Source organism: Crocodylus siamensis, chromosome 2 (genome assembly GCF_052110815.1).
Source record: "Crocodylus siamensis isolate JL-2025a chromosome 2, ASM5211081v1, whole genome shotgun sequence".
Lineage (NCBI taxonomy): Eukaryota > Metazoa > Chordata > Crocodylia > Crocodylidae > Crocodylus > Crocodylus siamensis.
In genome coordinates, this window is record NC_143396.1 from 296,504,118 (window position 1) to 296,576,206 (window position 72,089).

Below are 72,089 nucleotides of genomic sequence, written 5' to 3' on the forward strand. Positions count from 1 at the left end.
GTCACGGGGCATGAACCATGACATGACTTTACTGTGCAGTAGTAACGAGCTATTGTGCAGTAAGGGTCACCGGGCAACTGTGTGGGGATGCTACTGTGCAATAACACCAGTTACTGTGCCGTCATTTAGTCCTTGGGTATGCAAGTACTAAATGACTGTCCAGTGACAACTCATGTAGTCAAGGCCGCTGACTGCAAAAACTGGAGAGTAGTAGAAAATACCCCGATTTAGACATATTGCAGAGCCTTTCCTCTATAGGGTCTTGAGGTAGGGACTTTCAGAGGTCATCCAACCCAGCCCCTGCTCTGGACTGGGTTTCAGCCAGTGGTTCTGAATCATTTTATATTCAAGGGGCCATTCATGAGGCACCCTATAGACAATGCCAGCTCTTTGTTTTCACTCCTTTTTTTACTACAAAAATATAACAGACCATTTTATTTTGTTGCAAAGAGCTCAGAAAGACCCCAACTGATGAACACTATAAATTCCTATTTGAAAGCTCTGGGTTTATCTTGTGAATCACGTTTACATGTCTCAAACGTTGCGCGGTACCCCATGGGACACTTGAAAGGGTCTCAAGGCAGAGCACCCCATGGCTACCTGATTGAAAATCCATAATTTAGCCCATCCCAGATGAATAGTGGCCTAACCTCTATTTAACTTCCTATGGCAATGGCTAAGGGCATGACCATGCTGCCAATCACTTTCCATTTGAACAGGTTTCATGTAGGAAAGTGTGCAAGCTCCCTACAGTAGCCCACTTTGTATAACTACAAACAACGGAGGGGAAAGGCTCTCCTGGGGCTGTGCTGTGTTTCTCTTCCTACCCCTCACCTCTGCCTGCCTTGTTACAAGTGCCAAGGGTCTGGGTCTCTGTCCACAGGCTCAGCATACTCAGAAGTATGCAACCGTGCCTTGCTTTGCCAGCAGTTCAGATGGTGCCAGGTGCAATCTGGTGCAGGGCACAGGTAGCCACACTGCTATCAGGGAAATGAGGCCTGAGATATTGGCACTGGAGAAGCCAAAGGGAAAAGAAAAGCATTGGAAATACGTGGCCGCTAGAAGGAGGGTCCCCCAAATTAAGAGGAACAGACTGAAGTCAGCAACCACTTTCAAGCAGTCTGCAGTGGAACAGCTCAGGAAAAGGTGGCGGTGAGGACATCAGCAGTCGAGAGAGCAGGAAGTTCAGGGTCTCAGGGATTTCATAGATTTCATAACTTTTTAGGGTCGGAAGGGACCTCAGTAGCTCACCGCGTCCAACCCCCTGCCCAGGGCAGGAAAGAGAGCTGGGGTCAGATGGTGGGAGCGCTAAAATGGCTGCACCAAGAAGGAAGAGAAGAGTGGGCATGACTGGGGACAAAACACCAATTTTTGTCCGTATTGCAGGTCCCAGAAGGTGTGCTGTCTGGCTGGAGAGATCACATGCAGAATGTCACAAAAAGACTCCCAAAGCTCGTCCATCCCTCAAAATCATACTAGTTATAACATGGTTTCCGTGGGAGACTTCAATTTTCCAAACACCTACTGAAAGACAAGTGCAGACAAACATAAACTATCAAGTTGGTGCCTAATTTGCATGGAGAACACTATTCTGTTCAGACAGGTGGGGAATATAACTAGCAGATCATCTGTCTTGGATCTTTTCCTGGTCAGCAGGGAAGAAGTAGTGGAGGATGTGAGAGGTGACGGGCACCTTGGGGGGAAACAATCGTGATACAATAGAATTGCAGATCCTGAGATGGGGGAAGCAGGAGGTCAGCAAAACTAGGGTGCTAGATTTCAAAAAGGTGGATTTCATCCGACTCAAGGACAGCGTTCCCTCTAAGCTGTGCAGCGTGCACCTCAACACAAGACACACAAGCACAAGAAGAATGACAACAGACCAATGTGGCTGCAAAAGGAGCTTCTAGGATGCCTCAGATGCAAAAAGAAAGCAGACAGGCAATGGGACCATGGGCAGGTCACCAAGGACATGCACCAGGAAATAGCAAGGACCTGCAGGGACAAAACCAGGAAAGCAAAAATAAAGGACAAGCCGCAGCTGGCAGAGGAGGTTAAGGACACCAAGAAAAGAGTCTGTAAGTATACTGGCCAAAAACAAGGGCCCAAGGAGCTGTGAGTCCTGTTAACAATCCAGGGGAAACTCCTCACCAAAGATGCAAAGAAGATGGATGGGGCTACTCAATAGCTGCTTTGCTTCAGTCTTCATTTAAAAAGTTCACCTAATACAGACACTTGAGCGAACTTGTTGCTTTCAGTCCATTTGCAAAAGAGGAAAATTGGTGGATTTTTTCCCTCTCATCTCTGCAGTTTTTAAGTGAAGAATTTCCTATGCTGCTCCATTCAAAACTAGGGGACTAAGTGCTATATTATTTGCCAGCAGTAATTACCTACTGCTTCATACCGCATCTGCTGAAGTCAAAGGGAGTGTGCCCATAGACTTCAGCGTACACTGAGTGAGCAAAGTTCATGGCTGCTGCATATCACTGCCACCGGGCAGTCAGAGATTTGCCGTGCAGGCTTTGAATATGCTCTAGATGGATCGAAGTGTCCATCTCTCCTGTGTCCGCTCCCCCATGCACAATGTTGGCCCTCATCCTGCTCCTGTAGGAGCCTAATTCTTTGACCTTTCCTGCTCCCATCCATGGTGATAACATTCATTTCCTGATAAGCCTCCTTTCCCAAATCACCTCCAACCTGTGAAACTCCTAAGGCCTGTGGGGACCTGGAGGGTCACCTAGTCCAGCTCCCAGCAGGAGGAGGATGTGCTGTTCCCCTTCCATGCATCTGCTCCTTCCCTCCACAGTACCTGTGGACCATGACTTCATGAGCCTCCTGGAACAAGGACTATCCTCTTTATTACTGACTGACACAGAGTATAGATAGCAATAAGGATGCAGGGGATTTCATCTGTCTCTTCCAGAGTTGCTGATGCACTAACTCCTGACAGAGATCCTGTATTCACTTAGGGCTGGAACAAAGTCCTGGGCTATTATCCATGAGTTTCAGAGCAGCTGTAATCCCCAGTGAGGCCATGAGCACGGTAGCAAAGGGGCTCCTTGAACTCTGGTTCGGTTTGCAGATTTCAAAATTTGGCCAGCTCCATGCAATTATTGGCAAATCCGACTGCGTATAAGCTCTGACCTCACCTCAAAAGCGATTTGATAATCTGACTGCTGGTGTTACTAATTTCAATATTAAATGCACATTAGGACACGCAGCTTGGAAGTCATACTGAGGGACTGCACAATCCACCGTGATCAGAACAGCAAGTCTTTACAGGTGTGTTTTTGGCAGTTCTGTGCGGCGGACATCGCCCTTGTGTTTCAGCCCAGCCTTTTGTTTTGTTTTCCTCCCAGGAGTTGTTCGTTCTTGTGATGACCGGGCCAAGTAGCTGTGAGATAAGTCACTTAGGTCTGATTGTTCATAGCAGGTTTCCATATGATTACCTACCTGGGGCAGGATTGCTGCCCTTATTTGTAGCACTACAACCTGGATGCTTCTGATTTAATTTATGTTTGTGTGTGATTATTTGAAATGCTGATGCAGGATCAGCCTGTTAGTTTTACTTAATATTCCAATTTTAGATCAAGCTTGTTGTTCTGCACAGAAACATGAAGTCTCATGTGTGCAATTCCTACATTGTAAAATGGGAACATTTATTAAGTACAATAATAAAAGCAGTTCATGCAAGGAGAACAGGCTTAACCAACATGTTAATAATACTCTTGAATCTCAGTCTCAAGGGTACCCATTCACTATTCTGCTAACACCAGTTGCACGCTGAGGAAATCCCACAGATATTAGTGGAGCTCCAGGAGCGTAAAGCTGGCGTGTCATGGCGGAGAATCAGCCCTCCCGTGTCTGGTGTAGCACATCGGTATCGCCGCACTGGTACGTCTGGCATGTTCCTTCTCAGGGGATATCTGCAAGCAAGTGATCCCATATCACACCCCAGGGATGGCTGTGTTGTTAAACGCTATCTAGGTCACGAGTACAGATGCTCATGGCTTGGTTTGGAATAAGTTATTGCGCTAAGGTCAGGCCATAGCAGAGCCTGACACAGATAGTGCTTTGGTTTCACTGATGCCATTAGCAGCCAGGCTTTGAGGTCTGTAGTTGTCACCCCATGACAATAGATCATTGTTTGTAAACTCTTTAGTAATGTGCATTTGCCTGCAGCCAACCAGTTCTTTCAGGCCTGGTAACTACAGGTGATTTGATAGCCCCCGTCCTTCCCAGTCAGCGTGATTAACTAACTGGGAGGACAGGCAGGTGAGCTTGTAGTGCTGAGTCCTGCATGAGCTGCCCTCGTGCAGGTAACACTGGTTATCTTACCTCAGTGATGGTGATGATGGTTTTGAAGTAGCGGCTATGCCATCGGTGATCTTTGCACAGGTCTGTAATCGGAGTGGGAACAGAGCGTCTCTGAAACAGGATGCTCCGTGGTTCTGCAATTGATGTTAACTTCTGTCTACCCTGCTGGGAGAGCTCGGTCTCCAGGATTAGGTGTTAGGAAAGAGGGGGCTGGAAATAAAAACAGTGCTTGGCCGTGCAGGAGAGACAAGCATGGCGATGAGAGGAGGTCTGGTATGTGCAGACCGTTGACAATGGCAATCTGTTCTGAATGCTGCTCCGATCTGGTTAGGAGGACGGTTCCCCGATGATCCCCATAGTGCAATTAGTGGCAGGTCAGCTCCATGCTCTCAACGTGCTGTGGCACATTGGTGGCCCTGCCACATGGGATCATGCTGCGGTAGTGGTAAAAAGATGCCTGAAAGATGGTGCAGTCGGGTGCTGGAGCACAGCGTTGTCACCCCGGGGCAGTTCTCCCTGGTTCATGCCCTATCCCAGTGTGGAAGGTATGGCCAGGAGGAAGGGGACAGGGCTGGAGTGCAGGGTTCATTATAGCTGGTGCAATTAGGATAGCCCTGACGCTGCTCTATGTTGCTGTTTAGCAATGAGCCAGCTCTTTGCAACCCAAGCGTCAGGAAATCACAAAGTGGCTTGCTATCCAGGATGGGCCAGGTGGCCTGTGGTTGCTTGCAAACTTCTGGCCTCCTCTGAAATATTGGCTCAAGTCTATTTTTTTAAACAAAATATGCTCAAGGAAACAGAGTCTTTCTAGTTCAATTGAGTCCCGATGACAGCAATGCCCTGTAACTTTCCTCTCTCTCCTCTCGTGTAAGCCTTTGCTGTATCACCATTGCTAGGTTTCAGCAGGACGGGGAAGTCCAGTGTTGTGCTCAGTTCAAGCCAGGAGGGCATTTGGGGGGTAAGCACAGAGCTCAGGGACTTCACCTGCCTGCTGTCCTTGGCATGTGCAAGACATTATTAGTGCCATATGACAGTGACGGGCTCAATTCAGAGTCAGCGTGGGCAGAACTGGACTGGGACTGAGTTTGACCCTGACGCTGCCTCTGTGAAACTGGGCACCTCACGTAACTTCACTGCAGCGAAGTTCTTCTGTAAACTAGGGCTGGAAACTCCCAGGAGGGTTGTGAGGACATTTATTGATGAGTGTGAGGGTCCGGTATGTGCTTAGACTGGCAAATGTGCATATTTACATGGTGTCCTTGCTCTAATCCCAGGAACGCCAGGCTTCTCAGAGAGAGGGCAGCAGCCCTGCTCCTGCTGCAAGGCAGATGCATTACCACTGACTGAAGGACTTGCTCCTTCCCTGTGACCTCCACGTCCTCCTCACATGCAGGCCTGGTGGTTTGCAGAAAGGGATCACTGATGTCTGAAGTTATATCCCTCTTTAAAAAAAGAAAAAAGAAAAAAACTAGGAGGACTTCCCTCCTGCTTTCAGTACTTTTGACTGCCTCGCTGTCAGCACAGTCACTCCGGCACCAGGTGTTTGAGCCGTCAGCTCACCTGCAGGGGAATTCAGGAGGCAGCGCCGAAGTCCACCGAAACGCAGGGTGATGGCATGACAGGTGCAGGTGACATAAGTGATGCTGGCCCCTTGGCTAGTAATACCATTGAATAACTCTGTGGCAACACTATGATGTGAGCTCAAAGAGATTAAATGTGCTCAAGAGTATCACAACCCATCTCCTTTTTGGCTGCTGGTTGAGGAGTGCAGCACAACCTGCCAGATCCGCCCCAACACCTTCCCCCAGAGCAGGACATCTCAGGCTATAGGGGCTTCTGGGCCAGCTCCCAGGTCTCACGCGCCCATCCAGGCATTGTGCTGGAGCTATTTGAACTTCTCAGTGCTTTTAATTTTTCTTCTTACAAGAAAGAATTTTGATTTAAAGTTTCCATTTGCATTAAAATCTCTTGGATTTGAGGGAGGTGGAAAGAGCTTTCTGCTGGAAACCAAAAATATTTCTGTTTGTGGCTGACATGTTTCAGCTTTCAAGAACCCAGCTATGAAAAATATTTTGTTGTTGTTGTTATTTTCAAATGCCCTTCTTCTTCTTCTTCTTCTTTTTTTAATGAAATGGACATTCCCCAGAGAATTTCCCTTTCCATTACAGAAAAAAACTACTTTTTGGAGGGTTGAAAAATCACCATGGGGAAAAAAAAAATATGATGATGAACATAACCCCTGAATAATCAGCAGCAGCAGCAGAGCACAGAGAAGCCCTTTCATCGTGATTTCCTTAGGAAGTTGATGCTAAGTTCAGCCAGCAGAAAAATCAGTCATATTAAGTGTCTGACGGTTTTCTCAGGGATGCTGGAGAGGGAATATTGGCTATAGATATTCACGGATTTGATTTTATCGGTTCTGAGGAATAAATATGATCGTTGCTCAGCTGGGAGTTGTCACAGAAAAAAACACTGCCTGGTGCAAGCACCAGGATGGAGGGGGAAACTCAAAGTGATTTCTGCTATGGCTTGTCTTACTTCATACACCCGATGCAAAGATGCTGCTTATCCTATGTGAGGTCCAACTGAGTCCCCGTCAATATAAATCAGGACCTTGCTGCTGGGACCAGCCCCTTCCTGAGCTCCAGAGCCTCCTCCATCCGTGGTAGCACCAGCTTACAAGGTGAGACTCCTCCTCGCCCGGTCCACGGCTGCATCTTGCCGGGGCTGACAGAAGCCCTTTGCCAGGCAGGCTCTCAAGGTGCAGAGTAGATCCTAAAACACTTGATCCAGGTTGCTTCTCTCAGGGTGCATCTCCACGAGTGGGAACATGCATTTCCCTGAGGACAAAGAGAAGCAGCACAGTGTGTGACATGGCTACTTGTCCCCAGGGACACCCTGTGCACGCGCTCTCTGGCAAGTGGCACATTGCCCTGGGTGGGGCAAGGGAGGGTGGCTTTCCCCGGGGCCCTGGGAGCCCTGGGAGTGTCGATCCCACCTCACGCTGCAAATTAGCAGCATGGAGAATGCCTCCATGTGTGGTGCTACAGATGGGGTGGGTGTGCGGCACTGCATACCACATGTGCACACTTGTCTGGATGTGCCCCAGTGTCTGAACAACCCTATTCTGTGCTGTGATGAGTGTGTTCAGCTTTCTTCCTCATCTCTGGCTGCATGCTGGGAGTCAGCAGTATTTCAGGGTAGATTTTAGCTGCAGCTACTCTTTCTGCTAAGGGTCCCATAATCACAGAAAATAGGAAAGGCTCCAGCGGGCCCATCGAGGTACCCCCACAAATTTACAGCAGGATAAGTCCTACCTAAGCCATTCCTGACAGACACTCACTTCACTTCCTCTTTAAATACCGCTAGTGATGGTGATCTAGGCCAGTTTGTGTCCTCTTTTCCACAGAGAAGGGGAGCTATTAACAGAAGATATACAGAAATGCTTCAGTTTTCACAATAAAGAAGAAACTGTGACCTGACACCTAGTAACTGAATATAAACAGAAAAGAGGATGGGATGTGAGTCATGACAAGTGAAGAGGACACAAGAGACTTTGACTAATTTGAGGCAGCAGGGCCCAGAATATTTCATGTCGGGATCTGGCTGAAGAAATCTCTGAGCCATTGGCAAAGTTGTGGACAAACCCTTGGAGGACAGAAGAGGTCCTAGAGGCTTAGAGAAAGGCAAATATAGTATCGGTCTTTAAAAAGGGAAAAGGAAGACTCAGGGAATTGCAGATGGGACAGCTTGCCTTCAGTACCTGGGAAGTTACTGGCACTTATTTATCTATTGATGTATTTATATGATTTAGATACCAGAGCAAATTATAAAGCAATCAGTTTGCAAACACCAGTAGGCAGAAAGAACGATCATTAGCAGTGAACATGGATTTGCTATGAACAAATGAGAACAAAACAACCCGATTTCCTTCTTTAATGGTGTCTGTTTGGGAGGCTAAGGGGGGTGCGGTGAATATGGCATACCTGCCCTCGGAGTCATACTCTTTAAGAGAGCTGGGCTAGACAGAATGACCATTAGGTGGACACACCTGGTTGAATCACTGCAAGCAGAGAGTTACTATAAATGGATCAAGGTCCTAATGGCAGTGAGGTCTCGAGCAGGGTTGCCTTCTGGCTCTGGTGCTTTTCAACGCTTGTTGTTCATGTTTACATGCAAGGATAGAGAGCACTGTGATCAAAGGAGGAGATGACAAAACCAGGGGGGGTTGCAAATATATCAGTGTGGGATTTTTATAAATCAAGGAACTGAGCTAGACACCGAAGACACAGGAAAGGTGCTGCACACTGGGAGGAAATGCCGAATGCACAAATACCGCACGGGGGTAACTTTCCAGGCACTCACACTGCCGAAAAGAGCTGGGGGTTACATCATCCCAGCCAAGGATCACAAGCTCAACATGCATCAAAGCAAGGGCATTTTTGGACTACTTTGAACATAGCCACAGTAGGCACAGGTCAGAGGTGATGCTACCAGTCTGGTTATTTGTCAGCTGAAATGCTGCAGCCAGTTCTGGGCACCACATTTAAAGAAAGATGTGGACAAGCTGGTGACTATCCAGACAAAGAAAATAAAGAGGTTGGAATAAAAACTGTTTGAGAGAACTGGATATGTTTAAACTGGATGAAAGGAAATTCAAGGCAGGGCATGATGATAGTTCTGAATATTTTAAAAGCTACTGTAAAGAAACGAGGGAACAATTAATCTGCCTTGCCACGGAGGGCAGGTCAATGGGCTTACATTTCAGCCAACCAGGCTCAGCCAACCAAATCTCAGAAAGACTGTCTGAGCGGTCAGAGCAACATGACAACAGAGCTAGCTGCCCGGGGAAGATGTGCACTCGGTTTCTTTGGAGGTCTTCAAAAAAGAGGGTGGTTGGGCACCTGCGTGGGATGGGCTGAGCACGGTGCATGCTGCACCGGTGCTGGCAGCTGGACTAGATGACCCTCAAAGTCTCTTCCAACCCCGGGATCTTGTCAAAGAGCATAGCAGATGAATGCTGTTACCTTTATGTGCTGGTTGGTTTTAAATCCTTAATGTCCCAGGAAGCAGCAGCCTCCTGTTGCTTTCTAAATATTGAATTCACTGCACCTTAAACTCTTGAAAATTTATATTAGTGTTTAATCTAAGACAGCCTCTTCCTAACACCCTTCAGTCATAACAGCATCCCGGGTTCACAGAATCAGCGCTGTACACGAGATATCCTTTGTAGTTGTCTGTAGTCAAAGACCAAAGACAAATGCTTTCATGTTACCAGTGCACTCCCCATACCTTTGAGAAACAGCCAATTTGTAACCCCTTGTTCAGCAAAAGGTATGTGTTGATATTGTTTCTGGAAAAAGTCAGGGAAGTTGGATAACTATGTACCCAGCCAGGAGGAGGCCAGGGCAAATGCTCATAAAAGGATGTGAGATGTGTATGTGGCAGATGACATGTTTAAGTGTTTGGGATTTCCTGTAGGTAATATATTTTGTAGATGCTTTCCATAACATTTTGAAATACTGATGTAGTGCACTAACATAAAGTGCACTACATCAGTAGTGATAAAGCTTGCTTCATATAGACCTGCACATTTAGGAGCAGCCAATGCAGAATTTAAATCAGGTTTTGTCCATACAGAATATAACTGTTTTCAACTGTTGCATCTGCATACAAAAATCCACATCTTTAAAAAAAATATTATGAGACTAGAAGTCAGTGAATCCATATGACATAGGCAGTACAGAGTATACATGAAAACCCATAGGCTTAAAACCTGGTGATTTGGTTTTGCTAGCTTTTATGAATCTTTGCATTCACTTGAGAAAATTTGGTGACTGAAGCAGTTTTCACAAGAATGCTTTGAGAAGAAAAAAAATGCCCATTTTGAAAAGTCCTTTTTCTTATTTTCACAATAGACTTCTACCATTGTAAACACTTGAGAAGATGACATGAATGAGCAGAAGGACTATTGATAAAGCTTGAAGTTCCCAGCTGAGGAACAGAAATGAGACCATATGCCTTAAGGAATCAGGCACAGCAAAGTTCATGAACATAACAGGAAAAAAAGATGTCCAAATTAAATACAAATTGTTTGAGGAGATCGTGAACTGTAAGCATGAGTTTCCCATCAGATAATTAAACAAAAAAACACTACACAGACAGAAATTATTTGAAATGAACAATTCAGTCACATCTTCATCATAGTCAGCAATAGTTTCCGTGCCTCAGCCTCAGATCAGGACGTCTCCTAAGCATGTGTTTAACCTAAAACTTTTATATAAGACCCCTTGGAGTCAGTAAGACAAAAGCACATGCCCATTATTATATTCTGAATTGGGTCTTAGAACCTCTTTTCCCTCCCTTCCCATGACTCTTTATTGCTTTATTTTAGTTTGTACTTAGTTTCACCGTTAGCTCCTTTTAGAAATAAGCACCGTAATGAACAATAATCAGCTTGGGGACAATCAATCCTGTGCTCTGATCACTGCAGCTATTCAGCTGCATAAGTGCCTGCAAACTCCAACCAAGCTGGACCGCCCCCGGGCCACGCACTGCACCAACACTCAGCAAATGCCGCCCGTGACCCAACTAATATCTTAGGCCGAGATTCCTGAGGGTACTTAGGTGCTTAATCACCACTGAAATCCACAGGAATTAGGTGCCTAAATACCTGCAAAGGTCCTGGCTCAGGACCTAATAACTTCAAGAATCAGCATTGGATTGAGTACGCCGTTTGCAAATGGGAAAAGCTCTGATCCTGTGTGATTCCAGGAAAAACAAATGCTCTGTCGTCCGTGGAGCACGCTGGCGTCCTGGATCAATAACTCAAACGATGCTTTCCAGCACGCAGCACAACCTCCGGTCTAAAAGCAGTCGGCTCCGGTATCATTGCAGCAGATTTCAGTTTCAAAGTTTTACTCGCTTTGTTAAATGGCTTGTCATGCTGCTAAAAAAAAATTAAAAATTAATCACAGGCAGCCTGGCACAGTCAGAACTAAACGCTTTGCCTCTTCGGGGACAGGTGGCACTCTCCTTTCATTACAGCCTGTCATTCGAGTCCAGGGCTGCAGCTGAGCTTTGCCACGAGGTTTGGAAATGGTCGGCTCTCTCTCATCCTGTCAGAGTCACAGAGGTGCTGCTGCATTTCGTGCTCACCTGGCATCGCTCTCTCTCAGTAACGTTGGCAGCCCATCCCTGATGGAGATCTCACTCCTGCAAATGTATTGGTGGGACCGTGAGAGTGTATCAGAGCCCAGTTGCTGCCATTAGGGCTCAGGGCCAGTTTAAAAGGATGGGAAGGTGTTACAGTACTGCCATAAAGCAGAAAGAGAATAGGCTGGTCTCATGCTCAAGACACAGCATGACGGCTGGGTTTGGACATCTCCATGAAGTTTGTCACCATCGTTGTGTTGCATGTGGCTCCCTTGGTTCAGCTGCTAATGGATGCACACAGCAAATGCCAAGTAAAGCAAAGCACGATGCTTCTTTTCCCTTGTAGACTCCTTAGTAGAGATGCTTCATCAGCACGGAGAGGTTTGGATACCACCATCACACCCCTATATAACATGACCCTGGCAGGGTGTCAAAGTGCTCTGCCAGGCCTCTTGATCTGACAGCCTTTCTGCTTCAACATTTTCAGAAGAGCAATGGTTTAAGTCTGAGGTATGAGAATGGAGAAAGCATGATTGCAAAAAATTGCTGCGTACCAGGAATGATAAAGCGGGCCTGGTGTAGCAAATGCAGCATTTGCAGTCCTGCAATATGACCCCAGGATGTTCTTTCTCTTGTAGACAGGTGCTGCGAGAAGTGGCCTAGTTCAGAGATAATGGCACTTTTCACTGAAGCAGAAGTCTGACCCCCCTAAAAACTGAGCCAGGTTCTTAATGGAATAAGTGTCTACTTCCTCCCGGCATTCCCTGTCCATCCATTTTCCCTCCCTTTATGTCCTAAGAGCTGTTAACAGAGCTGCTAACTCCCCTGGTACCTGCCTTTCAGGACAAGCAAAACTTTGTGCATATATTTTAAAGTGTAGTGGGGTCCTTCATGATTGAGGAAATTATAGGTAGTGCAAAACATCAGTGAGAAAGCACACTGATAATTGTTTGCATACATGTATAAAGATCAGGACCTTTAAAAACAGGAGACTGTTTCTCAGATGACAAGACACAAATTTTGTACATCGACATCTTTCATGTTCAGTTCTGGCCATTGCATGTAGGTAAATGGTGCATTTAAAAAAAAAAAAAAGATCGTTGTGGACCTCAACTACACTTAAAAACAATTGCTGCAAGAATGTTTTCTAGTGCTAATACATGAAGGGTTATATCCTGCATTGGACTATTAATTTGTTCTATGCCTGCATAATTAATACTTGGTCTCTACTGATTCTCTTTTGAATTTGCTTCTTCATTACACAGAAGTTGTTTTCTTATGAGTTAAACAGCAGGATGTTCATGAATTACAATTTTCTCTATCAATATTAAAATATTGCCAGAGGTACATTTTGAAATTTGGGTCGTGAAAGTTTAAACTGTAAAGATTGTCAAAAATGTAGACACCATGTTGTGCCAAAGCTCAGCCATCGTCACCACCATCAAGTTATAAAACTTCCATTTTTTCCCTCTCATCAAGCAATTAAATGATTTCAAGGTACCTTGAGAAACTCCAGACTTCTTGCTATAGCATCTAGAATGGACAAATCTTTGTAGTTTGCAGATCTGTTGAAGTCAAAGCTAGTTTGTTCCCGGGACGGTGATTAATGCAGTAAGCGATACCAGGTGGTAGAGGATTTGAAAAGGTTCCACACTCCAAAAGAGGGTCATTTATTAACTTCAAAGTCAGTGCAAAGGGAAGCAGAGGAGGGCTGGGGACAGGCTCAGGGTTAAGCTGTTGTGGAAGTAAAGTGCTCTTCTGTATGTCCCGTCAGCCAAACAAAAACTTTTATAGGAAGTGGCTAGACAATCATCTTGCTGGGGTCGTTTGACCCCAGTACTCTTTCCTGCCATGGCAGGGGGTCGGACCAGATGATCTGCTCACATCCCTTCCAGCCCTACTAACTATGAAACTATGAACTATGGTGTCATACAGGGTTCAAATAGCCTCCACCTGAGCAATGGAAACCATTGCTCTGTATTGGTATCTCGGCACAGGGAATTGGGATACGCATGCTGGGATTTGTTGATGGCAGCTAATGGCACCCTTGCCCTCCTGGGAGCATCTGGTGGCACAAGGCCAGTCTGTTACTAGCTCAGGTAGCATCTAACAGCACGTTGTTGCCTACAACAGCGTCTGCCTCTCTGAACGGGTTAGTCTCTAAGGTGCCACCCCGCCTTGCTTTTGTTATTCTGGATTCCTCCACCTTGGCGGACCTCAGGCTGGCTTCTCTGACACGCGCACAGGTGACAGACATTGTGTACTAGCTACTGCCACTTCTGCACGATCACAGACCCATTAGGAAATGAGTTGCAACCTACAGCAGAGTTGTAGGGCTGTGCATGGTTTCCAGACCCTCTAGTGCCTGCTATTGTGCACATAGATCCACACGGATTCAGTGACTGACATGTGCTGCTCTTCTAGCGATGGGGAGCCTCCCTCCCACCGCAAGCTTCAAACATTTTTATTTCTGGGCGTGGGAGCTGCCACGTTCTCCACCCCGTATCAAATATTGACTGTGGCCTCTGGGCTCTGGTGGGTGACTGACACTGCAGTGCAGGAGATCAGGCTGCTGCCCAATAACCACTTACTGGCCTTGGGATCTTGAGATCAGATGATCACTGGGAAGGAGAGAGAGAGCAAGGACAACTGGCCATCAGGGTGGGATCCTGCTCCAGAAGCGCAGTGGGAGACAGGGTGACTGCAGGGGCCCAAAGGAGAGAGATCAACATTGCAACCTGCACCACCGACTGGGGGCCGCCCATTTATAGGAAAAGGATGTAAAGAGCTTGACGTGCAAATGGACTCATTTGATAGCTTGAGTGAGCGCTGAGCCGTGTCTACCAAGAGTCCTGGAAGAAAGGACAAAAACCAGTAATACCAGGGTGGAGAAAAAAGGTGTCAGTGATAGGGAGTGTAAGAGGTAGCTAAAACCTATAAATTGGCAGCACGGATATGTAAAAATATCAGAACTGCCATAGGCTGGGCCAGACAAGGGAAGCTGACATTAGATATTAAGAAAAAGTCTTAATATCTTAAACTTGACATTAGATATTAAGAAAGATACTCTATACTTTCTTAGATATTAGGGCAAAGTGCTTTACTACTACGAGGAGGGTGGTGAAGCACTGGAACAGATTACCCAGTGGTGGTGGGGTCTCCATACTTGGAGGTTTTTAAAGCCCAGCTCGACAAAGCCTTGGCTGGGATGATGTAGTTGGGGCTGGTCCTGTTTGAGCCGGGAGCTGGACTAGGTGTGACTTCCTGAGGCCCCTTCAACCCTCACTGCCTGTGACTCTATGTTTACAGGACTCTGGGATTATATCCAAGGCTCAGTGAAGACTTCCATACTGCTAGCAATGAAAAAGAGCAGAGCTGTTTGTATGGGCAGCAATATCAAAGATACCACTTGTCAATGCAAGCAAATGCAAGGTGCTGTACCACAAGAAGAATAATCAAAAACACAAATACAAAACGGAGGACCCCTGGCTGGATGGCAGCTTTATGGAAAGGGACTTGGGAGTCTTGGTAGAGCCCAGGTTCAATACGAGTCTGCGGGATGAGGCAGATGTGTTATAAAAGGTGAATGCAGTCTGAGGTATATCCAGAGAAGCATTAGGTGCAAGACATGGGAGGTGATGCAGCCCCTGAACTCAGCACTGGTTAAGCCTCATCCAGGGCAGTGTGTGCTGTTTGAGGCTCCACATTTTAGGAAGGTGTGGAAACGTCAGAGAGGGTCGAGAGGCAGGGGACAGCAATAATAAAGGACTTGCAAAGTGAGTCACACAAGGTGAGGCCGAAGGAGCTGGGCACGTTCAGCTTGAGGAAAAAAGGCACTTAAGAGGCGACATGAAAGCAGACACCTGAAGGGCTGCCCTCAAGAAGAGGAAAAGCACCTTTCCCCTCTTGCTGCAGAAGAGGAGGATGCAGACCAGTGGCTTGAGGCTGCAGTAAATTAGGCTTAGACTGGAGATCAGGAAACACTTCTTCACTGTTGGAACAGGGAGGCCGTGGAATAGACACCCAGGGAAGTCGTGGACTCTCCATCACTGGAGGTGTCACAAAGAGGTTGGACAGCCCCTGGTCGGGGATGATCTTGGTGTAGCAATGCCTGTGCTCCACTATGGGGATGGCAGAGGCTTCTGGGCTTTGCAGGTTGCTACATGGATTTAGGAGGGGATTAATCTCCCTCCCCTACTGCTACATGTGTTGGGGATGGGATGGGGGCAGTTAAGCCTTCCTCAGAGGCATTGCATGTTGATTGCAGCCCAGGCTGGGGATTGTGACCGGGCTGTGCCAGTGCTCCTGCTGGGACTAAAACCCATAGGTTCCTGGCCAGAAGGTCTTGTCCCTCTGCTCAGGGTCAGACTGAAGCCAGATTTAGGGTCAGGGAGGAATTTTACCCTGTGGTGAGATTGGTACAGAGTGTGTGTGTGTGTTGGGGGGGGGGGGGTCTTCTTCTGTAGCAGGGCATGCGGCCTCTACCTGGGATCTCTCGAGCGCGTACTAACAGCCTGTACAGAAGCAGGATGTTGACTGTTGTCATCCTCTGTTTTCTCTGGGACAGGTTCAGGTGGTTTGACTTGCATTGTGTCAGAGCTGACCATCTAGTTTTGCTAAGAGGTTGCACAGTGGAGTTGTATAGGATGGTGGGTAAGGCTGATCCTGCCCCAGGCCGGGAGTGGACTAGATGGCCTCCACAGGTCCCTTCCAGCCCCACTGCTCCCTGATGCTATTGTCAGTGGCTATCCCAGTGCTGTGTTTGGGTCCAGGTGGAAGATGTACTTGCCTCCTTCGCAGTTGTGAGCCTTCTTCCAAGATCAGCCTCTCTCTGGCTTATCTGTAACCAGGGGCTGATGACAATGATAAGGAGCATGCCCTGATTGACACATAAGTGAAGGCTACTTGAACAAACCAAGCTAGTTTTTGGAATAGCCTCTGTGGCAGAAAGCCACCTTGGTTTCTCCCCAAAATCTCTGCCCTGTGACAATGTGATTAAGATGGGCCAGCACAGAGAAGTCACACCTCGGCCTATCTCTTTAGGGAACCTGAGCTGGCTGCAGTCCTGAGGGAGGGGGCAAACCTGCTCCCTCTGCCTAGGGGACTGGTACCCGGGTGAGGGGCATCTACCTGGAGGGCTGGGATCTGCCCGGTAACAGGTGATGCATTTCAAACGGGTTGGCGGACAGCCAACCGGGGCTGGCCTCCACTGGACCAGGTGAATGAGGTCACGGGGGCTATATAAGTTAGGACGGGCGAGGTGAAGCAGCAGCCATGCGGGGGACACAGAGGAGCTTTACCATCTAAAATTGGCTCTCTCCCCCAAACTCACAAGCTAGGAACAGCCTGCCTCCAGAGGGGAAACTTCACCAGACTCTGGAAGATGCTTGCGAGTAAGCTACTCGAGATCTGATAGATCTCTAGCTGGCAGTAACTCAGATGTGTGATCAAAAGGCTACCTCAGCCAGACTGTTTGCTCTTTAGGATTTCTAGGGTATTGCTCAATCTTGTACCCTATTTTCACCCTACCCCTGTAACCGATAAAGTTCTCCTTTGTGACCGGTGTGGGAGGCTTATTGAGGGGTGGGTCTAAATTATGCCTAAGAGACCCCTTAGGTCTGTGGACTAAGGGAGACTTTACTTTTTGCCCCCGGACTTGGGGAAGTGCCCCAAGTGCCTGTACCGGGTCGAGTACCCGTCGGACTATTAGGCCTGTTTCCCCGAGGACACAGGACCAAGACAGTCTCGTCTCAGGGTGGTGGCAATGTTACCCCCAGGCCAGCGCGTGTGCTCCAGGAAGAGGTCGGGCTGGACGTGAGGCACCCCAGGGAGGCGCTCAGAGCCTGGCAGGCGGTCGGGTACAGGGAGGTGGGCGGCTCAGCACAGGAGCGCCCCCTACTGGCCCGCCACAGCCTCCACTCATGCTGTTTCTGAACCAGATGCTCCAGGGCAATCCAAGCACTGGGGCCAAACCTGGGTCAGAGGAGCAAGTGATGAAAAGCACCTGGAGGACTTCCCAGAGGGACTAGCCAGCCTGCTGGGGCATGGTCTTAGAGTGAACAAGCAGGTAAACGTGCATTTCGTGAGTGTTGCGGCTGTACCCCCAGAATGTGGTTGGAGCTGACCGAAAGGCCCCCTAATGGGTCACAGATGTATTCCTGTCTGAGGACAGTCAGAGGTGACCATTGGCTCCTACCATTAGTAGCAACACTTCTCTCTATGAAGTGAGATACCTTGAGGCAAGAAACTCATGGTATCTAAAAGGGCCCTCACACATGATAGTGCATCTGTGTGTATAAAGTTGGTGTGCTGCTTCGTGTCTGTAATCTTTTTGCTGGATCAGGCCCTTCCCCAGGAAGCATCTGTTCCTGCAGGGTATAAATCTGGCATAGAATTAATCCCATTGGAGCGGGTTCAGATCTACAAGTTCAAATCCAAACCCAGACCCTGGAAGTGCAAAGAGGTCCAGATCAGCATCCTGGCTTTCCCTCCTCGTCAATGCAGCCTTATGATTTCAGAGGAATCACTTCCTGGCAGTCCAGCCTGGATGACAGAATGGGTTAGGGTGGACTCTTAACTTGGGGAAAGAAAATTAGAAATAAGACAGAGCAGAGAACCAAAAATGAACAAGAAAACAAAACCCCAACTACCTTCAGAGATTTTTTTCCCCTTTCTGGTAAAAAAAAACAACTGTTCAGAACAAAGCTGGTCAAGTGCATCTTCTCCTGCTGTCGGTAAGCTGCAGTAATCAAGCTTCTTGTGACCCCAAACTCATTCTGCTATGGAGAGGTTAATATGAGCCTCACGGGCCACTTTTAACTCCTCTCCCAGGTTAAAACACAGCCAGGACCAAATGCTTCAGCAGAAGTACAGAGCCGCCACACCAGCGCTTAGCTGTCATTCTCCAGCACAGTATCACAGCCCGGCAGACTGCAGCATTACCCTCTCTGACTGGTGGAAAAAAGCTGTAATTAATTATTAATAACCAGCAGCTTTGCTATCACAGCTGTTTTTTAATTATTTGGAGTATTTAGTATGTGACCTCCCTGCTTCCTCAGCAGTCCAGCTGCAGTGCAGTTGCTTTCTTGACAATAAGAATTAGTGCATCTGTAAATTTTTGATTAAGGTTAATACCACGCAACAATCTTGTGAAAGATTAAAGATCTCTCAAACTTACTGTCTAGAGAGAAGTCAATGCCTTGGGGCTTTACCTTTGAAAAATGTACTAACTAATCTATTAAGGTAGTCACAAGCAGTAGCTGATGTTTCCTTACTCACCCATTTACAGAATCACACAGTCACAGGCAATGAGGGTGGAAGGGAGCTCAGGAGATCACATCTAGTCCAACCCCCTGCTCCAAGCAGGACCAGCCCCAACTCCATCATCCCAGACAGGGCTGGGTCTTAAACACCTTCAAAGATGGAGACTCCACAACATGTCTATGTAATCTGTTCCAGTGCTTTACTACCCTCCTAGTAACATAGTTTTTGCTACTATCTAGCCTCAACTTCCCTTGCTGCAGCTTGAGCCCATTGCTCCTTGTCCTGTCATCTTCCCCCACTGAGACCAGCCCAGCTCCATCCTTTTTTCAGCCCCCCTGCAAAGAAGCTGAGATTTACTTGTTTGCATTGTAGTAGCCCACAGTCCTCCACTAAGACCCAGGCCCCACTTAGGCCCCTGGCAAACATGCAGTTAAAAACATAATTGCATCTGAAGCACAGTCTCCATTGTCATGTTTTCTGCCATGCTGCATATTCATGGCAGGACCTGTGACTGTAGGATCAAGCTTCAGATCCCATGACGCCTTATTGCTAGGGCAGGAGAGGCACAGCATCCTAATAGTGGGCTCCCTCTGCACTGGAAAGTGTCAAGCTCCCCGCAGCTGATGGGGCTCCCAGCCATGGGGCATACCATGCCCTCCCACAGCTGGGAGCCCTAGAAAGTGGCCTTTCCTCCTCCAGTGAGCCCCCAGCCTGCACAGAGAAGTACTTGCAGAAAGCAATCAGAAGGGCTGCATCACACTTTGTAGCTTGGAGATCACTAAGCCTCTAATCTATTTAGCACTTGTGAAGCTGTTTGTTCAGCATCGTCTAATGTTGTCTGAACCATTACCACACATGGAAATGCAGTGCAGGTTGTGAGCGTGTGCGGCTTAGGAAGCTGGCACACACCGCGAAGGTGATGCAGGAGTGGGGCTGTCTCCACTGGCTCTGGTGGGACTGGTCAGGGGCAAAGTCAAAAATGCCTGTGGGAGTGTGTGGGATGGGGCCCTTGGCTCCTGCTTGCACGTAGACCTGCACACCTATGCTGTCGCCAATGGGAAGAGGGCAGAAGTGATGGCATGGGGCACTTGTGACTGTGGAGGGCACTTGTCCCCTCATTGTGCTGAATTATTAACTACCTGAGGGGTGGGGGGATGCATTCACCCTGATGTCTAAAGAGTGGTTTGACCATATCCCTTGGCTTACTGAGCCTACAGAAGAGAAGACCGAGGGGGATTGAATAGCAGCCTTCAGCTCCCTGCAGGGGGGCTGCAAAGAGGATGGAGCTGGGCTGGTCTCAGTGGGGGCAGATGACAGGACAAGGAGCAATGGGCTCAAGCTGCAGCAAGGGAAGTTGAGGTTGGATATTAGGAAGAATTTTCTCACTAGGAGGGTGGTGAAGCATGGGGACAGGTTACACAGAGTGGTGGTGGAGTCACCATCCATGGAGGTTTTTAAGGTCCAGCTTGACATAGGCCTGGCTGGGATGATGTAGTTGGGGCTAGTCCTGCTTCGTATGGGAGGCTGGACTAGATGTGACCTCCTGAGCTCCCTTCCAGCCCTCGTTTTCTATGATTCCATGGTTTTTTGAGATGCATCATGTCCTGCTTTTATTGTTTCAGTGGGCACGTTTACACGTGTTAATGTCCTTTAGCTAAAGCACATTAAATCTAGTGCCTCTATTGTGAAGTACTAGAAAAATGAGAATTAGCCTATTCTAATGTGCTATAACTAAATAGCACAGTTTCTAGTGATACTTTAATGCACATTAAAATAGACTAATGCACATTAAAGCACATGATTGGACATGTCAGTTATTTAAAAAAAAAAAAGTCAAAATGTTGCCTTTGGGCATTAGTGGCTATCTAGTCTGGTATCCTATATATAAAGGGGCCAAACAACTCCATCTAGAAGTTTCTGTATTAGTCCCAAAACTTGGAATTAAGCCTATCTTTTAGAAAGACCCCAAGTGTTGTTTTAAAGGCTTCCAGTGACAGAGAATCTGCTAGATCCCTAAGGTAAATTGTTGCAATACTCACTTACTCTTGGCCATAAAAACAAATGCCTTCTACTGAATTTGCCTAGCTTCATATTCCAGCAGTTGGATCTCCTTACACTATTTTCCTGTTAGTTATAAACTTCTTCACCAGGTTTAATTTTCAGGCTGCCAGCTCGGCAAACCTATGCTGAGTTCTGACATATTTTTCTTCCCTTTTTCATGCATCAGCACGAATAATAAAAGTTTTGCACACTGCAGGAAACCTTCAGTAACACCTGTGCAAACTAAATGCCTTCAAAGGAGTTTCAAAAGTGCCTTTGATGACCGTGCATCCGGAAACAATGGTACTGATGATACAATAGGGGTAGCCAGCAGCAAACTTCCTCTTGACTGCACTGGGTCTATAGTGCCAACAGGAGTTAACTGATTTCCATGACTTCTATGGGAAACCTGAATAAGAGACTGCCTGAATGAGGGAATTACACTGGAATAGAAAGGTGCCATTTTATCTGGTTGCTTCCAGACATTTCCAAGTCAAAAAAGTTCCCAATTTGCAAGGACCTTGGCTTTGTCCTATTCAAACTGTATTCTCCTGTGTGTAGCAGAGCTCCTAGTAGAATGAATCCTGTCATCTGTACATGATACCACAGTGATTATTTCTGTGCGAAGCTCAGAAAAAGCAATAAGATGTCTTATCTTGGTGCTGTCAAGGTGACTCCTCAGATCCCCTCTTGAATTGGGCTCTGTACAGACAGAAGGTGAGTTCTCTTGTTTTTGCTAACATGCTGCTAGTCACGCTCTCAAACGCAGGCAAGTCTTTAACTCAGAGACATCTCAGGGCCTGATTGATTCATTCACACCTCACCACCCTTATTCCAACTTCTCTCAGTGTTGATTTAGGCAGATATTCCTTCTGTCTGGCGTGGTGGCAACCTTGGCTCGGACTTTCTTGTGGTCCTGAGGTTGAGATGCAGCACAGCCAGTTGTGTCCCTTGCATTTATATGACATTCTGCAAAATTGACCATTTGACCAGAGACCCAGAAAGACACCTTCCCCACCTCCTCCTCTGCAAGTGAGTAATAGCTCCCAGTACGACAGAGATCTTCTGCACTAGGGAGTGGGCCTCCTTTGAATAGAGTTCACCATGTTTCCCATGCTGGGATGACTTTCAGCTAGCTGTGGCTAAATATTATTGCTTCATTTAAAAGAGACTAAGCCACTGAAGACAGGATCAAACTGAAGAAGGTTTGATTTCTTCAGCGTCTGGTTCATATGTACCATAGGGAAGGATAATTATCTCCACGCCCAATGGGGTGGTGATGTTCTTGGTTCATCCATTCACTCCCCAGTCTCCCTACTCATGCAGTGATTTCTGACCGGGCTGTACCCCGGTGAGGTGGGGTGGGGTGGGGTGGGGTGGTGCAGCCCATGCAGCCTGCGTTGGGCTGGGGAACCTGCACAGCCAACACCGTGGGGTTGCGGGACAGTCCTGACGGGATCCTTCCACAGACAGACCATGCGGCTGCAGTAGATCTGGCCCTCGGCGCGTGAACGGACTGACAGCTCCTCAGCTGAGCACCCTCAGCGCTGCGGCAGACGACTTCTGGCTGGGCTGAGGTTGCAGCTTTGGGTGTCACGGGCCTTTCCCACCCCTCTGCAGTGGTTTGGTTGGAAAAGTCTCCCTTTCTCCTGGAGGTCAGTGCAGATCACAGCGTTCCCCACGGACCTCAACCTCTGTGGGAGCTAGAGGAATGAGGGAATAGCCATGCCCAATTTGGCAAGAGGACTTTGTGGGTGGTGCTGAGGCAAGCGATAGCATGGCTTAGCTCACCGCTGCCTGGGGTCATTCAGGCTGCGCTGGCCCCCTCAAAGGCTCAGGGAGGGAGCACAGCTGGAGAGAAAGAGGAATAATCAAAAACACAAATGCAAAGTGGGGGACCCCTGGCTGGATGGCAGCTCTGTGGAGAAGGACTTGGGGGTCTTGGCAGATCATAGACTCAATATGGATCTGCAGTGTGATGCAGAGGCACAAATGCTGAATGTGGTGTTGGGATGCAGCAAAAGAAGCATCAGGTGCAAGACACGGGAGATAATGGTGACTCTACTCCACGCTGGTCGGGCCTCATCTGGATACGGGGTGCAGTTCTGGGCTCCACATTTTAATAAGGCTGTGGAAAATTAGAGCGGGTCCTGAGGTAGCAACAAGAGCTTGGAAGACAAGTGGTGTATGAGAAAAGGCTGAAGGATCTGGGCACATTTAGCTTGAGGAAAAGGCACTTAAGAAGGGACATGACAGCAGTCTGCAAATACTTGAAGAGCTGCCAGAAAGGAGAGGGAAATCCCTGCAGAGAGGAGGATAGGGACCAATGGCTTGAAGTTGCAGAAAAGTAAGTTTAGATTGGAGATCCAGAAAAACTATTTTGTCTCATTTTACTATCCATGATTTCTCTCCCCTCTGCTCTGTATTCCTTTCTCCACCCCGGTTTTCTTTCCTTTTCACAGGGGAACGCCCTGCTGTGAACATCTGGGGTTGGCTATATACTTCCATGACAGTCTTTTTAATTTTAAGGGCTCACAAGTTACCTTTTTGGTGCCAACTTCAGTTGAATTTACTATTGTTTAATGGACCTGGGAATGCAATTATTAACAAGATATAACAATGCCGGTGTTTAATCAAAACACCATACGTCTTTGTGTTCAGGCAATCCATTCATTGCAAACAAACAGTCCACCAGAAAGCTTCGTGCTGAAATAACTGGGTGTATTCGCCAGCAGTATGGCTCGATTTAAGTCACTTTTACCTCCTGCACGAGTCATTAAACGTGCAACAGCAATGACAAAATGCTGCCTCTGATGTCTGAAGAGTGATTGTTGCAGCTCCACAGCACAGGACACTCGGGGAGAAGAGGAACCGTCTTGTTCTCCCTGCCGTCACGTTCAGGAGTCAGGCACAGCCCGCAGAGCGGGCAAGGCGTCCGGCTCTTCTCACACACCTCAAATCCCAGGCGTGATTATGGCATAAAATGAGCTTGCTGCTAAAATGCATAAAGCACAGAATCCCTGACACTGGGGTTTTAATCATGCCAATGACCATAACAATCATGAACTCATGTGTGCATCACACTGAAGCTGGTCTATTTGCCCATACAGTGACCTACCTTGAAGTGGGTGGGTACCAAGAGGCATAGTTTTCATTTTCACATTTTCAGATCATAGATCACAGCAGTTGGGTCAAAGGGACCTTGTAGATCCTCAAGTCTGACCCCCTGCCTGGGCGGGAGAAAAACTGGGCACAAATGACTCCAGCCAGGTAGGCATCAAGCCTCTTCTTAAAGCCCCCCAGGGTAGGAGCCAGCACTTCCCTTGGAAGTTGGTCCCAGACCCTCGCCGCCCTGACCATGAAGAAGTCCCAGTCCCTGAACAAGAAAACGGAGGTGAAGAATTGGTTAAAGAGGTTTGCTTTCTCCTCTGGTGCAACCACCAGATTGCCCAGAGGATCTTGCAGGGACCCACGTTTCCCGGTGCTTTCTTCATCCTCCCTATATATTTGAAAAAGGACTTTTTATTATCTTTGATCTTGGATGCAAGTCCTAGCTCTACGTCTGCCTTAGCTTTCCTGACAGCCCCCCGCAGGCCCGAGCAGAGGCGGTGATGATCCGGGACAAACCCCTGGAGTCCTTGCACCTTGCCCGGAATAAGGGCTGACCCCTCCTGGGGAAATCCCCAGCCCAGCTCCCCTACAAGGTCCCTTGAAGCCCCGAGGAAGGGGAGCACAGAGCCGGTTGTCAGCGCAGTGAAGATGACAGTATTCTGCAGGCACGCGGTGGCTGCAAGGAGCTCATTTCCAGAGCCTGGCACCTGCACTCCTGAATCTCCCCAGATACACGGGCACTCGGGTGCCAAACCCAGTGAAGAGGAGCCCTGCCCAAGCGGCACGGTGGCAATCAGGCTATGTCTCAGCCAGCTGAAACCTTGTGGCACCAGCAGCTCCGCTCAGCTTCTCACGTCCAGGCCCCCGGCAAAGGTTCAGTCCATTTTGCAAGGGCTTGCCCGGGCTTCCTCTGAGGGAACGCGGGCTGCCTGTGGGTGAATGAGGAAGAGGTGAAGTTCGCAGTAGAATTTCACAGGGAAAACATTCGCTTTTTGATTTCAGGCCATTTCTCACTCCTGAAGTGTTGGTACCACATGGCATTTGACAGCGATGCTTAGTTAGCTCTCTTCAGAGCTCACTCCTCCCTGGCTTTCAGCTCTACAAAACCTTAAGATCATGGGCAGGAGTTGGCAGCGATCTCTGACTTCTCTGTGGCCAGTGGGAGATGGAGTAGGTGACACTGCCTGCTCGTTATCCTGACGGTGACCCCTCTCTGCCTGGTCACATGAACCTGGCCCAGAGGTAGCTGGTCTAGGCATGGACTGAGCTACCCCATTTACTTGAGTTATCCACAGCTTCTCTTAGGAGGCTTGCTGTCAGTACCGCTCCCCAAGACAGGCCATCAGACTAGCCAGCGTTAGACAAGAGGACCCCGGGCACATACGAGGTCGGGTGGGTTGCAAACAGCAGCCCAGGGAGAACCAGGAGAGGGGTTTGCCTGGTGGGTGCACCGCAGGAGCATCCTGCAAACATGCCCAGCAGAGATGCAGTTTTTAGCAGCAAAGAGCGCTTCCCCCAGCACCACTTCTACCCGTCTCTGGATGCCAAGAGCTGCACTGGCCAAAGGGCTTTTGTAACACTACGTCTGCACTGGGACCTTAGCAATGCAGCAGGGCCAGGTTTTTCATGCTCCTGAATAGGATGGTGGTAAAACCTGTGGTCCAGGCACACCTAATAAGATTGATGGAGGCAGTGGCAGACAGCAGTGTTCCCGACTCCCTCCTAGGTGCCCTGAGAGCACCACATTATGCTCGGCTATGTCAAGACTGATCCACACAGCCACTTTTCTTAGCACTGGGTTGCAAACCCCAGGTCAAAATAGCCACCTCCCTCCCCTCCTGCTTGCAATGTGTGGTTGGCCTCCAGCACTGTGAGGAGGACAGTGGGGAAAGGATGCACATCCCTGTATTAAGATGGCCAGTTGACCCCAATCAAACCTGCCTCCCCATTGCAAAGCTCCAGTCTATGGATGCGCATAGTAAGCCAAACTCGTCTTAGTGAATCTCCATGCCAGTGTTGCAATGGGTAAAAGCCCAGAGGTGCAGACACACCCCAAACCATGCCATCATCTTGCATGCTCTAGTCTTCTCTGCTGCTCCAGAAAGGGAAAGGAGATGCCTTTCCAGTGGCAGCATAGAGTTAGTCCCAAGGGAAGCTGGAAATAGGACTGAGCTCATGGCATTGCTTTGTTGAGTAGTCTTGATCTGAATAGCATGCAAACAAGACAGAAGTGGCCCCAGTTGAGTTCTTCATGGACATGGGGGACTTTGCATGGGAACATTACCTGTGTAGGTGCCACCTGCAACAAGACATCAAAAAGGAGGTTAACCGAGGAAAGTCTCTGAGTGACATTTATATGAATTGTGTCATTGACTTCAACGGGTTTAGCACTTCATCCAGGGTAGCTGAGTGTGGGAGCTCTATGTTTGTATTTTAATCTCTAGCTTGTATAAGTAGTGAACATGTATTTCCTTGGTTTTGCCACTCAGAGTTGGAATAACATGAATACAAATGCAGTTTCTGAACAGCCATATGGGTTCCTCAAGAGACAGACTTCCATTCCGGGCAAGCTGTGGATAGAAATTGTGATGAAAGCCAAGGCACAAATTGAGATGCAGCTAGCAAGGGATATTAGTAAGAGGAAGATCAAGGGAAATGTACGTCTATTCATGACTGGAGAAGGAAATCTACTAACAGAAGCGGCAGAGAAAGTTGAGGTATTTAATGCCTTTTTTCACGTCAGTCTTCATGAATCAGATCACCTTTCAGATCATGAGCACAGCTGGAAGAAAGGCTAGAGGAGGAGATGAGTAGTCTCAAGTAGAGGAAGACGTTTAAGGATTACTTAGAGAACCTGGATGTGTTCAATTTGGCAAGGCCAGAGCACCCAATGAATTAGCAGAGGCCATTGCAGAGCCACTGACTGTTGTCTTTCTGAAAGACGGGCAATATATATGTGTTTTTCCCGTCATCTAGCATTTCACCCAACTTCCATGAGTTCTTAAAGGGAAGAAGGGTGATTTGGAGACCAGTCAGCCTCACCTTGATGCCCAGTAAGATTATGCATTAGGTCATTAGGAATCTATTTTGAAACACTTGGAAGAAAACGATGGGATCAGGAACAGCCAGCATGGATGCACCAAGAGGAAGTCATGCCTCACCAACCGGATTTCCTTCTGTAATAGGGTGACAGGCTCGGTGGACTTGGGGAGAGCAGTGGATGTGATATACTTTGACTTTAGCAAAGCTTTTACACAGCCTATTAATGAGACTGTCATGAGAGACAAAGGCAATGCAGACGAGACAAAAGTACTGTAAGGTAGATACAGAGCTAGTTGGATCATCACACACAGCAAGTAGTGATCAAAGGCTCAGTGTCAAGTTGGGAGGAAGTATCAAGTGGAGTCTCTGTTATTGCTTAATATTTGTGTCTCCCATGACATTCTCATTAGTAATAATGGGAACAGAAATACCATCTAAATATAAGGTGGCTATATTAAGTGCTTGGATCATTGTGCTCAACGAGCAGTCATCAACTGCTGAACGTTTAACTGGTAGGAGAGGTATTGAGTAGGATTCCCCAGGGGTCTGTTCCAGGTACCGTTTAATACCTTCATTAATGATTTGGAGGATGGGATTGAATGCACCATTAGCAAATTTGCACAAGACACCAAGCTGGGTGAAGTACCAGACATTTTGGAGGTTTAGCTTCAGATTAAGAATGACCTTAATAAACTAGAAAGATGGTTTGAAATGAATCAAAGGACGGGTAGGCAAGCGCCTTTCTGAAATGATGTGGATGGGGGATGATCCTGCCTTAGGTAGGGGGATGGACTACCTGACCTCTTGAGCTCCCTTCCAGCCCTATTTTTGATGATTGTGCAATTGTCCCGTTATGCAGTTACTGCGAGATTCTTCACACAGGGATGAATTCACCAATACAAATAAAGGTTTGTACCAAGGGCCTCACAACAAGCATGGTTATATAGACCTGACCCCACACCAGAAGCTAAAATAAAAACCTAGATGCACATCACTGGTTTAATTGGTGACTTTCTGGATTTATTCCTGATAGCAGGTCAGCTATTAGCTATGTTTGTGTGAAATATTCTCAATTTTCCCGCAGAAAAAATGCACTCATTTTCAGGGTAAGTAGCTTTGTGAAAATAAACCACAGTGGGACATGCTGTGCCACAGGAAAAAATGACTTGCACAAGCACTTTTGCATGCATACTTCCTGAGTAATTGTGTCTTCTTCATTCGGCGATAAGGACATGGTCTGAGATGAAATATGCTTGACTTCTCTAACTCTAGATTTTGCAGTAGGAGCAATGAATTACAGGGGATAGGTTGACCGACCAGCAATTCAACACACAACACTTCTGGGAGCAAGCTATTTTGTATCCTAAACAAGCATCCCAGTAGAAATGATCTGCCAGAGTCATTTTCTGTGTCACTGGCACTCTCTATTTGATTCTGCGAGGATTCACAGTCCCCTTGGATCTGCTGTATTTTAGCTGACTGCTGGATTATCTCAGCACAGATGCTATGCCACACAGCACAGGCCATTTCCTCTTAATATATGCACAAGAAGGATATTCCCTACGCTGCCACATCTAACTGTGCTTCCAATCGATTAAACCGTGGCTTGACACACAAAGCCTGGACAAGGTATTTGCTGTTTTGCATAGTGACTGTCATTAAAAAGTAATTGCGTATTAATAGACACTGGTGCCTAAGATACTAGAGGTCTGGATATTGAGAAGCAAATGCTGACTCTGAGAAGCCACTGTATAGCATCAGCTAGTACATCTTGGCACTTTTAGTCAAAACGACTATGTTGCGTAGCCAGACCTTGGTAACTTGTTTGACTGTTTCTAGGGGGGTTTGTTTTCATTTTTTAAAAGTGAATTGTCTAACAGGAGATGAGTCCCGAGTAGAAATGACTTTGTTTCTGATTCCGTTCACCTTTTTCTCTCTTCTTTGGCAGTCGTCTCTGCTGATCGAGCGGCACTCACGCAGGTTGGTGATGCTCAAGCCACCCTGTTGCTCCCTGCCCATGTGAGACAGGGAGGTGGGAGCTCAGCTGGGAAGCACCCGGGGCATGGGAGCCTGCAGCAGGCAGGAGGGTGCCGTTCATGTCTGCCTGAGGTTGAATGGATCCAGAGCAAGCTGGACATGAGGACAGGCAGGACCCTGGAGCCTTGTGAAATCCCCAGGCGGGCTCTGCAAGGCCACCACAGATAGCTCTTTGAGTTACTGACACGGGAGCGGATGGTTTGAGTGTTATTTAAAGAGGTTGTGGCCCTCTCTTTGCTAGGAGGTGCAGCCTGCCCCACTCTTGCCTCCTGCTCCGGCTTGGTGTTGCTCCAGCAGTGTAAACAGGTTGGGTCCTGGATGCCGCCATGGCCTGAACCACAGCCCACCAGAGCCCAAGGAAGGTATTCCCTCAGCTCAAATTAAAGGGCAAAGCTTTGCAGCAGATTCCCATCCTCTGCGACTGGGGCGCAGAAAGGGACGTGCAACACGCAGAGACCAGTGGATTACAGAAATACTTCCCAGAAATGTGACTTCTCCTCATTATGAAGCAAGCAGGCCGTGGTCTCAAAACATTTGCAGTTCCACTCCACTGAGAGCACAATTAATTTTCCTCTGCAGTGATGATGTATTTGGGGACCGGGTGAAGTTCATTAGGCCTGAAATGTTCCTTCTGATAGCTCTATGAAGTTAGCATTGGCTCCAGCACTATAAACTCCCCTTCTAGCGAAACATTATGCTCTCTGAACCATTTTTATAACTTTTTAAAAAACCAAAACAAAGCTTTTCTGTGTGCCCATTTCAAGTGCATTTTCATCCCACAGAATAGACCCTGTGTTAAAATGCTGACGTGCAGGACAGCCCAGCACCGTTCACTGACGGCATCTGGGGTAGAATTACAGCCCTGGAATTGCTCTGAACATTTCTTGTGGAAATGAAGCACCCTCCTTAGTGATCCCAATCAAAGAACTTAACTTCCTAACTAATGAAAAACCAGGCTCAGGAGCTACTTCTATGCCATCACTACAGGGAGAATAATAATGATAACACTAATAAAAACAACAATAATAATAGTAGCAGTTCAGCTTGTTTGCTAGTTTCTCTGGAAAATGCACTAATGCTATTTCTGTAGCCATAGGAGTGTTAAGTCTCAATCTAACCAATATTATTCTGATATGAACACATCAAAGGATCTGTGCACTGAGGCATTGTGCCAGCCTTACCAGGTGTCCAGAGTGGAACAGTCGTCCTCTGAATCCCGATGATCTTTCTATTAGCCATGCTCTGCTTCAGCTCTTTCTTTCTCTTTTTTGATAAGGTACTTGTTAAAATTACCTGATGTTTAATTAAATCAGCTAGCTAAAAAATTAATAAAAAACCTAAGTAGTATCTATCTATCTATCTTTATAGATTATCTATATCATATATATATATATATATCTATCTATCTATATAGATAGATAGATTTTAGGCTTGATCTCCTTGCTACATATTGTGTGGCTACCTATAAGGCAAAATATTTTCTGTAAAATATTTCATTTCTAGTGTGCATTTTTATAACCTCTCTTATACAATCAAATGCTTCAACATATGCCTACTTTTTTTGATACTAAAGGTTCTGCAGTCGGTGAAAGCCATGGGGACACCCCAAATGTAGATGAAGTGACAGATTTGATGTCATCTGTGGCAGTCGTTTCCAGGAGGAGCCTTCCCATTATGAATGTCAGCTGCACAAATTGTTTGGCTCTACCTCTGATTAAAATTCTGCTGGGCTTTATTGACAGACAGGAGGCAACAGGACCAGCTGCAGCTGAGACGGAGGCACGTGCTCCTCCATATCGCATGCCCTGTGTTCATCAGCGGACAGCTGCAACGCCCCTCGCCCGTCGGAGAACAGCCACCGTTTCCAGGCCCGTGGTACAATTTACTGTCTGTGCTCTCTCGCTGTTGGACCCGTGCTGCTGAGAGCTGCCCAAAACTTCAGAGGACCTCTGCCAGGCCTACCAGGTGTTCAAAACCGATCCGTGCACAGCGTACAATCTCGCAGTCAAGCCATGAGATGGGCATTGAACTGCCATCCCAGGCATTTGAGGCTTGCAGTTATCTTTGTCTTGCTCACTGCCATGTTGTCCCGTGGACAGGCTGCGTGGCGGTGTGTCCTATGTGCACGCTTTGATGTGCTGGTTTGGCGGGTTATAATCAGACTTGTCCCTGTTCCTGTTTCATGACAGTTTTGACAGTGCCATAGGAAACCGGAGCTGGCGACACCCAGTTTCCAGACCTAATAAGGAATCTCTCTGCTGGCTTTGGGGAGGGATATTAAATAGCTACTAGCAAGGGGGGGTCTGAATAAAAATCTTGCCTGGTATTTGTGAAATGCTTTCCACAGGCCTGATGGGGAAGTGCTCCCAAACAGCACTTGTGTTTTCAGCATTTATAGTCGATGGCATTTGTTCATATTATACTAGTGCATAGGGCCTCGAGTCTGGATCCAGGCCCCTTTGTCCAAGGTGGTATAGAAACATATCAGAGCTTCAGGGTCCCATGCATCACAGAGCAATGTAGCTGGAGACGGGGCTCAACACGCCGATTAGCAATGGGGAAAGGCATGAAATCACAGAGTAGGAGAGCCTTCAAGTGTGATATTCAGTGGGCTGGCTGGGAAATGCAAAGGCTGTAGAAACTGGTTTTCTTTCCAGCACGAAATGGAAGTGATGTCTTTTGAATGTCTTCCTGAAAAAAACAAGGCAACTCTATCTCCTCCATAGACACGCGCCAGCTGCACTCCCAAATAACCAAGAGCCGGATGGGATGCAGGCAACCAGGGTCTAAGTCCCTGCCCTGTGTGATACAGAGCAGGACTCAGGATCTGGGTTTCCTACATCCCCTTCTAAAAGCCTGGTCCTTGGTCTCCCCTGCCAACACATCCTCCATCCCGGACCAGAGGAACTTTTCTATTGCAGCTAAGACACTTTTGTGAAAGGCTTCAGTTTCTGTGGGGAAAAGACTGGTCAGCCTAGTGTCAGTCACCTCTATTTCATCATTTTCCTTTGCCTATTTCTATGCTGGTCTTTTTTTCTTCTTCCCACCTCAATCCTCCCATTTCCAACTACTGCTATTGAGTTTTATTTTAAAAAGCATAAAAAACTCTGTGTGAAAATGCGTGTTTAGACTCTATTACATGGGGTTCTTTAGTGATTCATAGATTTATATTTAATAAGACCAGATGAAACTATTGCAATCATCTTCTGATCTCATGCGTATCCAAGAAGTCTTCCCTCATTTGTTTGAACTAGAGCATATCTTTAAAAAAACACAATTGTATTTAAAAGCACCTGGTGATTGAGAATCCTCCTCAGTCTGTATTTTGCAATGGTTAAAGATGTGTATCTTTCTTTTAACCTGAAGTTGTCTTGCTTCACCTACCAGTGAGATCTTGTTGCACCTTTGTCTGCCAATTGCAGATCTTTCTGTTACCACATTTCTCTTTCCCTTTCCGGGATCAGCTCATCCCTTCCTCTTCTCGTTAAGTGAATCAGACTGAGCTCTCCCCTGTCTCTGGCAGGACTTTTCCCCAATCCCTTTCTCATTCCCATGACTGTTGTGTGAACCCTCAAGATCTGCTCTCCTCTGGCAATGCCAGATGTGGATGCTGCATTCGAGCAGGGTGACATTTAGATCATCCCTCTTCCTTCATGTACTACCCAGCGCATACATCCAAGGGCTGTATCAGCCCTTTGGGCAGAGCTTTGTCCTGGGAATGGATGTTCAGCTGCTTATCTGCCACGAAACACCCGCACCTTCCCAAGGTCACTATCCAATTACCCCGCACCCTGCAGGCATGGTTTGCATCCTCTGCTCCTAAATGAGGGGCCTCACACGATATTTCCCTATGGAAATGTTTCTTGTTTAACTGAACCCACTTTCTCAGTCACATCTGATCTCCCTGTGTCAGCGACCTGTCCTCCTTGCTGTTTACCACTGTCCTTGTCCTTGCATTGACCGCCTCACCCTTGTTGTGACTTTCCAGCTTCTTGGGTAATGCACTACGCAGCGTGGGGCCACAGTCAAACCCCCCCTCGGTCCCGTTGGAAGTGCAGCTACTCCCTGGCTGTTCCTCATGTGCCGTTCTTCATTACAGCTCCCTCTTGGCACCCATGCATTAGCTAACAGGCACCCTATTTCACGTGGATGGGCATGTAGCACCATGGCAGGAGGTGGGAGGAGGACGAATGCAGAGAGTCCTGAAAGGCCTGAGAAGGAGAAAGAAGCTGGCAGGGAAGAAGGGGCAGCAAAAATGTCGATAGACACAGCAAGGAGGACAATGGGCGTTCAATACTCTGCAGAAGAATATCACTGCATTTAGAAACCCTGGCTCTTCTCTTGTTCAGATTAAATAGTGCCCATCCCTTCATTATTTCCTAAACACAATGACTGTGTAGTTTCACTAAGATGTTACAGAATGGATTTGTCTAGGATGGTTTGGATGGGCCTGATCCTGCCTCAGGCAGGGGTTTCGGCAGGATGTGGCCTCTGCAAGTCTCCTCCAGCCCCATTTCTCTATGATCAAGTTTGTCCACATCTTTATGAAAGCTCGGTACCCAGAACGGGACACACTTCTTCCGCTCTTGTCAGTCTAATGTGGAGCACCGCTTCCCATAGCAATTATTTTGTAAGTACATCCAGATATAGTATTACATGCTTTTTATCTTGTGGCTACATTATGTTGCTGTTTAATGTTCAGCTTTCAGTTCACATAGTTTCATAGTTGGCCGGGTCAGAAGGGACCTGAGCAGATCATCGAGTCCGACCCCCTGCCATGGCAGAAAAGATACTGGGGTCAAACGACCCCAGCAAGGTGTTCATCTAACCTCCTCTTACAGACCCCCAGGGTAGGAGCCTGCACCACTTCTCTTGGAAGTCGGTCCCAGACCCTAGCCGCCCTGACAGTGAAGTCGCGCCTCCTGATGTCTAGTCTGAATCTCCCCTCTGCCAGCTTGTGACCGTTATTCCTGGTCACTCCTGGCGGTGCTCGGGGGAACAGGGACTCCCCCAGTGCCTGCTGGTCCCCCCTGATTAGTTTGTAACAGGCCACAAGATCCCCCCTCAGCCTTCACTTGTGGAGGCTGAACAGGTTCAGGTCCCGTAGCCTCTCCTTGTAGGGCCTGCCCTGCTGCCCCCTGACCATGCGAGTGGCCTCCTCTGGACCCTCTCCATGCTGTCCACACCCCTCCTGAAGTGCGGCGCCCAGAACTGGACGCAGTACTCCAGCTGCGGCCTGACCAGTGCCACACAGAGGGGGAGGATCACCTCCCTGGACCTGCTTGAGATGTATCTGTGGATGCAGGACAAGGTGCGGTTGGCCTTCCTGACCGCGTCCCCACACTGCCGGCCCATGTTCATCTTGGCATCAACGATGACTCCAAGATCCTTTTCTGCCTCTGCACTGACGAGAAGGGAGTCCCCCAGCCTGTAGGGATGGTGCCGGTTGTTCCTCCCCAGGTGCAGCACCTTGCACTTGTCTGTGTTGAATCCCATCCTGTTCTCATCCGCCCACCCCTGTAACCTGTCTAGGTCCAACTGCAGCCTATTCCTCCCGTCTAGCGTGCCCACATCCCCCCACATCTTGGTGTCATCAGCAGATTTGAGCAGGTGCTATTTACCCCCTCGTCCAAGTCACTGATGAAGATGTTGAGCAGTGTGGGCCCGAGGACCGAGCCCTGTGGGACCCCACTGCCCAGGTCCTTCCAGGTTGAGAAGGGCCCATCCACCACCACCCTCTGGGTGCTGCCCTCCAGCCAGTTGGCAACCCATTTGACTGTGTGGGTGTATACACCGCAGCCCCCCAGTTTCTTAATGAGAACGGGGTGAGAGACAGTGTCGAAGGCCTTCCGGAAGTCCAGGAAGACGATGTCCACTGCTACCCCTGCGTCCAAGGGTTTGGTGACCTGGTCGTAGAGGCCACCAGGTTGGTCTGACAGGACCTGCCACTGATGAACCTGTGTTGGTTGCCCCTAAGCATGACCTCTCCCCCCCGGCCCCTCGCGGACATGTGCCGGGATAACTCTCTCAAAAAGCTTACCCAAGACCGAGGTAAGACTAACTTGCCTATAGTTTCCCGGGTCCTCCTTCCTCCCCTTTTTTGAAGATGGGAACCACGTTGGCCCTCGTCCAGTACTCTGGCCCCACACCAGAGCCCCACGAGTGCTCGTACAGCCGTGCCAGGGGTCCCACAATGACCTCTGCTAATTCCCTCAGCACTCGGGGGTGGAGATCACTATAACTACAAAATCCTTGTTTTGCAGGACTGTAGCCGAGCCAAACAAACCAGCTTGGATTTGTTCATAAGATTGTTTCTCCTATATGTAAGGCTCTGCCCCTGCCCTCACTAAATTTCATCCTATCTATTTCAGACTATTTTCCCAGTTTGCTAAAGAAGATACTGAGGAGAAGTGAGCCCAAAAAGGATCCCAGGGGAACCCCACTTGAGACATCCTTCCAGTTGTATATTGAACCTTGGTTACTTTTGCTCAAAGAGTAGTTATCTAAGTAATTAGGTAAACACCTCATAGTAGTTTTAGATATCCTACGTGTATTTAGCTTACTTATGAGACTATCATAGAATTGCAGGTAATGAGGGTTGAAGGGACCCAGGAGGTCACATCTAGTCCAGCCCCCTGCTCCAAGCAGGACCAGCCCCAACTACATCATCCCAGCCAGGGCTTTGTCTACCTGGGTCTTCAAAACCTTCAAGGATGGAGATGCCACCACCTCTCTGGGTAACCTGTCCCAGTGCTTCACCACCCTCCTAGTAAGAAAATTCTTCCTAATATCCAACCTCAACTCCCCTTGCTGCAGCTTGAGCCCATTGCTCCTTGTCCTGCCATCTGCCCCCACTGAGACCAGTCCAGCTCCATCCTCTTTGAAGCCCCCCTGCAGGGAGGTGAAGGCTGCTGTTCAATCCCCCTCGATCTTCTCTTCTGCAGACTAAATCAGCCCATTTCCATCATCCTCTCTTAATAATCATCACAGGAGACAGCCTATCATAGGAGACAGTGTTGAAAGATGTACTGTAGCTAGGGTACAACCGATGCTCTGTTCCCCACAGAAACCTGCAGATCCCATTCTCATATCATAGAAGGATATGGGTGTGCATGACTTTCTGTAGACGAGCCAGGGTGACTGCTCTGCCAAACCCTGCATGGCCAGTACCTGTGTGAGATGTAAACTGTCTACATTCCTGCAGGCTGGGCTTGCCCTATCTTTGCAGCCCACTGCTGAGCCCATTGCTGTACCTCGAATGGCTCGGCTATGTGAATGCACTAGCTGCACCCTCTCCTTCTCCTGCCAGGCCCCCAGTACAGGCTGGCTGGGAGCTCTCAGGAGCGTGGCACCGACCTGGCTGGGCTGACTCGATATGTGCTGGAAATGGGGGGAAGGGACTGTTGGGGAGGCAGAGACGGCACAGCTGGCATGGAGGGCCTTGGGGCAACTGTGCACCATGCCATCTGTCTAGAGCAGCGTGAGCCAGCCCATCTCCCAGATGTACGTACGCCCCACCTGGACACGGCAGCTGCCAGCCCTCTCCTGCGGTGTCAGGCCCTGCACACTGGAGGTTTGCCCAGATAGGGCCAGGCTGGGAAGCCTCGCAGGCATTGCACAGCATCTCTCTCAGGCTTTGCATTTGCCTCGTGCAGCTGCAGAGCGCAGATGGCCTGGGGAGAGGCTGAGGGCAATGTGTCACTGTCATGTCTGGGGGCTCGTGGCTCGGCACGATGTGCCATTTCTCTGTTCACAACACGCGGCTGCACAACCTGACCCGTGAACAGTCCCGTTCCCCTCACAGATCTCCATCTTCCTTTGAGTTACTGTGCAGTGACTGTTCAGAGTGAAGCAGGGCACAAATCCAGGCTCTTCAAAGCACCCCCTCCACTCACAAAACAGCTCCAACACCCACGTTGACATGCACGACATGATCCGTCCTTGTGTCCCTAAAACACAGACACCCCCTCCTGCCTTCCACGTGTAGGCCAGCTTTAGCCCGGGGCCAGCTGTTAAGATAAGGCATTAAACAGCAGCTGGCAGCTGGTAGGGGCAGGATTCCCCACCCGCAGATGGCGGGTAGGAGGAAAGAACATCATTGTGGAGGAAGAAGGGGTAAGGGAAGACCACGAGCTTGTTTATCATGGCAAATTATAGACTCGCAGAGCAGTGGGGCAGGAGGGGATCTCCAGAGGTCACATCTAGTCCAGCCCCCTGCCAAACCATCGCAAGTACATCCATTGTCTGACCTCTTAGCAAAACGAGACAGCCATGGTAAAATGAATGCTTCTCTCCCTTGGACCTCTCTAGGGTGTGTTAAGAAGCCTCTTCCTGTCCTTGCAGCCTATGCTTCTCTGGGCATAACAAATTGGCCTGGCCTTGCAGTGGCAGGACATGGGCAGAGCCCTGATCCTCCTCCTTTACCCAGGGGAAGGGAGCATGTTCTTGATATTTCTGGGCATTTTGCCTGGTAGTTGTGCAAGAGGGTTGCTGCTGCAGCTTTGTTTGGGAGAGGCTCGCTAGACGGACACTTGGCTGGGATGGTTTCGGCAAGGGCAATCCTACCCTGAGCTGGGGATTGGGCTACCTGTGATCTGCTGAGGGCCCTGTGTGGCGGGCCAGTAGGGGGTGCTCCTGCATTGAGCTGCCCACCTCCCTGCGCCCGACCACCTTCCCGGCCCCGAGCATCTCCCTGGGGCACCTCGCGTCCGGCCGACCCCCTCCCTGGAGCGCACACGCTGGCCTGGGGGTAACATAGCTGCCACCACCCTGAGAAGGGACTGTCTCGGCCCTGTGTCCTCGGGGAAACACAGGCCTAATAGTCCTACAGGTACTCAACCCAGTACAGGTGCTTGGGGCACTTCCCCGAGTCAGGGGCCAAAAAGTACAGTCTCCCTTAGTCCACAGACCTAAGGGGCCTCTTAGGCATAATTTAGACCCACCCCTCAATAAGTCTCCCACACCAGTCACAAAGGAGAACTGTATTGATTACAGAAGTCGGGTGAATATAGGGTACAAGATAGAGCGATATCATAGAAATCCCATAGAGCAAAGCAGTCTGGCTGAGGCAGCCTTTTGATCACACATCTGAGTTACTGCCAGCTAGATATCTATCAGATCATGAGTAGCGTACTCACAAGCATCATGCCGAGGCTGTTGGAGATCCCTCTGGAGGCAGGCCGTTCCCAGCTCATGAGCTATGGGGGAGAGAGACAGTTTTGGATGGTCAAGCTCCTCTCTAAGTCTGAGCCCCCCCACATGGTTGCTGCCCCCTCCTCCTGGGCAGTCGTAACTTATATAGCCCCTGTGACCTCGTTCACCTGGTCCAATGGAGGCCAGCACCTGTTGGCTGTTGGCCAACCAATTTGAAATACATCACTAGTTGCCGGGCAGACTCCAGCCCCCCAGGTAGATGCCCCTCACCCAGGTAGGTGATACCAGTCCCGTAGGCAGAGGGAGCCGGTCCCCCCTCCCTCAGGACTGTAGTCAGCTTAGGTTACTTAAAGCGATAGGGTAGATGTGTGTCTCCTTTGCTGGGCCCATCCTCATCACACTGTCACAGGGCAGAGATTTTGGGGAGAAGCAAAGGTGGCTTCCTGCCACATCCTGCTTTCCCACAGCAGGTGGGGCTGGGGAGTATGATGGGCATGAAGATCTCTGGGGTGCAGTGGATGCAAGCTGGGTTCAGGCACAATACTCCCAGCACAAGACAGGTGGTAGGGGCTGGTTTTTAGCAACCTATAAAGGAGTCATACTTCTGCTCAGATCCAGGGCTATCCCCATCTCTTTCTGAAAACCATGGAGGTCTTAGAGCTCTTTTTAATAAAAGAAATTAAAGGCTGGGAGCGTGCTTGTAAGGGGAACTGTGAAACGCAGGATTTAGTACCATCCTCTCCTTTGTAATATGTTGTAACATTTGTTGACCAAGCAGAAACGAGTTGATGTATACTGCACCTGCACAAAAATGTCATTGCATCTACCTGTGAAAACTCTGGATTTCTCCCCACTCCCCCCAACAAACGTGCCAGATGAATTGCAGAGCATCTCTTAACTCAGTCTGTCCCTGACTTGTTGCATGTATGTAACACATACGGTAGAAACCTGATCCCCAGCAACAAAGTACGTACTCATTGGGTGTGTCTACACGAGATGCTAAATGTGCAGTAGACTAATTCTATTGTGCATTAGCACATTGTGGCGAAAGCTGTGCGACTGCACTAATACCTGGTAGAATTAGCCTATTGCATATTAGCGTCACTTAAAAGTATGTGCCGGCACTACTGCACACTAGCACAGATTACTGCATTTAGTTAGTACCTATTATTACAGGTACTAAATTTAATTTGCAGTAACCACAGCACATTAATGCATGTGTAGATATGCCCAGTAAGTGTGAGGATAGGGGCCAGCATCAGCTAGTTGGCTGTTTGGTCGTACTGCAGTCATTTCAATTGGTTCCTTTCACACAACCACTCGGCAGAACCCGTTCCAGCAGGGCTTTGACAGGAAATGTCTCCACATTTTGCCTTGAGGGGATGAATCTGGCCCATTATAAGATCATTCTTCCCCAAGGGAAGACCTAGTCCTTGCTCCAGGATTGGCAGGGACACATAAGGAGAATTATTTGCATGTTAGTCTTGGTTCCACTCAAAACATTTTTTTTTTTAGTGGCTATACTATTATATTTCACTCAAAGTTTAAATCATTTCTAAGATGCCTGTTCTGGTAATTGAAAGTTCACTCAGCACCAATCTATGGACCTCAAACTTTTTATAAGATAGAGTTTAGTCGTGAGACATTGCATCAGCACGAATAGGATGTTTTAAAACATTTGCAGTCTTTTCATGCACTCTCTTGTGACCCATCCTTCCCACCAAATTAATAAATAAACCCTCTAACTTGGTAAAGCCAATTACAGTTTGCAAAAGATGACAGGACTCAGATACTGGGGATGGTTATTTAAAAGATCAAGTTTAAATAATCCCCCCCAACCAAAATGGCAAGAAGCATGAAGATTTTATTTTACTGAGCAGCGTATCACCACTGACGAGAGAGAGCAGAACAGCGAGCACCACTTGGTTTTCCGTATGTGCTCCACGTGTACATGTGGGGGTGGGGAGCAGGGTGTATGCATGCGTGCATGCATGTCTACTATAAACACCATTTGCTTTCCTGTGTTTGCAAAACAAGTGCATGAACACAAATGGGTTGAAAATGATGAATCAATGCCACAATTGCTTCAAATTGCAGTGGGAATGACACTGTTTCTGCCTGGCAGAACTGAGTGGCAGGGTTGGATCTGCAGCTGCCTCATTGTGCTCGGTCTCTGAATGACGGCCTATTCCTGCTTCTGTTTAACTTCGCAAGCTCAAAACATTAATCCAGCAATTAGGAAATGAGGAGTTCCTTCACCAGGCAGAGGAGTTCAGATGAGAAGCTCCACTCTAAGCAGATGGCATGGAAATGGTCTTTACTGCCTTGTAGTGCCTGTAACAAAGTAGGAAGCCAAAGATATTACAAGCAGGGCTTTCCAATACGAACTCCAGCTTGCTGTCTTCATTCTTCCAAGAGATACAGCCATATATAGCATATAAACTTATCTTTATTATTCTAAGTCTCAAGTTGCAGCAAGGGAAGTTTAGGTTGGGTATTGGGAAACACTTTCTCACGAGAAGGGTGTTGAAGCACTGGGACAGGTTACCCAGAGAGGTGATGAGTTCTCCATCACTGGAGATTTGGAAGACCTGGGTACACCAAGCCTTGTCTGGGATGATGTAGTTGGGGCTGGTCCTGCTTGGAGCAGGGGGTGGACAAGATGTGACCTCCTGAGCTCCCTTCCAGCCCTTGTTGTCTGTGATTCTTTGATTTATATAAATTGGCCAGCGTCTATGACCAGAAAAACTCAAAACAATCCAAGTAGTAGTACACAGTCTCAGGAGTTCCCAGATGCTCACCTGGAATCCTTAAATATTGAGTTGGAATCATCCAAAGCTATATAACATTGTTCACAAGAAATACTAGGCCTGGCCAGTAAGAAACAAGTCCTTTTTTTTTTTTTTTGTGAAAAATATCAAAGTGTTTGCAACTGTTTTGATTCCTCAGGGGAAAAAAAAAGAAAGAGATCTTTAGTAATTTTTTTTCCCCCCAAACCACACCCCCAGGAGTGAGAACTATGCAAGTTGCTAGAGTGCCCTGGTAGCAGGCGGGAGTCCCTGCTTTCACACCTGAGGCTCAACCCCCTTTTTGCCAAATAACAAATGTCTCTCTAGAGTATTGGCTTTTTTTTCCTATGTGAGATCCATCTTCCTGCTGGAGCTCAAGGGCTTTGGATAAATCGCTTGGTATTCTTTGCACCAGAAGCAGTTGTCATCGGGTGTGACTAGTGCCGTTGTTGTCGATGTGCTGTCAGTGTTGAAGTCTCAGAAGCTGCAGCGTCAATGATGTCGCAGCCAGGAGATCTCAACCCCAGTCAGATCCCAAAACCACAGGCTGGGTTTGGTGGCCAAGATTTGGCCAGGCTTATTGTCTACAAGCCCAGCCCTAACATAGTTTGGCTTAGCAGGTGCATCAGACCAGGAGTTAAGGCATTTGTATCTGTGACAAGGTAGTTGACACAACACCATGATGGCTCCCCAAGGCCACTACGAAGTTCCCATACTTTCCAACTCTCCTTTTAGTCAGTCATTGAAACAAATGATGTATTTCATCCCATCTGTATCTTGAAGGTCTCAAACCACCCTGCACCATGGGTTCATTTCACATCCTGACCTTCATGTTCCTGTTCTAGTCTTATCACGCAGGCACTGGACTCTCCTACACCTTGAACAGCCATCTCCCTTTCCTATCTCCTGGCAGGAGCACCCAGCTTGCCCACATACCAAGCTTTGCATATGTAAGGAGTTCACGGATCAGTCAGGTTTGCAGATCAGCCCTACTCTGACCAGCAAAGCCTGTGTGTGAGCAGTATATATTGATCGATATTTTGGCAAGGTCTATAAAAGTGACTGGCTTTCCAGTCCAGACTGCAGACAAACATGTCTAAAGCAGCCAGATGAGAGCTTTGGACCTGGGTTTCCTACTTCCAAGATGGCTGAGCTTAACCACCTTCTTTTATGTTTGTGCCACCACTTCTCAAAAGCAACCAGTTTCCACAAACTTCTTTAGTTTCATCTACTCTGTTTTTTCTGTTCTCAAAAAATTTCAGTGCTCAATACCGCTTGGCTCTAAGGAATGTCCTTTTTCCTTCTTGGAATCCTAATGCCAAAGAGATTTCACGGGTCATGTCTACATGAGATGCTTTACTGCATGATAGACTGATCTACTGCACCATAAAGGGTCACTGTCTACATGTGCAGGCACTTACTGTGCAGTAAATTAGTTTACTGCACAGTAAAGCCAAAAAACACTAATTGCACATGTGGATGTGCCCACAGGGGCTAACACAACTTCTTCAAGAGTGCATAATAGTCTTACAATCATAGACTAAACAGATTGTTCATCTAATCCAACACCTGCTCAAGGCATCATCATTTGATCCTGCTCTTGAAAATTTCCAAGGGTGGTGTTTCCACAACTTTTCCAGGTAATCTGCTCCAATACTTAACCACCCTCATAGTGAGAAAGGTCTTAATATCCAACGAAGGTCCAACCAATTATATATCCACCTTAGATAAATTCATCTAGACTGTATTTCCTAAGCTTAATAATAACAATGAGGTGTATGGGATGCCTGAGGAAGGGTAGAACAGCAGCACCTTGTTAAGGTGGTTTGGGATCACTGGTCCTCACTTGCATCCAACTGCTCCTGGTAACCCATCAAAGATGCAGTCTCCACAGTCTCCTGAGAGTGATGGCTGCCAAAGAAGAAATATTGACAATGTAATGGCAAATAGTGTCAAAGGCCTTGCTAGTCAAGGTATATCACATCCACTGCTCTCCCCACATCCATAAATTCTGTCACTTTGTCATAGGAGAAAATCAGGTTGATCAGGCATGACTTGCTCTTGATAAATCCACATTGGCTGTTCCCGATCACTTTGTTGTCCTCTGAGTGACCTGCTCCATATTCATTTTGTTCATTTTATTAGATGTGTGCAATTGATTTCTTATTTTGTAAAACATGATTGGAGGTATTTATCTCGGGCAACCCTATCACTTTTAGATTAATATCACGTTTTGCCTTGGAAACAACAAAAATGGGACATTTTTATTTTCTGCGGGGTGTGGAAGCCGGAAAACATGATGTTTATATTGGTTTTCTAATTCTAATAGTTTTGGATCAGAGTCATTGGTGTTATGTTGCACGAGTCATGAAAAGAGAGGCTTTCTGGGTTTTGCTTTGTTTTATTTCAAACTTGCATAATACTTGCGGAAGGCTATCGTTACTTCTCTGCTTTCCAGGATTCTGTCTAAATTAATGACATAGCAACTACTAAAATAATTAGCCAGGGGTTAGACGATTAAACAGGAATTCTGAAAGCTCCGTACATTTGGCATTTCCGACTGTTGCTCTTGTACCTCTGACATATACAATTAATTGTTAGGCTAATTAAGAATGTGTCTTTATTTAAAAACTTTTATGTGTGAAGGACTAATAGTTTTGGCTGATCTCCTTTGGCACAGTTATTTTTAAGAACCTTTGGTGTGAACGGACTAGCTTTATGCAAAGCTAAGCTTAAAAGCAGCTGCTTGAAGGCATTAATGTTCACATCATGCGTCTGTTTATTAGCGAGGCTTAGCTTTAGCAGTTTCCTGTACAGTAAGCCTAATGGCACAAACATAAAATTTTATGTTGTAAGGAAATAAGACAGGGTGTTATTGCTGACATCAAAATGATTGGTGTAAATTCTGTCCCTAACTTGTATTATTTTCGTGTTCAGAGCAACTCCAAACTGATGAGTAATAGAATCGTAAACTTCAGGTTTATGAGCAATGGAAACTGGTTTCATCAGAAATGCCACAAGGACCTTGCGGTCTACTTATAAGTTTTTTTCCCTAAAGATCAGAGAGTGTGGGAGTCAAAGCTCACTGATAAGGCACCTGGGATGCACTTTAATTCAAGGTATCTGCTATGGCCAGGGCTACTGCTGGATGTCTCTCACACAACTCAGCTGTAAAATGCCAAAGGAGAAAAATGACCACCTGTTTCCCAGTTAAAAGAAACCTTCGTTTCATCCCTGGAGCAGGCCTCAGTTCCTTGCGCAGCCCTGCTACGAGCAGCATGCCAGAAAGCAGGGTTAAGGCACTGCCTTTTTAGGTGACATCATAATTTGGAGCCAGCGGCAGCTGGTCTCGCTGTGCTCGCCTGTACTGAAATTGGGACCATATGGCACCTTGCAGCCTGAGATGTGTTTCTTAGATGGGAACATACCAGACAAACGGGACTGATCGAGAGAGGCAAGATCAACAGTGCAACGATCTTGCTTCGTTCACTTCATTGGAAACAAGGATGTACCCTCCCCTCCCCTCCCCCCCAGCCCACCCCCTCCAAAACCCCAGAATCACTAATTGCAAGATCAGCTTACCCACAGCGGGGTCAGCATGCAGAGACACCGGATGAGGCTGTAAATGATGCCGCAGTTTATTAATGTAAACAGATGATCTCTTAACATCCAGCTCTAAAGTGTCTCCTATAAAGAGTAAAATATTATTGCATCTTCTTGCTCCGGTCCCAGCAATTCCTTTGGAGTTAATCTCCATGCACAGTTGCTACTTAGTTTTCCATGCCATGACTCCTGTATTTCCCCTCACAATAATGTGTGTATCTTCTTCAGCCACAACCCTTCTGTCACATCTGGGCATTTGCTAGCCCAGACAGTCATATCTGACCAACCCAAACTCTTGTCAGCACCACCTGCCTTCCCAAATATTTGATATATTCATTTGTTTAGGATTTTTCTATTATTTTGCAAGACAAATGATCATTTCTATCATTTTGGTGCCATGGGCAACGACATGGAGAGAGCATAGAGAATTCAGTCTATACTTTCCGGCCAAGGAAATAATAATTAGCTGGCCATGGTTCCTTGTAAATACCCTATAACACTGTCATGTGAGAGCTCAATAGACACTCTTGTCTAAAAATTTATAAACAGTTTTTCCTGTAAATCTTCCTTTCCTCACTGCTTCACTGACTCTGAACTGGATGTGAAGATGAAATAAGACAAAGGTGCCTTTAGAGAAGATTAAGATGTTAATATTGCATTCAGAGGAGAAAACTGAAAAACTTTTGCAAATAAAAAACAGGGAGAAAAGGAAATAGGCAATTCTGCATTAGCTCCAAATGTAATGTGGAAGTCCCAGACGAAGTTCCCTATGCTGTTCCCCAGTCTCAAATGCATTTGTTTTTATATTTTATTTCCTATTGCTTTTAATAACTCCTTTGACTTTTCCTTGGAGCACATAAAAGCATGATGAACAACACCCTGTTTGCTCTTACTGCTACTGCTTGCTTGCTCTGAACGTCCCAGTCCCAGCACACACCTATGACATGCCTGCGGGTCGTGACATCCTACACTTGTAAATGAACAGCAACAGATTCATAAGAAAGGGAAGCAAGAGGAAGGATGACCCTCCACCTCCCTGCTTTAATGCTCTTTTTAATAAAAAGAGAGAGAGAGTCTTCATTATTAGTAGCACCTGTTGGGGACATGCATCTTGGCATCGCTCTGTTGACAGCAATCTGGTGGGGTTGCGCTTGCCGGTGCCAGTGCGCTTTCTGCTCTGCTCCTGTGCCTACATGAAACCAAATGAGACGTTGTGTATTTCTCGGGCTGAACCGTAACCAGATAACTGGGGAGGAATGGAAAGGAGCCCTTCTCCCCTCAGCTTCCTCTTTGCATCTCTGTCACAGTATCGGGTGGCTTGTTGCGCATTTGGCTGTGCTTGAGAGCATCAAGCTGTTCAGCAAGATGCAAATGAAACTGCGTTTGCACAGAGTGCAGGGAAGGTGACAGCAAAGATTTCATGTAAAACCTTGTCACTGAAATGTCAGGGAATCATTCATTTATATATATAAACTTCAGGATGTGCTTGAAAGCTGAACCATATTCTGCATAGCCAACATACTGCAAGGACAGGACTACATATTGCTGCTTCCATGAGGAGAAAAGACTGGAAGACATGAGGAAGGAAAAATCTCTCAGGAAAAATATAAATAAATAAATGAGAGAGAAAGAGAGAGTGTCAAGCTTTTTAAACTCCTCCAGGCAACCTGTGTATTTTAAGATCCACCTTTATTTTTTTTTATAGGAACAAGTGCTGAGTCAGATTGTACCTTAAAATATGAATCACAAAAGCTACTCGCACGAATGTGGGGTGTGATACCTGGGTCTGTGATTCTTCCATGTCGTGCAAAGGTAAAGTTGCTAATCAAATGGAAATAAAATGTGGGTGTGCAAGAGCTGGGGACAGCTTCACACGGAGGCACCCACCTCCTGCACACGGCCGGGGGGGTGGGATGTCGACCTGATTGTGGCAGATCTACTGCGGAGGTGACAGGGGAGGTTTCCCAACTGCACCAAAACTCACACGTACAGAAGCTGCTATGAGCAGACTGCAACAGGCCAGGAGTCTGGAAATGTTCAGTCTCACTCTTCGCCTTAAATGGAGCAAATTGACCTGCTGGAGCCAAAAAGAGATTGACAAAATTTGCAGAAGCTGGCTGGAGTTACAGACGCTCCGGATGTCACAGAGTTACAGAACAGGGGGCTGGAAGGGACCCCAGCCCCTGCCTGAGGTAGTATCAACCCTGTCCAAATCATCCCATACAACCATAATATAAACTCTACATAAGACAACCTTTGACTGACCCTGACACAACACAGACCTAACACCCAAACCTGCCACGGGTAAAGCAGGGGAACCACACAGCCAACATCCTGCTGCTATGAACTGTTGTCGATATATGCTCCTGAGGCACCTATATACATGGCAGACCTCTGCTCCAACACATCCGAATTAACACGCGGAGAAGATTGGAGAAGACTCAATCGAGTCTGCTGAACTGTCCTAATTAGTGCACTCCAGCAGCCTCCGTGTCACCTGCATTCAACGTTGCCACATTTCAGAACAGCAACGGGGGGCATTTTAACTAAGGGTTGTTGAACAAGCTTTAGTTGAAGCGCCCCTGCCACCATTTTAAAATGTGGGGATGCTGAATGCGTATGATGCAGAGGCTGTTGCAGCACACTAATTAGGACTCTCAGAATCGCTCTAATTAAAGCACCTGCCACCCCAACACATGCCTATAGATGCCCAAGAGGTGTCAGGTAGAGACTGTACCTGTGCTACAGAGGAAGACAACTCCCACCCCAGTTCATCCCAATTTGACCAGGGGGTATATTTCATAGATTTCATAGACATCAGGGCTGGAAGGGACCTCGGGAGATCATCGAGTCCAGCCCCCTGCCCAAAGGGCAGGAAGTCAGCTGGGGTCAAAGGATCCCAGCAAGATAAGCATCCAATTTGCTCTTGAAGGTGTTCAATGTAGCTGCTTGAACCACCTCCGCTGGCAGGCTGTTCCAGACCTTGGGGGCTCGGACAGGAAAGAAATTCTTCCTTATGTCCAGCCTGAAGCGGTCCTGCAGGAGTTTGTGACCGTTCGACCTCGTCATCCCTTGGGGCGCTCTGGTGAACAGACGTTCCCCCAGATCCTGGTGGTCACCCCTGATAAACTTATAGGTGGCCATCAGATCACCCCTGAGCCTGCGCTTTTCCAGGCTAAAGAGTCCCATGGCTCTCAGCCTGTCGTCGTAAGATCTGTTTTCCTGACCTCTGATCATGCGCGTGGCTCTCCTCTGGACTCTCTCAAGCTTCTCCACATCCTTTTTGAATTGTGGAGCCCAAAACTGGATGCAGGACTCCAGCCGCGGCCTCACCAAGACCGAGTACAAGGGGAGAATGACGTCCCAGGATTTGCTCGAGAAGCATCTATGGATGCACGCCAGCATTTTGGTCGCTTTACTAGCCGCAGCAACGCATTGCAGGCTCATGTTCATCTTGTGGTCAATGATGACCCCCAAGTCTCTTTCTTCTGTAGTGCTAGCCAGCGTAGCACTGCCAAGCCTATAAGGGTGCTGCAGGTTTTTCCTCCCAAGGTGGAGAGCCTTGCATTTTTGGGTGTTAAACACCATCAGGTTCTCGTCTACCCATTTGCTGAGCTTGTCCAGGTCAGCCTGGATCACCCGCCTATCTTCTGGTGTGGATGCTTTGCCCCAAAGTTTGGTGTCATTGGCAAACTTGGCCAGTCCACTCCTGACTCCAGTGTCCACATCGTTAATGAAGATGTTGAACAGGATGGGTCCCAGGACAGAGCCTTGAGGGACCCCACTGGTCACAGGGCACCACGATGAGTGACTGCCATCAATCACAACCCTCTGGGTCTGACCACGGAGCCAGTTTCCCAGCCAGCGGATCGTGGTGGAGCCAAGGCCACAAATGGCCAGTTTGGCCAAGAGGTGACCATGGGATACCAGATCAATGGCTTTTTGGAAGTCAAGATATATGACATCACTCTCTTCTCCCTTGTCCAGGTAATTGGTCACCTGACTGTAGAAGGAAATGAGATTGGTCAAACAAGACCGACCCGCAACAAACCCGTGCTTGCTATCCCTTAGCAGGTTAGCCTGGGCCAGTCCCTCAAGGATGGCCTCCTTAATAAACTTTTCTAAGATCTTCCCCAGGATAGAAGTCAGGCTAATGGGCCTGTAGTTAGCCGGATCCACTCTCCTCCCTTTCTTGAAGATCGGCACCACATTGGCCTTCTTCCAGTCTTCGGGCACGACACCAGAGCGCCAGGAGCTCTCGAAGACCCGTGCCAGGGGCTGGGCTATGACGCTCGCCAGCTCCTTGAGTGCCCTGGGGTGCAGGTTGTCAGGGCCAGCTGACTTGAAGGTATCCAGCTTCTCAAGGTGTTCCTTCACGAGGTCAGCATTGATGGAGGGTAGGGGATCAGTCTGACCCTGAGCGTAGGGGGAAGACCCCCTAGACAGCATTGATTTGGCTGTGCCAATGCTCCTGCTGGGACCAAAGTCCCCAGCCTGGGCTGTAGCCAACACCCAGTGCCTGTGGGGAGACTTAACCCCCCTGGCACCGGTAGTGGAAAGGGGCAATCAGAGAAGCTCAAACGCTCCAGAAATCCCCGAGTAGAACAGGTCCCGGCAAGCAGGAGTCTTTCCTTGTTAACGGCTGAGGGCCCAGCTGAGCAGAAGGAGTTACTCCCTTGCTGGGAACAAGCAGCAGGCTCTTGTCCTCTCTGTGGGCCAGGAAATCCTGGAGGTGCACACAGCTGCATGCCACAAACTTCTTCCTGGCATTGCCAGCCTACAAATAGTGTTCAAGGTCTCCTCACCTCTGCCCCGGCTCTGCTCTGCAGCTGTGCAGCAATCGGGCCGTGGGGCTGTCAGAGGGAGCGCCGTTCCCGCACGCCGCGGGGCAGAGCGGGATGCAGTCGTCTGGGGTGCCAGAGACAGACCTGCGTCCAGGTTGCAGCCAGCATCCGACTCAAGTGCTGGTTCCCAGCTCCTCTCTGTGTCTCTTCTGCTCCTCAGAGCAGACACTTAAAAAGTCTCTCTCGTTTCCAAATCCTTGGCTTCATCTTTATCAGTAGCTACTGTTTTCTAATATCGATCTTTTGGCGTCCTTTGTATAATTCTGAGTAGTGTCTAATGCCTCTTTGCCTCTCTCTCAGCTCACTGGAATCACATCACATCAACATTAAATACTTAAGTAAGCTTTAGAGAATCCCCCAGGCAGTCTCACGGCTTCCAATCCATGCACAGTGCTTATATACCATGGTGATAAGTATTTTAGCATAGATTAGATAGATTTCAATATCATCATATGCCACAAACAGGCTTTATGCAGAGAAACAGTAAAGTACTTGAGAAATTCCACAAGGTTTTTGATAAGAGCCTATTAACACCACTTAATTTCAACACTCGGATATTATGTAAGCAGAATGATTCAAATGAAAGCACATCGTCATCGGGTGGCATGTGCAGCCATCTCCTGGGTTAGCTGCTGGCTAAAAGGCAGCAATGCACCATGTGCTTTCCCAGGAGGAGTCTGTCACTGGGATGCCCCAAGTGTCTATGCCAGAACTCCAGTGTTGTTTATTAACTGTATTAAATGAGGGTGAACAGCAAAGTGCAAAACTTAAATCGGACCATAAATGGTCTTAGCCGGGAACCATGTTCCTTTGGAGCTTAACTTTAGGCACCAGAGTTTGAAAATGTGGACTTTCATTTCTCAATCGTCATGGTCTCTGGAAAAGACCCTTCATACAACCACAATCATGTCCCTGTTTTTCTCCAGAAAAGAAGTTTGGCGCCATTAAAAAATGGAGAATGTCAGGTACTTGCTCAAAGACAAGTTACAGGTGGACCATGACACCGAGTTAATACGATACCATAACGGTGAGTGCTGGCTGATGGGAAGCAGCATTTGCTGTGGGCAGGGCCATGGACTAAGCCCAATCTATTTGCTCACCACCCTGTATCTAGGTCTCATAGCCAAGGCTGGTTATTCCCCGCAGTAGGAGTTATGGATGAGTTGCCCGGGTACTCTGATACCCTAGGTGATGGGCTGATACTCATACTCGTGGGCTGATACTCAGTGTGGGATGATACCCTGAAGGCCCTTAGCATTGGTGTGCTGGTACGCTCCAACTTTTTGGCTTGGAAAGAACTGTGACCTCAGATAAATGGTTCTGGAGTCCATGGCTGTGGAAGGAGGGACGGAGTTTGTGAATTTGAACAGTTTCTTCTCCTAATCAGCTGGTATAGATGAGGGCTTCACCAGGTCCTGCTCCCAGCAATCCTTCAGAGCAGCTCCTCCCAGTGCTTGAGCTCTTTGACGGGATCGCCCGGGGGCCTGTGATGAGCCTCAGCATGGCTCCGGTCCCCTGGCTCGTCGCCCTGCGTCTCTGCTGCTAGCACACGCAGCGGCACAGCTGTAGCAAAGGGGCAGGATGGAGTGAAGCACCCACAACGATGCAGCAGACCTGGCCCTTCACCAGCATCTTCATCATCTTCCCACGAGCAGGGACATGACCGTTGTCTTTGCTGTGCAAACCCCAGACCACACTTATACACAACCACCTGCCCACACCACCACCCGCAGTGGTACGTCACAGCTGCTGGCCCCGTACGTGTGGCGAGCATCAGTGTAGGGCTGGGCACTCGGGCTGGTAATTATTATGTGAACACTTCTCATTTTCACTCACGCTCTTCAGGTGGGCCTCGGATGGCCAGTAGGATATTATTATAGACCATTAGGATATTGAGTAAAACGCTTTCTTTCATCTAAGTAAGTAATCTAGGAAACATTGTGACTGAGTGAAACAATATCCATGGAAACTCTGAATTATAATTGCTTGGTTGGCTCAATGCATTGTTTTTGTGGCCATGGAGAGCAGAGGCGAGTGCAGCTGCAGCGCTGGTAGGCTGAGAAAAGGCCTCTCTTATTTTTCCTGTTTTCATGCAATGGCTGAATGCTTTGAGAAACAAGAGTCAGATGACCAACCTCCCAAGAGCCAAGGACCTCTGGTTTCCAGGAAGAAAAGCAGCACACCATAACCGAAACTAAAACTGCTGGAAACGATGGTTGCAAAACATCTTTGTTGTGTGATACACCTCCAATATTCATCACTGCTTTGTCAGCAACAAATGTTATAACCCAGAGAAAAGCATCTCCTTGATCTTCCAGAAGTGAAAAAAAAATAATGTTCTTGGGCCTTAACATTGGAAGTGTTGCATTTCAATTTCTAACAACTGGCTTAAATTAAGAAGGAAAAGCAGCGGGGCTGTTTTTTAACAGTATGCATTTAAAAAACAATACGCTTGATTCTTTTTAGAAAGCAAAGTTCAAAGGGACTTGCATCGAAGAAAGCAAAGCTCAACTTACATTTTTGCAAACGTGTTCCTCGCAGTGGACTTCCAGGTGTCCGGCTTCTCATACGCCGCCTTTTCTAAATGTGAAACGATGGAACGATGCGTGCACTGTAATACAAGTGAAGCCATTTTAACAGAAAAGAGGTGTGCCGTGTAAAAATCCTCTGTATGCGCCTGTTTTGCAGAGCTGGTAGCTATGTCCAGCCTAGCGGTGCTCTGTTTAAACACATCTGCCCCGCACATAACTGAGCCACATGTTGTACTGGTGCTTGAGATGCCTTTCAGACAATATCTGGAAGAAGTTTTCTGGGTCAATGGAATAAACCCAGCTAAAGAAAAACTTCATAGGTGGCAGCAATGGAAGGAGAGACTGAAATCAGGGAGCTATTTTTGTGCAGCATGCAAAACCTCAGCTAGTTCAGGGGATTGAAGTGCTGCGAACACAGCTACAAGGTGCTCATTAAAAAGAGAGATAACTAGAGAGAGGAACCCCTCAGTGCTTCTACTACCTTGGTATAAAGACACCCAATTTGGGGAGCTTTCTGTTTACCAATGACTTATTTTTCTTTACATGAGTCCCTTCGGGGAGTGTCTACAAGGTTTGCATATTTTGTTTGACCCACTGTTCCAATTATTTCTGCTCCAGAACGGTTGTCAGCCCCGACGTTGTTTGTTGCTTTTTCTCCAAGAATGAACGTGTCCCAGGCCAATAAATGTTACTGTTACATATTATTATGACTTGATGATAAGCATTAAAAATAACAATATGGACAGGCTCCTTCATTAGACTATTCTGGAGGAAGATCGCTTTCCTGCCTCTAGGTCACATGCCTCATGGCAGAAACATCCATAATCTTTAACTCGTATGTAATAAAACTCTATTTTCTCATGGGTTCTGGCGGCGTTATGCAAACAGTGCTGCAGAGGGAATCACTCCTGACCTGATTTTTAGAAAAGCAGAAAAAAGGGAGCCCAGGGAACAAACCTTCTGATAAGGCAGCTGCGTGAGAAACGAACCCACGCCACAGCAGCCCAAAGAACCGAACAATAAGGTTGTGACGGAGACAAATCAACTCCTCCATGGTTTCACTTCCTCCCGAATAAAAAAAAGACCATTGTTTGCAAATGTTACCATCTCGGAGCCCCTACGGTCTGTCACGCCCGTGCAATATGGCAGGTAGGGTATACGCTCTCCATGACTTTCTTCACAGTGGTATCTACCAGGACTGGAGGGAATTGTGCTGCAAAGAGTTGCTGATACCAACCTATTCCCTACTCCCACTGCCTTCCTCTTCTACCCAGACCCTGAGATGTTCATGCAAAAGGGCTTAAATGAGGTCCCAGGGACAAGTCATACAGGCTATGGACATGGCCCTTCTTCTCTTCATGGTGAAAAATTGGACTTTGCAAACATAGGGGCAGGTGAGATTTTGAAACAAATAGCTGGGCCCTGGAAACCAACCAAGATGCTAAGGAAATCTTAAGCACACATACAACTAGTGCAGCAGCACTTGCCTAAGTTTGCAAACAAGCTAAAACCTTACCTCTGAGGGGTGGTACCTGCTCCATTCTTCTCCATGCAATGATGAAGACGGGATGACTGTTGAAATAATATTTTGTGAGCCTGAGACCACTTTATTTGATAGACTGCTCTGTGCCTGTCCCTTTCAAGCAGCTAACAGAGAGAGCAATTTGAATGCAAAAGATATGGAAGAAAGGGGAGAGTAGGAAGAGGGTAGTGCTGAGAGAAGCAAACAAGTAATAAACCCATAGAGGCAAAGGGGTCACAAAAAATGAATAGAGGCAATAGGATAAAAGGTGCGTCTATAAGGTGCATTTCTGCCCTGCCTTCTGCGTGACTTGTACTAACATGGTTAACTACCTCTCCCTATTGAAACAGTCATAGAAATATAGACAATGAAGGTTGAAGGGACCTCAGGAGGTCACATCTAGTCCAACTCCTTGGTCAGAGCAGGACCAGCCCCAACTACATCATCCCAGCCAAGGCTTTGTCTACCCGGGTCTTAAACACCTCCAGGGATGAAGACTGCACCACCTCTCTGGGTGACCTGTTCCAGTGCTTCACCACCCTCCTAGTGAGGAAGTTTTTCCTAATACCCAACCTCAACTTCCCTTGCTGCAGCTGGAGCCCATTGCTCCTTGTCCTGTCACCTGCCCCCACTGAGGACAGCCCAGCTCCATCCTCTTTGCAGCCCCCCGACAGGGAGGTGAAGTTTGCTATTCAATCCCCCTCGGTCTCCTCTTCTCCAGACTCAACTGCCCAGTTCCTGCAGCCTCTCCTCACCAGTCCTGTCCCCCAGCCCCACAACCATTTTCATTGCCCTCCACCAGACTCTCTCTGACTTGTCCGCATCCTTTCTGTAGTGGGGGCCCACAGCTGGACACAGGGCTCCAGATGTGACCTCAACAGTGCTGCATGGATGGGAATAATCAGTGCCCTTGCCCTACTGGCAACGCTTCTACCTATGCAACGCAGGATGCCGGTCGCCTTCTTCGCCCAGTGGAAGAGGGATGTTAGCAGGGGGCACGCCCCAGACTAACTCTAGTGTGTCTTCAATCAGTGAAGATTCATAATGCTGACTTTTTACCCATGGCACCACTTGGACACACACACATGTACATACACGTGTGCAGATGTGCACTCCTCTGGTATCCAAACCGAGGCCCAGCCTCCTGCAAAGCCAAGCAAGAGGAGGACATGGCATTCATCTGATTGCAAACAGTAGATGACATGTAAGGCAATGATGCCATCCCTGTACAGGCATCCATGCCACGAGGGCCCATCAGCAGAGCTGCTGGATGACGGAGATCCTTAAACTGTAATGAAGTAGAGACCCCATGGAGGCGTGTGACCAGGAGCTTCCCTATCCCGTGTGGGCAGCAGACACAGGGTGACGGGGGTGCAGTCCTGACCACATTTCTAAGGAAATTAAACACAGCTCCACCTCAGCTACTTTCCACAAAAATGACCCGTGTCCAACCCCAAGTCAGGTATTTCGTGACCTCATAGCAAATCAATTAAACTCTGCAAATCACCTGAAGTATTGGATTTTTAGGCTCCGTGAAGCAAAGCCGCAAAACGGGGGAAAAGGTCACACTCTAAAAAGCTTCCAACCTGACATTTCATTTCATTTCAGAGCCGTGCGGTCGGCTGGGGCAGCGTGAAAATAGCACCTGCTTGAATCAGCGGCTGGACGCAATGGGAGGATTTGCTGCAAGGAGAAAAGGGTGTGAGGTGACGCTGATGAATGCATACATGCGCATGCACACGTGTTTTACATGTGTACATGTAGGACAAGGCTTCACAGCCCAGGCAGTGCACTACGGGGCATCACAATGAGGCGCAAGCCCATTGCGCTGTTACTATGGGTCATTATAATTGTTCATTGGACATCCTGCAAGGCATGGACCAAAAAACACCACACCTTTGCCCTCAGGCCCTTAATGAGAATGTGGGGGCAGGTGTGTTGACCTGGGGCTGAGCTGTGAGGACCTGGTCCTCTGCTCTGCCACAGTTTCCTGGTGTGTGACCTGGGCATGGCATTTAGCCCAGCCCTATGCCTAAGTTTTCCTGTAGGAAATGGAGACCAAGAGCAGGGTGGGCTGAGGAGAAATGTGCCAGACCACTCCAAGATGCTCAGATCCTGAGGGCAATGTAGGGGCCTTTGGGAGACATCCAGACTGCTGTGTGCTCCAGGGCTTCGCTAAGGCCCTGCCAAGAGATGGCATGCAGCAATGCCCACCTCTGTGACCGGGACCTGCTAGCTCAGCCTGGGCCTCACTGGGTATCAGCATTTCAGGGGCCACCAAAGAGCCACGAGGCTGAGCCAGAAGCAGAAGCAGTCCTGCCCCGCCCGAGAAGCAGCGAAAAGGGGAAAGAGTTTTCACATCTGTTTTGCTTTCCCAATAGTCTGCTTCTGCAGAAGTCCTGCAGCTCTTCAGTTCAGCACTTTTATTGTAATGCTGCTGCCCCCACATGGGTTATTGATGGCGATGGCTGTGGCCAATGAACGGCAAAAGAGCCTAAGATACAAGGCCCAGTGCTGCTCATCATGTTGGCTGGTGCTTTGCAAATCAGTGCTTTGAAGGGGCAACGCTTGGTGCCGGGTTTGAATGTGCTCTCTGTGCTCCTTTTGACATCCTCCACAGATGGACGGGGAAGAGCGAAACAGGCCCTCACCCTTTCCAGGTCATCACTACAGCTCTACCACATGCACCAAGAGATGCTGAAACCCACCCACGGGGCCTTTCTGAGCCTCTCAGAGTTTGCTCCTGTCGTCCGTGGAGACTGCAAGCTACAGACAGGAACCCCGGAGCGCAGGAGCAGGCGGGTGCTCACTGCAATCTCAGACCCAGTTGGCAAGATGAGCCATGGGACAGAAATAAATAGGAAAAGCCCCCAAGCTAGGAATCAGACAGGCATTTATTTAACAGAGAGAAATTAGCCGTTAGGATTGTTTCCCAAGGAAGGGGGAACTTTCCCACTACTTGGAGTCCTTGCCTTGAGGCTGGGTGCATGTCTAGAGGAACAGACCCAGGGAACCCCCATCCTGGGGTCCCTGTCCCAGGCAGGAAGATGGGCTGGATGATCATCCTGTTCCTTTTTGGCCCTTGGAGCTGTGGCTCTCCAGGAGGATGCCTCGTTAAGTATTTGCAGCTAATCTTCATAGCTGTAGGTTACAGGCAAGGAGACTCCGCAGCTCCGTGCAGTGCTGTCCGAAGAGATTATTTCTGAATGCATCAGGTTTACCAGACACCCTCAACAATTTGTCACAAAATATAAAGGATTTCCTTGTATGATGTAACTCTCTGTGGGCTTCCAGGGTGATGCTTGTAAGATCTTGCACGCCGCAAAGTTGGACTACAAACGACGTGCAATTGCATTAGGATGAACTAACACCTTCTTCCAGTATGCACCAGGTTGACGCCTAGGGCTCATTCTAATAGCTGAGTTGCAAACCCCTGAACAATAAGGTTTATAGTGGAAATAGAGACTGGCCCCTAATTACACTGGTGCCAATGGCGCTACTATAATGATGATGATAAACTAGAAGGTCGTCTCTGAGTCGCAGATTGAAACAGGACGGTAAGGCAGGTAATTTGTGGTGCTCAAGCTAGACTTTACCCTAGGGTTAGCATGGAGGAAGCTGGTACTAAATGCCAAGGTTATGGAAATACCTTCTGCTGTGTCTCCATGTAGTAACGTGCTGACATGCTGTATGCGCAGGTCCGACGGAGTAGGAAGGACCATCCAGTGACATTTGCTGCTTTGCAATTCAATCCTCCCCCACAGCATTCAATCGCAATTAAGCACCAGTGTCCTGGGACAAACGCTTACTGGTCACGGGTGTAGGCAGACAGCGTGCTGAAACGCACTGTTTCTCTGGATGCTGCTCTTAAAAGCTGTTTGCAAATGAAGCCTTACATGTCTCACATCTGCAGTTTTTGGTGATTGCTAGGATGTTTTAAGATAGGACTTCTAAGGGGAGCAAGGCTGGTCCGTGGTGAAATGCAGAATGTATTCAAGGCCAGGTCGGATGAGTCACTGGCACAACCGATATGCTCTAAAATCAGAGTTTTAGAGGGAAAAAAAATACAGCTGGACTATGACAATGGTCTCTTCACAGAGACTGCTCTCAGTTGCACCTGAGCAGCCCCCCAGACTACTGTAAACGCTCCAGGGCATCCCTTTCCCATCGCTCCGCTCCCTTCGAAGCTGTCATTTCAGGCACCAGCTCTGGAGCAGCTTTCAAATGGGTCATTGTAGACATTTCTGGCCAAGTCACTGGGAAGCGCTCATCGAAGTTATTGCATAACAAGGAAATACATCCTAGTACCATCAAATGGGTCATTCATATCTGAGTTCTCCTATCCTTTTAGAGTAGTCTTTGTTCATTTTGTCCTGACTATTGTGACTCAAAGGAGAATTGGGCCCAAAGTCTCTAGCTTGTGAAGCTGGTCAGTGACATTTTGCTCATATCATAGGATTGCATGGATGTACTGAGAGCTGAATCTTGTCTTTCCTGTGCATTTTCAAACATTTTTTTAATTCACAAAATACAGTGTATCTGCAGGCTGGAGTCTATGCCCCAAAAATTGACAATTACAACCTCTTTCCAGGGTTCACAGGCTTTTGAATAGCTATTTCACCCACTCACTGGATTATTTTATATTTTTTTAATGTAGAAAAGCATTAGTAAAGTTGCAAAGCAAGCACTCAGAATTTACGAAGAGCTACAGTACGTTTGAATTAAAAATAACCACACGCTATTTTTCCCAGAGACTCGTGGTCTCACTGTGTGCATTGAACTGACAGTGGCACATCATGAAAGGTGATCTAAAATTTTGTTTTCTCTTCCTTTTAATCCCTGCTGTATTCATGACACACAGTCCTGCAACAAATGAGGTGGAGATTGAAAGATTGCTGCTTTCACCCTCCCAGAGCCAGACTCTCCTGGAGCACTGCCTGTGCAAAAGCAGCATTTGACCATGTCATCAAAGAGTGCAGCATAATGCAAAAGCAAAAGCAAAATGGGAGGTGACTTACAGCAACCAGAATGATGGTATAATTTCAGACTGTTTGAGTTTGCAATTTTAATCGTGTTGGGGTTTATGCCTGGGTTTAATTGCGGTTTAACATTGGGTTTAATAATATTAGGGTTTATGTCTGGGCTATGTTTGAGTTTACAACTTTAACGGTGTTCGGGTTTAATCGTGTTGGGGTTTAATTTCCTAAGGTGTTTATTTATATATTTTTAATGTCATTTCTTGTTAAGCTAATTAAAAAGACAATGAAATGCAGACATTGGATCCTCAGGCCTTGAATGCTCTCTGGAAGGACTGGTGCAGATTCACCAAACAAGTATTGGCCACATGATTGCAGTATCCAGCTGTTATCCTCCATGTGCACGCACACTGCAAAGCACTCAAGCAGGGTGAGTCGAGGATACATCCCGATGGCAGAGGACTGGGGAGACCCAGAGATCTTTCCCTCTATTTCAGGACCCAGACTGGGGGGTTTCTAGCCTGCACAGTCCTCTTTCCCCATCCCCACCAAGACGTGACTCCTTCCAGCCCCGGTAGCCTGCCAGCATGTGCTGCCAGTTCCCTCCCTTGCCACTGCCAGCCTCTTGTGCCCTTTGGTCTGACTCTTAACCCTGTAGCCTTTGCGCGGCAGCACAGGAGACACGGGTTCCCCGCTCTCATTTTGGGCACCGAGACCCTGTCAAGTTCTCGCGACAGAGGCTGTCGTCAGCTCTGCTCTGGCTCGTGTCTGGCAAGGACAGCATTGCTGATGATGAAGCTCTGACGTGCTATCCAGGCTCTACCGAGCATTTGCTGTGACTGTCCTGTCATCTAATACACCCCGGGCACTGAAGCAGGGATGTCCGGAGCTGAGAGAGCTGAGCTGTAGCTTGTGCCAAGGGGCCAAGCTCTGCAGTGAATCACATCCACTGTGGACTGGGCACCTGGGATGGATGTAACACACTCACCAGCAGCAAAATGGGATTTTTTAGGGGCCTATAGCTGAGCCAAACGTGGTCAGATTTTTTCCTACCCCCCAGCTACCTGTCGAGTCCTTGCTCCGAAGCACAGCAGCGCTTCAGCTGTCTGAATAAAGGGCCTTGGCATTTTATCGTGGGCACAACGTGACTTTCCCTTACTTTTGATCTCAGAAATACCTGAACCATTCTGCCTGCAATTTCCCCCCAGATGGGTAAGGTGTCGGCGGACACCAAGTATCGACAATCTCACCCCAAAACACTGAACTCCGACACAGCTCTAAGCTGTCGAACCTGCCCGGATGGGCCGGGAAAGGACGGCCGACGGAAACAGCAGGTGCCGCCGGCAGCACTGCCCCTACCTCCAGGGAATATGTCCAGCATAAATAAAGGAACAAAAACTAAAGAATGACCCGAATGCCTATGGGAAATGTTTGCTGTCAGTCGGCAATCCCACCTGCAGGTACCAGGGCCTTATCCGTCTCAGTCCGGGGCTCTGGCCTGCTGGGATTAGATGTAGACCCCCCGCTCCTACAACTCGTCCTTCACACAACACTGCTTCACTCGCACTAGCGACAGGCTCAGTCACTGTCATGGCGTGCTGGAATAACTTAATAAATAGGGTCACTCTTGTTTACACTGGCAGAGCTCAGAAATGGGCATTTAGAAATGCAATTTGCCAAACCTGTAGATGCCCATGCAGGGATCAGACTGGGGGGGGGCAGACTCTTGGTACACCATTACATGATCTATGTCATTAGTTTATTGTTTGCTGGGTCAATGAGGAATTTCCTGCCCCTGGAAACCAATGAACGGTGATTTTGAGCAAGGCCAGGAGACAGGCAGGTGCGAAAGAGGCAGTGGGCAGCCTGCCTGGTGCTTAGCAAGAGAGGGGATCTCTCCCTTACCTGCGCTGCCTGAACAGATCGTTGTTTCGTGCAGCCCGGAGGGGAGCAGTTAAGGACAAGGTGTCTAGTAGAGAAAAGAGAAAAATATGAGAAGCCCTGAAGATTTCCACAGAAGTTCTCAACCCAAGCCCCAACTTCTGTTAATTCTGCTGATGAATAAGGTGGGGAAGGTTAAGTACCTGGAAGCAGGAGCGCCATGCTTTCTGGTGCGCAAGAAGGCAACAGTAATTACAGCGCCATGCTCAGGACACGAATTGGGAACTAAGCAAGTCTGGGTTTCTAGAAATTACCACCAAGGTCCATAACCCTGCAGCCCTCCGCAGCCCTCTGCACGGACATCTTATTAATATGACTTAAGTCTGTTTCGGGCAGCAGGAGCTAATGGCACTGCAGATTGCTGTGCCCCCCGCCCACACACACACTTCCTGATATGTAAAACCCTTGCACTTTCTCTCTGACTTTCATTTGAAATGAATGGACATCATCAGGACCAAATAAAAAATCAAATGAAAAAAGAATGACTAGATTAAGGGGAAGGGCCAAACAAAAGAAAGAGGAAAGAAACCAGTGCACAATGCATCTTCTCTCATATACTTCATTTCCTGATCCAGGCATCGTTAATGTGGTGGGGCCACACAACTGCTTTATCGTAGATGCTTGCCAGGCCCTCATCCTGGGTCTGTAGGTGTGCAGCACACGTGAGGAGGGGTCAGCAGCCAGTTGCACATTGCACTCACACATTGCAATGTCCCTTAAGCCAACCTTACAGACTGTGGCATTAAAGTGTCCAGCACCAAAGCAATCCTGCTTAGTTTAATCCATCGGTGCAGGAGAGCTCATACCTGGGTGGGTAGCGTGTTGGGTTGCTTGGGAAGTGCTTGACCTCAACCTGCCTACCTAGAAATGCACGTTTCCTCCCGAAGGCCCTTCCTGCTCTACCTCACAACACAGCTGCTGCCCTCGCAGATAAAACTAGGCATGGGGAAGGGAAGTGCAGAGAAAAGATAGGTCAAGAGTCCCATGGCTACACGTGGCACTGCCACGATGCACACCAGCCCGAGAAGGCAAAGGATGACGTGTTCATCAGAGGTACGGCCACCGGCCAGGGGTGTCTGGAAAGGAAAGGGTGACGCTTGGATAACACAGGCGGGTGCAATTTCCTAAAACTGGGTTGGACGGAGAGCGCGGAGCAGGACTTGAGAAATCTGGCAGCTGAGCCGTTGGAAAGCAATGTGCGGGGCGGGGGGAGGCATCCGGCCTGGGCCAGGGCTCAGCTGCGGCGTGCTGTTCACGATAGGTGATGGGTGTCCCAGGCATGGGGTGTGTGTCCCTGGTGGAGGGGTAAAAAGTGACCTGTTGTCTTGTGGTTTTGTGTCGGGTGCATGCAACTGGGTATATCTATGGGTGTGAGTGTGTGTGTGTGCGTTCAAAGGGTGCTGCATCTGCATGGCTTAAATCAGTCCTGAGATCTCACAGTGAACTTGGCAGCCGAACTCCACCCCAACCGCGCTCTGGGTCAGTGCTCAGGAAGCAGCAGAGATGGGACATATTAAATCGTCATTGTTCGGATGCTGGATTGCCGCCCAGGGAGATGAAGGGTGAGATCCAAAAATGCAGCGAAGCCCTGCAGTGCCGAGGAGCGGTGCCCGCTCCATCGGCCCCGGCCCTGGGCTAGACCCGGGCTCCAGGAGGAGCCAGTGCCGGGAGTGGGACTGGAGCAGCCAGGCCCCGAGCAGGGACCCACTCGAGCTAGCACACACGGCAGCACTGCGTGCACGTGCGCCCCTCCAGCCCCTCTGCGCCGGGGCTCATGCACTTCTCATCTTGCTGCTGAGTAGCCACGAGCAGCCCCACGCTTGTCATCAGCATGAGGCGCTCGGGAGACTACGACCCTCCTCACAGGAGCTCCTAGTCATTAACTCTACCATTTCTCCTCCTATCTGAACCTTGGGCTGTGCCTCGATCAGGCTGTAGACGCACCCTGCTGAACGCGCTCCCCACTGGCCATGGTCTGGCTTTCCCAGATGGGGACAGCAGGAAACCCCCAGTGTAACAGAGGCTGCTCACCTGTGCAGAAAGGGTGCCACGGTGCATTGCTCCAGAGCCAGGGCAAGTGCAAGATGGGGCATGAGTTGCTACCCAGTGGCGAGGGCATTCCCCGGGGCTCTTGTCCCTCATATTTAAACCAGGCAGTCATTAGTCTAAATGACGCATAAAGGGAACACGGGGCTGGGGTGGGGGGGAGGGAGGCACGTGCCTCCTTCCCTCCCCCCCCGGGATTGGCCCTCACCGGCTGGGGACTGGGGGGGCAATGGCTGGTGCCCCCTGAGAGTATGGGGGCGCCAAGAGAAGCGGGAGCAGAGGAGCTGGAGCGGCACATGTGCACACAGCACTGCCCTGCTGGGTAGCTCCGGTGGACAACCCCCCAGTCGGCGATCGGCTGCTCGTGCCCCCCAGGATCTGGAGGCACCGGTCACCCATGGTCATTAGATAAAACAAATGAGTGTCCCTTGGAGCAAGGCCTGGAGCTCCGGACACTGTACCTTTGGAAACATGAGGTGTGTCTACATATGGATTTAAGTGCGCCTAAATTTAATGCGCATTAGCTTAATGCACATTAACACCCGCACATGCAGACACCTGCCTAAACTCACTTAGTTAATGTTGTATGTGGACTGATTTGGGACAAACACACACACACGCGCACACACACAGTATTAATTTGCTTTAACATGTCTACATGTGCATTAATGTGCTTTAACTGTCTGTGCCTAAATTTTGTAACCTGCATATGCAGGTATCCAATTTAGGCAGGCACAGTCTAAATTCACCATTTTTAATGTGCATGAAGGGTGCACACATGGAGATGTGTGCCCTTAATGTGCATTAATTTAGGCTAATGCATATTAAAGCATCATGTGTAGATGCGCTCAGGATTTCCTTACACTGCTTTCAGTGTCCCCTTCAGGAACCAGGCTCAGACCAGGCAGAAGCCCAGGTCTTCTGTGGGAGATGCCACTTTGAAACCAGAGGTGCAGGCCTGGGGGCAGAGATGCAGCTGCAAGGCATTTCACGAAGGAGTTTACTACACTGTGCCTGCCACGGAATAAAACATGCAGGAAGGGCTGCAAGGTGCTCGAGACCAAGGAAACGGAGGCTGTAGAGGCACCTAAGACAGACAGACAAATAGCCTGGCTCCAAGCTGGCACCAGCTGCCAGTCGTGAGAGAAATGCGTCTGCTCTTTGTTAGGCTTCTAGACTCCTCTTGACTGGGCTCACGGCTGGAAATCAATACGTTTCATTAGCAGGATGATTGTCCTGCCATGGACCAGCCTGCACCTGAGCTGTGCAATATGCATCCCCCTAAGTGGTGACCCTTGGATAAACAGTGGCACGGGGGTGTCAGCAGACCCCTCCACAGAGAGCTAGCAGCTCTGCTGGTTTCATCACAGGACCCGTGACAGCGGCTGTCTTTCCTAAAGCCCCAGACACCGGGGTTCTTGCTTTCAGTAAAAGAAAAAAAAGTGAAACAATTTTCTCTCTCCTAGCTCCAGAGAGGAGCTTGATTATTTGACCCACCCAAAACTAAAGAAAGGAAATAAAAAGATTTCCAAAAGTATTTTTAATTGCAAAGTTCAGCCTTTTTTGTTGTTGTTTTGTTTTTTCTTTGAGCACTCAGGGTTTCAGCCAGGTATCTATTCCTTTTTCCATCCCTCTTTGCTTTTCTACACCATCAGTTGGTAATCAAACAGCATCACTGGAGCAGGACCTTATTTTGTACGGTCTTGATACTTTCCGTCACATCAGCAGTTACAAGATGATTTTATCTCAAGGGGAGAAGGATGGAGGTTTCTGCTCAGAGTCCAGAAAGGCAGCAGGGGAGGCAAGGTCTGCAATGAGGCAGCTCCATGCGCTACAACAGGTTTTGCTCTGGGACGGGGGGCTGTTCCGATTTGTTCAAACTGTTTTAAACCAGTCAAAATGGGAGCGCCGTTTAGATTGAATTACGGAAAAATTGCACCGGGCTCCTTCCTGTCACATTTCTTGTAATAACAAGGCTGAAACTGCCAAGCTAGTAAACAAGAAATAATAATAATCGAGGCACAGGGAACAAGCCCTCTTTGAGCAGCACAGCGGGAAGGCTGGCAAAGCAGGGGGAGATTAGCAAAGGAGAAGGCGATTACACAGTCACGGGGTCACAAAAGAGGCTGTGATCACGCAAAGTGATGCTCAGCCCTCATGCCTCTGCTGCCCGCTTGGCCGTCCCATCGGGACGGCTCGCCCTCGTGCCCGAACGTACAGCCCGCTCTTCCGCTGGGCTCCTTTTCCCTTCAGACCTGCCTCCTAGGAGGTCTTGCTGAAGTCTGCTTTTCTGAAGTCTAATTTCCTTATTCTGCGGCTCTCTGTCCTTCCTCCTCTGCTGATCTTGCACGCTATCATTTCCCACCATCACGTTCTCAGCCTCCTCCGTAGTTGTGAGCAGGAGGTCAAGAGCGTCCCCCTAGTCTACCAGCCAGGATGTTTCTGGACTGCCTCAGCACTGCTGTGTTTCCTCCCAGCAAACAGTTTTCATGGGGGTCTTTAAATGATAAGTCCCACAATTTCCTATCAATTGCTAAAGAAGTCTTCGTCCATGTGGTTTGGAGGCCTGTGGTAGATGCCCACCAAAACATCCTCCCTGCTGCTCTCCTTTTTCATCCTTACCCAAAGGCTTTTAATAAGTCTCCCTTCTACTGTGTGTATGAAGGGAGACTTTATGAACACATGTTCAGAGGGGCAGTACAGAGTAAAACCTGCTCCTTTTCCCCTGTCTGTCCTTCCTGAACAAGCGATACCCATCGATGGCCATACTCCCAACATGTGAACTAGCCCACCAAGTCTCCATAATCCCTATTACATTTTAATTTTGTGATTGCACTGGGACCTCCAGTTCTTCCTGTTTGTTCCCCGTGCTTCTCACTTCAGGACCGTAGGGATAATCCTGCCTCAGGCAGGGGGTTGATGATCCCTTCCAGCTCCACTTCTCCATTTAAACCATCTCAGACACATCCGGCATCTAAACTCTTCTTAAAACTACCATCAATGCTGATGCAACACAACACAACACACAACCCCCCTGACTGGCCACGGGTGCAGCGGGGAGACCACAGCAGCCAACGTCCTGCTTCTAGAAAAGGTTGTTAATGCACATTCAAGAAATCCCAAGCGAAGGAGGCCGTGCCCTTGCTACAGAGGAAGGCAACCCCTCCCAACCCATTCGTAACTACCTGATCATGGGGTAAAATTTGTTCCTGACCCCAAACATGATGAATGGTCTGATCCTGATCCTCCCTGGGGGGTGGTCCTGAACGGAGAAGCAAGACCCTCTAGCCAGGAACCTCCAAATTGAAGTCGCAGCAGAAACATTGGCACAGCCCCATCCAAGTCCCCAGCCTTGGCCATGGTATATACACATTAATACATACACATTTCAGGTATCCACTTGACTGTCCTATCCTTTCCCTGAGAACACTGCTATTGCTTCTTCTCACTAAGCTTTTACGCAGGTCCCCAGCCCTTTTTACTTCTCTGCTTTTGTCTCCATCCCTGGTGAACTTGGTTTGGTTCTCCCAAGAGAAATCACTGCATGATTAATACAGCTGCATCCTTTCCCCAGACAGGATTAGTTAAAGCAGTGCTAATACAGTCATGGTATTTCTAAGCTCAGTTTACTGCAGATGCTGTCAGAATTTAAGCTATTTGCAGTTTGTGGCCCACCGCTTCATTTTGAAATATGCTCAGTGTCTTAGAGCAGGAGTTGGGCTAGTTATCTATTTGGTCATTTAATTCTATATGGAAATGAGGAAAGAAAAGCTACTCATGGGGTGTATTTACCTACTGTACTAGCAAAATGAACAACCACACTTCAACCCTGCTGAATACAGCATATTTATAGCACAGTAGTTGGCTGCCTGAGATTATCTGGTGCAAATAGCAGTAATACAATGCAATGCAGTATAAAATAAGGATCTTTACAGTTTTGCTTTATGACACAGTTAGTTAGCAGAGATGACTCTGTAATTGTGATATGTTGGTTATATTCAGTATTTAATGGCCTTTAAACTCACACCTCCTGCTGCTGGTGAAGAGCCGTAGACCGTACATGCGCAGAGCTGTAGGTGTGCAGGGATTCAAACCGGCTTAAGAGCACCTGCTTTTCTCTTGCCCTTGTTTCTTTCCTTGCCGTTAGCCAGTTTCAGTTCATGATTTGGCCCAACATGGGGTGCTGGGAGGTGACATCAGAACTAAAAATATACATTTTCTAAAGTTAAAAAAAAAAACCCCAAAAACTTAAAATAAATTCCATAGAAAATATAATTTCTCTTGGCTTTCATTTCTTACTTCTATCATGCCCACTCATATTTCTCTCCTCTCACCTGCAACAACCCCGGTTTGTCCATCGCTCCTTAATAGACAGTTTTGCCAGGCCCTTGTTTCTTCTATTGCTTTCTCCTGAACTGCAAGGAAAACCACGCTCTGTCTTAATTAACCAGTAAACGTTCCTTTAAAGTGTTTGCCCTCTACACGTCTTAACAATTAAACTAGTCCAGACCGAGAGAAAAGCAAATCATTAAAATTTGATTCTTGAAGTGCTTGTGGTTTCGGTAACAGAAGGGTTACGAGGACTGCAGCTGTGCAGAAGCAAATCCTTTCTTTTTTGGTGCTGGATACCTTAAAGCATCACAGGTTCCCATGCAAGCACTGGACCTGCACAGGTGTTTCGCACATGCATGTATCGGCAGCAGGCAGGCCCTACCACATGCTTACACAAACTGCTTGCACACCCGAATCCAGAGGCCAGATCTTGATCCCTTCACTCTTTGAAACTCAAGTTGCTGAATTACACATGATTAAAACTTGTATCAACCAGATACACAGGGGCCCAGCAAGAGCAATGGCTCATGGAAGAGGAGGCCCTTACAAAACTGTAGTGACTTGTGCCTTGTCCTTTATCAGGCTGCTACTTGATCGCTTGCAGTGGGTTTGGTGCTTCCAGCCAGAAGAGATGGACACTTACCTTGCCCTGCAAGGGAAGCCAAGTGGGCCAAGTCCTGCAAACCTCCTTGCACTGGCCCATGCGATGGCTCTGGACAGCGGAGTGGAGACATCTTGCAGCTTGGTTTCTCCTTCACGCCTTGCCCTTAGCCCCAGAGTCGGCGTCCACACAGCCTCAGGACTGCAGCTCAGTCAGCAAACGAGGAAACAATTTCTCCAAGGAGCATGTAGCAGTGTCCCACCCTCTGCCCTGTATTTGCTAGGCTTTGAAGCAATATTTAGTCAATAACTTGAATATGAAGAATATTGATGTTAAAAATAGCAGTTCTTTCCTTTCTGGCCCTAAAAGAGCTGGCAAGAAGGATGCTCAGCTTTTGCCTCCCTTTCACTTCATTTTTCTCCCTCTCCCTATCAGGGTTTTTTGCTAAACAGGAACAGCTTTTGAATGGCTGCAGAGCAGGTGAACAGCACAAATGAGGGAGGTTGAAAAACGAGAAACCTCTCTCTATACAGTCACTTATAAAATGCTTTGATTCCTGCCCCCTTTGCCATCTCTCATGTTGGAAGGCTACAATTAACCATAAACAAACCCAGCAATTCTTGTGAAGTGTCTTTGTTTTAAAAAGACCCTGTTTCCCTTCAAAACACAACTATTCTGAGGAAGCAAACCGGCTCTCCTCAATGCCCAGCTGCCCACTTAGCAGCCCCCCAGGACCCGTTCTGGCCGAGAAGCCCAGCCCTGGACACATGCCCCAAGGTCCATTCCCAAACCCCCTTCTTTGAGGTCGTGGCATGCCCTTTCTCCCTGCTTCCTGTCTCCAAATGCTTTGCAGCAGCCCTATGCTATGTGAGCAAACCAGCTCATTCAGTGGAAGTTCCCCACAGTGACAAAATGAGTTGCCTTGTAGGACAGGGATCCCACATGCTTTATACTTTGCTTTTTGAGCAGCGTCTAAAACGGAAGCACCTGCTGAAGCCAGAGAGGTCCAGTGATCTCCTGCCTTCATTTGTCCTCAAGGGCAAAGCCCTGCTCCCATCCCTGATGTCCGGAGCACACATGAGGATGCGAATGTCCACGCTGGGCTACAGCACGGGTTGTCTTTGTTCTTCCTCAGCAGTGAGAGAGCCCCAGGTCCTGGCAGCTCACAAGGCCTTACTTCAGCATGTGACCCCACCCTCGTAGTGAGACAGCTTTTTCCTAATATCCAGCCTCAACTTCCCTTGCTGCAGCTTGAGCCCATTGCTCCTTCTGTCATCTGCCCCCACTGAGACCAGCCCAGCTCCATCCTCTTTGCAGCCCCCCTGCGGGGAGGTGACGGCTGCTGTTCAATCCCCCTCGGTCTTCTCTTCTGCAGACTAAATCAGCCCAGTTCCCCCAGTCTCTCCTCACCAGTCCTGTCCCCCAGCCCCACAGCTGTTTTCATTGCCCTTCGCTGGACTCTCTCCAATGTGTCCACATCCTTTCTGTCGTGGGGGCCACAGCTGGACACAGGACTCCAGATGTGGCCTCCCCAGTGCTGCATAAAGGGGAAGAATCACTTCCCTTAACCTATTAGCAATCCTGCTACCAATGCAGCCCAGGATGCTGTTAGCCTTTTTGCAACAGGAGTACGTTACTCGCTCATATTCAGCTTATGCGTCTTATCCCAGGGGCAATAAAGTGGACTGAACTGGGGGTTTCAGTGGACAGTGTTGTTCAATAACAAACCTATCCTGGTCCAGGGGTCTGGCGTGTGCAGTGTGTTTGCAACATGCGCTTTAGGGAAAGGATGCCTGCCAGGGATCAGCGAGAACCACACTGGGGTCGGCTGAAAAGGAGTTGGGGAGCAGCTCACTTCACAGGCACGATGATGTAACCCTGCAGAGTTGGCTCTTCTGCCTTTCTGTCCCCATGACCACACGGGGAATGGAGGGAGGGACCCCGCAGCTGGATGCAGCATCGGGGCAGGTGCAGCCTGGCAATGCCAGTGGTCAGGGAAGGATGGGGTGAGCATTGTTTTCATGTTTGTTCTGCCAAACAAGACCGAGATCTGTTTTTCGTGTCTACGTTTTAACCCTTTGCTCAGCTCTGCTTTCCCTTGCAAAACAGCAGTGTTTAGGTCAGCTGCAGGTCGGAGACACCTGCATTTTCCCTTTGGTGCAGGGCAAGTTCCTGAACAGCGGTTGCAGGCTGCATCGCCGTGGTCCTGGAAGAAAAGGGTTGGGTAGAAACCAGGAACCATTAGAGCCCTGGCTGCAGCAGATTTTCCCATTAAATAGCACTAGCTTTTAGGCTGCCAGCCAGTGGAAAGGGAATATGATGCACTTAGCCTGTGGTGAGGAGGAAGTGGTCAAACTGCAGCCGCGCTGTGCAGTGCTCGGCAAGCGGGCGGGGGTGTCAGCATCCTTCCAGGGGCAAAGTGCTGCTCCGGCAGCTGCCAGAGCGTTGCTTCGGAGGAGACAGGCCGGGGAAGGGTTGAGAGCACAAATCAATGAATAACCCAGAGGAGGGAGCGACCTCCATGATGAATGCCTGACACTGGCCCGCACAAGGACCACTTCAGCCGTTTGCAATAAAAAGAACCCTTTTTTCTTTTTTTTAAGAAAAATATTATTGCAAAGGATGCTTCCATTTTGGGTCCAATTCTATTGCTGCCAAAGTCTCCCTCCTGTCACGTCACTGCACAGGGCTACAGGTGACACGATGTTGACAGTAGCCTCAAGCACAACCCTGGGTGCCCGGAGCACCGAGTCCTGCTAGCCCGGCCTTTCCACGGAGCAACAAGGACGCCTACGCCCAGCGGCCAGCAGCGGCATGAGACCTGGGCCTGGCACCCAATCGCCCTAGTCGGGCTGGCGCCAACTGCCTCCCGCAGCAGCGACCCGTTTCACGTGCACTGGTGCGTTTCCCGGAGGTGAGCGGGTTGAACATTTCCAGCACTGAAATATCCATTTTGATCACATTCGTCCTTCGAGGCAGTGACAGGGTGAGATCAATCCAGACACACAGATTAGATTCAATTTATTTTAAAATCCAATTGGGTTTTATGGCTCTAAAGGTCAGCCACTTTTTTAGGGATGAGTACTCCTAAATAATGAAGACAAATATTAGACCACTTAAAGGGGAAGAAGCATTTAAGAGATGTATAATTACTGTCATCTAGAGGCATTATCATAGATTTAGCCCTGTATATATTGTAACCTGAAATAGCTCCAAAGGACTACATTATTTCAAATACAATTGGTAAAGATGTTGCTGGGTCATTAATGTACGATAAAATGTCTGCATTAAAGGAGGTGACATGAAAATGTTGATCCCTCCTTATCCTATAAATCTTGGACTATCTTACCTACAGGCACGAGCACCTGCATCACTAATAAGGTTGTAGCAACAGTGGATTTCTTTTATGAGACTCTATTTGACATCCATCACCTTGAGTCAAGGCTGAACCAGCTTGCCTGGCTCTCTACGTGCCGAAGCTAAACTTATGGAAGACATTTTCCAGCACTGTAGGGCAAAGCTGACAAGGTGTCTGGAAGATATGGAGATTCAAAAACAGGCTAATAGCACTTCTGGGGTGTTTTCCTATATATATGTGTGTGTTTGTTTATTTAGTTAGTTTTCCCTTGGACAAAAAAAAAAAATCTAAGTATCTCTCTCTCTATGGCCAGTCTTGCTGACAGCAATGGAGAGTGCTCATTAGCACCTGCTTGTCGATGCACTTTCTGGAGGTCAAACAGGCACGAGTCCCACTCGCAGACCCCTGCAGAAACCGAGCCCTGCTTATGCAGACATCGTTAGGTCTGCAGCAGCGCTGTGGGTGCTGTCGGCGGTCTGCACGCACGGACGGACGTGTATTCTCATGATAAACCACTTGGGAAAGTTGCATTCACCTTTCCAAAATTCACCTTTCTGGTTCACTGCTCTCCCCCTTTGTGACCAGGAAAACCATTTATAGTCTCTGTGGCTCAGCTTTGTCATCAGCTGAATAGGCTCCTGTTTGACCCATTTCCTAGAGGGGTAGATTTGCTTTAAAACTAAAAATCTTGTAAGATGCTTTGACTTAAAGGTCAGGAGTGAATACAAAAATGCAATGTATACATTTATATATTGACAAATCACTTTTACATTGGAAAATGCAGTTTCAGTGAAATAAATTATCTATTTATGGGATGTGCATTTCAGCCAAGTTTCCAATGAAAAAAAAACCAGAGTGAATCAATTCAGCTTCTTAATCTCGTTTTGATAATGCTGGAGCACTCTATTTAGGCTTTATCTTTTTGGTTTATGTTGTTTCAAACTGTAATACTTTAAGTGCCATTTGAGTGATAATGTTAATTTATACATTAAACATTCTACATATTTTAATGTTGCACATTTCATATTTTCTATGGCTTTATAATGTCCTGACATTATGAAAAAGAAATGTTTCACCTGCAAAAGTAACAGCCAGATTGGTGGTCCCAGCTGAAACCTCTTGGCCTTTTCGTCTCACAAGGCATTTCACAAAGCCCAAAGTGTTGGAATTGCCCATGGCAAACCCCAAGCCTTGCCAGTGCCTCCATCCTCGTGCTTGCCTCCCCATGTGTCCGTCCATCTGTCAATACACAGGAGGATCCAGAGATTATGTGGGGTAGGTGGGATGACTGTGAGGACTGGGGTAATTGTATCGGGATGAAATTCAATGGTGCCAAGTGGAAATCACATGCCTGGGGACTAATTAAAGTCTGTAAACCTGGAGTTCAACATGGAGAGAGAAAGCAGAGCGGGGTGTTTCTATTGACCA

The 72,089-nt window shown here is 48.1% G+C and overlaps 1 long non-coding RNA gene across 1 annotated transcript; it reads right to left on the bottom strand.

Annotated features, from left to right (window-relative positions):
• Nucleotides 1–40,068: 40,068 nt before the first annotated feature.
• LOC149872441 (uncharacterized) lies at nt 40,069–60,352 on the bottom strand. Its single transcript, XR_016440627.1, has 6 exons — nt 60,289–60,352; nt 53,402–53,457; nt 51,871–51,965; nt 44,490–44,594; nt 42,720–42,818; nt 40,069–40,452 (listed from the first exon to the last, which is right to left on the bottom strand). It is a non-coding gene; the product is annotated as an uncharacterized LOC149872441 (long non-coding RNA).
• Between the last annotated feature and the right edge of the window lie 11,737 nt (nt 60,353–72,089).